We start from the raw sequence: 68914 nt of genomic DNA on the forward strand, positions 1-68914 counted from the left end.
GTGAATGTAATAAACCACGATTTGTTGATTCTCCCCCATGTGTACGTCTGAAGGCTAAAATCACGCAACTTCAATACTTTGATTTGTTTTGTGTCCCCACTGTGACAGTCACATGATATCCATGCACTGCACTCTCCAGTGACTGCCAGTGAGTGTGTCCAGTCCAGTCAGACAGACAGACAGTGTATAGTAGGCTAGTGTACATGCACTACACTGTAGTGCATGTACACTACATGTGCACTATACTGTAGTGACTACAGTATAGTAGCCTAGTCCACGGCTCCACTCCACGCACACACCCATAAAACTCTAATACACACACACACACACACACACAGCTGTGCGGAAGGAAGGAAGGAGGGAGGGAAGGAAGTGACACAGCAGGCGCGCGCAGCACCGTCACGTCACGCGAGAAGGCACAGCCGAGGGAGAGAGAAAAAAACACACGCACACACACACACACATAGACAGCTATAGACAGCAACAACAAACTGTTATATCTGTGTAATAAAGGCCCAGGCCAGGACATTCTACCTGCAGACAGACATGTCTACCGCCTCCCCCCCGGTTACAAGACTGACGCGCAGCAGCAGGGCTCGGATCGTCGGAGTCGTGAGAAGGTGAGGCTCGAACCGCACACGCAACGCGTCTATTTAAAAAAAAAAAAAACAATATATGAAACGTCCACGCAAACATTGCCTAGTCCTAGCTCGCGTCATTAAACACGCACTAAAAAAATGTGTTTTGTTATTCTGGCATTTAACATTCGGCTATTATTATAGGTGGTTGTTTGTTGGCTGTTCTGTGAGACTTTTTTTGGAGTGTTTATGAAAGTATCAGCTGTTTGTCACTGTTTGTTTGTTTCTCTCTCCTGCAGGGCAGGCAAGCTCGTTGTGTTTTGGTTCGTGGGGATCTCTCTCTCTCTCTGCGTGGAAGAATGAGGAAGTGAGGGAGCCCTGCGAGCCTTGTTGATCTACAAGCTACCAACGCGTCCCCAAGCGACGCGTTGGTAGCTTGTAGATCTGTTCTTTAAAAAAAAGATCTTTATCTCTCTCTCTCTCTCTCTCTCTCTCTCTCTCTCTCTCTCTGACCCGAGGGAGAGAACAGCACAAGAAGAGAGCCACACAACACAACTCTCTCTGGCTGCATAATATCCTCATACTGGGTCTGGGAGTCAGTCACAAAACAAGCCTTATTCTTTTTCAGGAGAGACATGACATCCAGTGACATCTATTTGGATCAATCACAACTATTGTTTTTCAAGAGACACGCATATAATGTACCAACACACCATGCAGTCATCTACAGGCATCTCTTATTTACTTTGTTTCTATAGCACATTGGGGTTTTCTTTACAGTCAAGGAAACCCCAATTTAATATGCATTAGTCCATGGACCCCTATCTCTGGGACGACCCAAACCTTATTACTGTTTAATAGACACGATTTGGTCTGATGTCTGTCGTTGGTCCAGAATTCCTTTACTGTCTAGTCTATGTAATTAACAGTGAAACTCTGATCAAAATACGTATAATTAATAATTTTTCAAGATCAACTGTAATTCGTTTAGCTGCGGACCCCTTGGAACCCCCTCAAGGACCCCTGGGGGTCCCCCAGAGAGCCAAATGTGATCTGTCAGTGAATCAATAGGCATTTATTGGGCATTGTTGGGCTATGTTTGTTTTGCATAGGTTCGTTGAATTTACATCGGTCCTACCTATGTTGTATTTATAGGGGTTTAAATTAATTAATGTGTGGGACGTGTTGACCTTGTAACGGTTGTCCTGAAACTCGTACGTCTTATATTAGCTACACACACATGTTAATTAATTCTATTGGCTTGAATTGTTTTTGATTGTAGGATATGAATTCCTGTGAGTATGGGGAAAATCGAGACGGAGCGATGCTCGAAAAAGGCAAGTCTTTCAAAAGAGTATTTATCACCTGGTTAAAATATAATTCCTATGGCATGCATTTCTTTTTGGGCATGGATAGATTCGTGCAAACAGAGGGTTTTGTAGACGAACAGATAAACTGGCTACTCCTTTGCTCCCCGTTTCAATTAGGGTAGAAGGATAGTATGGAATAATATTAATACAGCATGTAAGATGTCTGTGTTGTATATTGTAATATGAAATACAACCAACCACTGACTGGTTGTAAAACAATATATATACTGTAATTGAATTGCAATACTTACAATACGTTTACTGTACCTCAGCTTTCTAGCCATGTGAGGGGGCATCCGGCATCTTTATTATGTGAGGATTGAATCACTGCATAGTCAGACACCAAGGAGGATGAGAATAAGATGAAAAAAAGTGTCATAATAACATATTATAACATAATTCCATACTGTCAAACTAAGTACAATGTTTAGTAATGTAATCAAATGCAACACACCAGGGGTCTTCGGCATGCTGGCTTGTGGTGGACATTTTTGTCAAAATTCTGTTTTTGCCACGGACATACAAAATGAGTACCGGTACACAAACACATAGGCCCTATTTGACCATTACAGGTCTCTCTGTGAGTGTAGAGTGTCTAGAGTTATTGGGGTCCTTGAAAATAAAACATTTGAGAACCGCTGTTCTAGTGGACTCCTGGTGTGCCGTACATATCGGCCACTTGTCCACTAAAAGAACTTTGGTTCTAGAACTGGTTCCGTTTATAGATTCTTAGAACCGGTGCTTTCACAGAACCGGCGTCCGGTTGTTGGTTCCAGTTCCGAACCAACTTTTAGGGTTCTGAACAAATTCATTTTCAGTGGAAACACTCTGAACTGGTTCAACATTAGGTAGGGGGGGAAAAAACCTAAACTAGTCCATTTAGGCCTGACGTCAAAATAAAAAAAATGTCTTCAAAATCCTGACAGTTTTCTGAAAAACCTTGTTTCTGTACCAGTGGTGCTCAATATTTCATGTCAAGGACCCCAAAAACTATATGTAATATGCCTCCGCCCCCCCCATCTGAAAATATGTTGTTCCAGGGACCTCCCCAGAAGCAAAGATGTGAGTTAAAATGTTCACTCTGTAATAATATATATTCAAAGATTTGAATTTTCATGATTTTTCCCCAAAAATAACAGACCTACAAGTTCATAGCGCGGCACTCGGTGCCGCGCTATGAGCTTGTAGATCTGCTATTTTTCAATACATAATGCTTTAAATAAAACACCAAAAGGGGTTCCCGCCCAAAATTGACTAGTTCAACCCAGTTGGAAAAGGGGCCATTGTGTCATAGTGAACTGGAGACTGACATTTAGTAATTGGGTCTCATGATCAAAATTAGGACATTATAATAGTGTATAAAAAAAACTATAGCTTTTTGCCACGGACGAGGCCAAGTCTTGCCACGGGCACATTTATCCGTGTGTGTGCTTACATACATACTATACGTACATGTTGATGACCCCTGCAACACAGTGACGATTCATGCTTTTGTTCTTTACAGAGGAAATACTCATCATCCCAGACATCAAGGAGGAGAAGACGGACCTCGCCGTCGCTGAGCCGGTCGTGGAACTCGATGGAGGATCTCTGTGTGTCACAGAGGCTGCTAAACGGACATCTGCGGAGATGGGCTCCGACACTAACCAGTCCACCAGCACCAAGAGAGTCAGAGTCTCAGGCCAGGTACAAACACCGTGCTCTGACCGCCTGGCGTGTTGTCATAGTAAACTGTTAACATTAAGACCTGTGGCCGATTCTACAAATGTCTTTTAAATCCTAACAGCTGTTCCGAAAAACCTATGTTGCTATAATAATAATAGCTCAGTACAGGGTTAAAAAAATAAAAGGATAAACAAGACCTCAGCTGGGGAAAGCTATCCTGAAGAGGTGGGTTTTGAGTGAGGTTTTGAAAGAGAGGTGAGAGGTTGCAACTCTGAGATGGTTAGGGAGTTCATTCCAGAGTTTGGGGGCCGAAACATAGAAGGCCCTATGTGGTTGCTGTCAGGGCAGAAACCTCTTATCTCCATGTTTTTTACTTGCTGTGTTATTTTGTTGTTGTAAATTAGTGCCTTATATGATCATACTAACTACAGTGTCACACAAAAGCATCAAATGTAGCATTTTTGGACATACAGTAGGTCTATGTGGTTTTGACTCGACAGATAAAATATACTATATCTTGCTCCACCCCTTAACCCTTATCCCTAAACTAATTTGCCATTTTTTACTATTTTAAAAAAACCTTTAAAATAGTTAAAATAGCCGATCTACAAGCTCACAATGTCTCGATGTAGATCGGCTAGTTGAACTATTTTAAAATGTTTTTTTTAAATAGTAAAACATGGCAAATTAGTTTAGGGATAAGGGTAGCGCAAGATGGAGCCCTATTACTCGGACCACTTGTACTTCCACTATTCTTTCTTTGGTAACAGTTTAGATTAGGTTTACATCACATATTTTTAGCCCATTAAAACCGGAGGAAGCATCAGTGTCATTTTTAGAATTTTAGAATTGGCTATTCAAAAATTGCACATCTACAAGCTTTGTGCCGCGCTTTGTGCTTGTACATCTGTTATTTTTTGAAAAATCTTGAAAGTTTGATAACTACTGATGACTTGATAACTAATGATTTAATTGGTGTGGCCCTTCTTTGATCATTGCTCCCATCCAGACCTTCCAGCAGTTGGTCGAGGAGAGCAGCCGGCATGAGCCTTTATGCCTGACCACGGGCGGAGACTTGAAAGACTGCAGCCAAGAGAGATCCCGAGCGTCCTACCGAAAGCCTCTGTTCAGCATCTCTCACAGGATCACAGAGAAGAAGGCCACTGCCAGCATGGAGCAGCAGCATGGCAGTCTGGGGACAGGGCAGCGACTCGCCTCCAGCGGCATCCTCTCGCCCACACTCCTCCACGCCGGGGAGAACGGCCTCTTGGAGGCGTTCCCCGCCGTGGGGACTCCAGGCCATGATTCGCCGACGGACTCCTCCGGCCTTTATCCGCTGATCGAGAAGATGTTCTTCATCCTCAACACGCTGAACTCCAGCATGACGCAGCTGCACAGCAAGGTGGACCTGCTGTCCCTCGAGGTCCTGCGGATAAAGAAGCAGATCAAGCCGACGGAGATGGCGACGGAGTTCCAGCCTCCCCCGGAGTACCTGTTGACGAGCGACGAACTCGGCCAGCTGATGGAGCAGACCTCCAACGCCGGGGAGCTGGGCTGCCGCCTGCTGGTGCACCTATTCCCGGAGCTGTTCAAAGCCAAGGAGTGTGCGGACAGCTGCGTGGCCGGCAAGAGAACGCTGGACTCTCTGCATCTACAGCTGATCCGCAACTACGTCGAGGTGTGCTTCCCCTTGGTCAGAAACCACACCGTCTGGCAGGAGGAATGCCTCCTGCAGATAAATGACTTCTTTAATCGCTTTTGGGCCCAGAGGGACATGGAGGGCGCGCGGCTGTGCAGGAAACAGGCGGCCGCTTGTGTTGCGATAAAGCCCGAGCAAGAGGACCAGCTCTCCGTGGACGGACAGCAGCACAGCCTGGCTGTGCCTGACTTTACCGTCGACGCGCAGGTCACGGAGGACCTGGACGAGTTCTCTTCCCCTGAGGACTTTGTGATTTTCCTCCTGCACCGTCTCTTCCCCGAGGTTTTTGAGGAGGGGAAAATGCCAGAGGGTGGTTTTAGTAGTGTTGGGCAGCTGATTTTGGACTCGGACAGGATGGAAGTAATAAGGAAGTATATGGAGGCAAATTTTCCCGACGTGCCAGAGGATAGCTGGCTCCAGGTCTGTATTCAGCGTATGGAAGATGCACTCGAGGGACCCCATAGCAATGGCAACGGGAGCGAACCGGACAATATCAACGATGAGAGCTATGACCTGGCCAGCCATCCTGAAGATGTTTCTATTATCAGGGTTTCCGACCTGTGTGACTATGACAGGCCCAGTCGGAGGTCCAAAAAGTCCCTGCTTGCGCCAGTGGATTTTGACAATCTGGAGATCCCTCCACCAGACTTCAGTGCTCCTCAGCAATATCTGCTGTCCAGGGAACAGCTGAAGAGCAATTATGACTGTAGCTTGTCCATCGGGAACTTTGCCTCTCGCCTATTGGTGCTGATGTTCCCCGAGCTCTTTACGCAGGAGAACACGCGGAAGCACTACAACTGTAGCGGTTCCTTGGGGAAGAAGCAGCTCGATCCCGTTCGCGTGAACCTGATCCGTCACTACGTGCAGTTACTGTACCCACGAGCCAATAACGACAGAGTGTGGATGTTGGAGTTTGTGGGCAAGCTCGACGAGCGTTGCAGGAGACGCGACACAGAACAGAGGCGGTCGTATCAGCAGCAACGCAAAGTCTACAGTCAAGAGTCGGAGCAAGACGCCGGGGACTTTGTCTGCCAGGTGAACCATCTCAATCAGATTCCGGACACTAGCCTGCGAGAGGACCCAGAAATCCCCTCCCTACCCCCCGAGAAAAGCAGCAAAGACTTTTGCAAAATCCCTCTCGAGGAACTTAAGGTGTCCATGCCAGATTTCCCCGTTCCGTCTGTCTACATGCTCTCAGACGCAGAGGTGCGCGAGATAGTCCAACAGAGCCTCTCTGTTGGGAATTTCGCGGCGCGCCTGTTGGTGCGGCTGTTCCCCGAGCTCTTCACCCAGGAGAACCTGCGGCTCCAGTACAACCACTCGGGGGCCTGCAACAAGAAGCAGTTGGACCCCGTGCGCCTCCGGCTGATCCGCCACTACGTGGAGGCGGTGTATCCCGTGGATAAGATGGAGGAGGTGTGGCACTATGAATGTGTGCCGAGCATCGACGAGCGCTGCCGGCGCCCTAATCGCAAGAAATGCGACATACTGAAGAAAGCCAAGAGATCAAGCACTGTGTCCTAGTGCAGGGGTCTTCAACAACAGGGGGTCCTCAGAGTCAGTAAAATACTGATAATAGGGGGGGGGGGGGGCACCAAATCTTTGTGTGAAAAGATTTGTGGGTTTATTTTTTTTACATTAACTACTTTAACCCGAGCATCTCTATTCTGAGGAGAACTTTTGAAAAAGAGCAGATCTACAAGCTTACAACACCTCGCAGATCGAGGCGTCGTGAGGTTGCAGATCTGCTATTTGTGGTTCGGTGTATGTAGAGGGAAAAGGAGCCAAGGTCAAGTTTCCTAAGTATTGAGGGTTTATGTGGTTAAATGGTAAACAAACCATTCATTTACGCAACACTGATGACAGTGCTGTCAAACAAGTCTATGAAGCTATCGATGAAATCTATGAAAATGCTTAATCTATGAAACTATTTTATACAAATTATGTAGTGGGGGTCCCTGCTTCATCTCTCTCTCAGCTAAGGGGTCCTTGGCCTGAAAAACGTTGAAGACCCCTGTCCTAGTGAAACTACTTTAATCAACACTATTTTTTTTCTTATCATGAAAATAAATTGCACAGTACATAAGCTGAAGTTAAAAGTTAGACTTTTACAAACTTGTCCTATGTAGGATGAAGCCAAGCAGTTATGGGTTTTCATCAAGTACAATTTTTTGGTCATACTTTACATTATGACTACAGCAGTAGATGTTGTAGTTTAGTCTTATTATTGTTGGAATAATAAAAAAAAGCTTTTATTTATATCATGCCAAAACCGTCACTTTTAGCTTATCTAACATACCTTGTTAACTGTTGTAGCCTTAAAGACAATAACAATGTTAGCTAATAACATAGATTACACAGCGAACATATGGATAGAAATTGATCTTTCCATTGCATTAACTGACGTAGCATTGTGCCACCACTGTTTCAATAACAATGTGCTTATGTTATACCTTCTTATAGAAGTTTATATTATATGAAAAACAATTTAACCATGACAATGGCTCATGATAACCTATTTCTAATAAAATCACATTTATAAATTCAAGATATCATGGTGGAAGCTTTTATATCAAAGTGTCAGCAGTGGTTCTCAAAGTGGGGTCCTTGGGGGGATTCCAGGGGGTCCCCAGCTAAATCTGTTACGCACTTTATCCATATTTTATATGTTGGCTATTCAAAAACATCAGATATACAAGCTCAGTCACTTCGTGCCGCACTGTGAGCTACTATTTTTGAATATATCTCTGCTGTCCGGAGGAAACCTCATAACTCCAAAATGTTCAGGAAATGAAAAATATACGTTTTTAAGGAAATGAATAAAACCTTATATTTATTTAAACAATGCAATACTGCCTCATCAAAGTTGGTGTTGTGACTTTAAATATTGTCAATTACTTGCATGAGAGAGGAGGTGGAGTTAGCAATTTTAGCAGACAGTTTGCGGGTCCAATCGAGTTAAGAGGTTTTTGTCCATTGCATTTTTTACTACTTTCCATTGGTTTAATATTTTCGAAACTACACACAGACGTGTGGAAGGGTGTTCAATAGCACGGATTCATGGAAAAAAATCAAAAACCTATTTTTTTTTGTTATGAGGTTTCCTCCGGACAGCAACGGATATATGTTTAATCTTCCCCCGTAGCCAAATCCATATTATCTTGGGGTCCTTGACATGAAAAGGTTTGAGAAAGACTGCCATAAAAGACCAGTGTGTACAATCATCAGCTAGGGGTGACATTCTAGGCATACTCCAACCTCTTAGGTACCTGTTCCAAACGTCACACGTCGTGTGCTTTTAACCATGTAGTCTTGTACAGTAGGTAGGGTACTGCTATGAAAAAGAGTTTGAATCGCTTCCAGTCATTTGAATGTCTGCCAATGCTTTTAAGTGGTTTAACACTGATTTTACAGTGCACTGTATTCTTCTACTTTGCTTGGAGGAAGGATGGGTCAACCTTTCTAAGGAGGGGAGGGGGAGGGGAGTTAAAGATTTTTATTCTGATAGTCAAGTGTTGTAAAGTAACTAACTACATTTACTCAAGTACTTGAGTACAATTTTGAGGTATGTTTGAGCGGCACAGCTGTGTGTGTCTGTCCCTATGTATGTTTGTCCGTTTCAGTACGGAAAGCTGCAACACCGCTGGATGACCAAGAAAGAGTGGCCACTTGAAAATAGCCGATCTACAAGCTTACAATGCATCGCAATGCGATGTAGATCTTGTAGATCTGCTAATTTCAAAAGATTTTAAATACATTTGAGAACTTGTGAAATGGGACATTCTGCACAATGAGTACTTTTACTGTTGGTACTTTTAAAGTACATTTTGATGCCAATGCTTTTGTACTTTTACTCAAGTACATTTTGACAGAGAATGTCAAATGTCAGATTGCAGTATTGATACTTTTACGTGAGTAAAAAAAAGTGTACTCTTCCACCACTGCTGATAGTAATCATTGATTAATTAGTCTGTTCATTAACAGGGCTCTCCAGCTATTTTATTTAATAAACAGAACATACATTTTCAGGTGGGTGGACTATTTCAACCAATCAGAAGAGAGTACCCATTTATCAGCTTACATTTTATAGTGTTCCAGTTCCAATTTTGTCTGCTCGTGTCTTTGTGTCATCACTTCCGGTACCCCGACCTGTAAATACATTTCCTGTTTACTAAAGAGCTGGAGAGACTTTTGGATTAGTATCACAATACAGCTATTTAACACTTAATTTAACCCAAAGAAATCACACCCGTGTGAAGTGAGTGTTGCAACTCCGTGTGGGGGTACCCGGAACATCCAGACCCCCAGGAACGTGCCTGGGGGGCCGGGCCGGTTCCGGCGTGCCACCCCTTGTCCGAAACGGTTGAGAAATGACGTGTGGGGGCCCCTCTACTGTACTGTACTGTCCTGTACTGGCACACCCAAAATCATCATATATATAGTTAATATGTGCGTGTGTGTGTGTGTGTGTGTTAGGTTGCGCACAGGTGGTGAAAAACAATCATGCTGTTTTTGTGCTCAGACCCAGCCAGCCAGCCACAGACATACTGTAGAGTAAACCCAGCCAGCCACACACATAGCTCCGTAAGGGCAACCACTCAAAAATATATAACATACCTATGGTCACTGTCAGGTGTCCAAAACTGGTAACTTTTCAAGAAATGGGAAACAAAAACCCACAAATGGATCCAATGTAGTTATTAAGTCATACGCTCATGTTAATACATGTCATTGGTTCAATATTTATAACCACTTTAAATTAAGACTTGAAGAAAAAATTGCAGATCTACAGACTCGTAGTATAATAAAGTAGGACATTCATTTATGGAAAAAAAACAACAACCACAACAACAATAGTGTTGGTTGGGGCTCCCGCTGGCCTGGCGGTCCAGGCGCATACCACACACACAGTATAGGCTGACAGCGTGCGTCGTGGTGGAAACCGTGTATGTCCCAAACCGTTACCAATGGATTGTTGAAAAGAAAGTTTTATAATGATAAACGACCAAATACCACTATTTTTAATGGGCAAATCTCCGGGCGACAGAGGTCAGAGCCTAAGTATCTTGCAGTCAGGCCCTTTTGTTTGTACCAGAGATAGAGAAACACACACGCACGCATGCACACTTTGCAAGCCTAATGCGAATAGTATACAGTAGCTTACATTGTGGTCTTTTCATATCGGGTCCCATACACATTAACACACTGACTCTCATTTTTTCATTTCAAGGACGCCCAGTTTTATATGCATTAGACCGAGGGTCTTCCATCCCAGTTTGATAATGCATTTGACCAGGGGTCTTCCATGTTTTGCGGGTCAAGGACTCAGTAGCTAAGAGAGAAATTAAGCAGGGACTGAAGGACCCCTACTACATATAGTATATATGTAGTATATATTGCTGATTACTTAGGTTAGGACCCCCGCAGTGGTGTCCGATTAGAACTTAAACCAGGATGCCTCGACTTCTGCCTTCTCCCTGAAGCCGACCCTTGTTATATAATATTCTCCGACTATGCTCGTCACGATGACTAAGCGAGTTAGATCTATCCATATATTGTTCTACCACATCTATCTGATATCAGCACTAGGTCGGCTCGGGCCAAATATAGGGATTGTCATACTAGACATGTCATATGTCATATATGTAGCCCAACGTCCTAGTCAGTCTTCGTTACAGCCACCCAAGACTTCATGTTGAAATCTATACCGTATAGTTATCCAGAAAGGGAAACCCTCGAAGATGTTAATATCTCTCCATTAGTCAGTCTGCTGACGATCTGTGTATGCTCACAATCCAAGCTATTTGGCGATAAATGCTCCCTCAATATTATTGACTTGGTTTGGCTGTGCGGCAGGAGATACCTCGGAAGATACAGCCACCCCGTGCAAAACTTGAAGATCTCTCATGACAAAAGTATATGTGATGTCATGCCAACTACAAAACAAGCTGTTATTTAAAAGTCAGAATCCTACTGACAGATTGAGTTCAACTGGGTGCGGTGGGAAGGAAATCATCATCTGATATTCAACAGCTCTAAAAGCAGATGAAGGAAAATAATAGTGGATGCAGAAGACCAGGTCACTGCCTCAGGAAGGCGGCCATGGGGTCGTCTTCCCGGCAGCGTTTCATTCTGAACGCCTCCCTCCAGCTCCTCCTCGGTGGGTTCCTTCACCTCCTGAAGGCTGCTGTAGGGTCTCTTCCTCTCATCCAACTGCATGAGGCCCTCCACCTCCTTTATCCTCTGCACTGAGGGCCTTCTTCAGCTTTTCCTTCTTCTTCTCTTCATCCTCAGAGTCACTGCTGTCTGAGTTGCGTTTCTTCTTGTTCTTGCTCTTTTTCTTCTTCTTGTCCTTCATCTTCTCTAGATGCATCTCCAGCAGAGTCTTTGGCTGTTCTTCCTCCTGTGGTTCCTCCATTCCCTCCTCAAATGGAACACAAGCGGAGGTGCTCGCCGTTCTGATCCCCGCCTCTCCTGTGCAGTAACTCAGTTTGACCATTGAGTGGCAGCACTTGTATCCCCAACAGCCATCCCTCCAGAACAGAAATGTGGTTGTTGATGAGGACATCCTCCTCGTACTTGGAGCGAGCAACGGCCTTCTCCTGTCCTTTCAGCACGGCGCCGTGTCGAGAGTACTCCACGTAGTCCTCTGTCTGGGCCAACAGCAGCTCCCGAGGAGGAGCGTCCAAATGCTCCTCACCGCCGTACCTTTCCAAGATGGTCTCCTTCTGTTTTTCTTTGAAATCCTCCTTTTTAACTTTAAAGGACTGGTGCAGCAGCTCCAGCTTGGTGGGGTCGGCTTGCAGATGCACCTCAGACCCTTTCTCATACGCCTCCCAGGCAAACAATTGTGTCTGAGCCATGGTAATCGTGTCCCCAGAGTAGCGCACAAAGTTGTCTCCAGTAAACCCCACCTCATTATCTGCCATGCCAGTATTAGAATAAGGGTTCTCCCTCATAGCTCTTGTCTTGGGATCATAATAGGCAGAATTGGGATCCAGGTTCCTCAGGTACTTAGCAATGTCTTCTCTAATACGCAGATTTCTGACTGTGATTCGTCTCTTGGAATCAAAGTTCTGACCAGGCATGTCGATGTCATCAGCATATTTATCTTCATCCTCATCCTCACTGTTGTGTTCCCGCTCAGCTTGGTCCAGTTTCCCTGAAGCCAACTCATCCTGCAACTTCTGGGCCTTCAATGTCCGTTTGGCCAGATCTACTTTGGCATACTCTTCCACAATGCACTCGTGGTCTTCAGGGTCGTATCCGTTCCAACGATCCCTCTTCCCATCATAGTCCAACATGATCTGAGAGTGCCCGTCTGGAGCCATTCCTATACCCGTGTGCTCCGACTTTTCTGGGCCTCTCTAAACAGTCTTTCTTCTTATGAGTCATTGCACCACAGTTTTCACACGAACCCTTCCGGAATTTTGTGCTGACTGGTTTCTCCTGCACCCCTCTCTTGTACCACTCTCCAATGGTGGAGTACTGTTCATGGAGTTCTTCTTGTGGCCTTTGATGCTTTAGGGTGGGCCGCTTGGAAGGGTCGATATACCACGGCACTGAACTGATATACTGTGGAATGTGAGGGTTAATATCCCTGTATTTGATTGTGGGTCTGTCGACCCGGGCACTGCACTTTTATGCCCATATATGGAGTTCTTTGTCAGGCATGCCCAAATATGGAGTCTATGCAGATGTCAGAATGATGTCAGAAGTGGGTGGGACAAACCCGTATTTAGGCATGCCCAAATATGGTGTCTGGCCCGTGATGTCAGTGACGCCCGGGTAGAGGCCTTTTGTAGTGGTTCTGGACAACCGTGGGTCCGACCGACTCGACACACTCCCTGTGGGGGTGTGGAATGCGTGTCGAATTTGAAGTAGGTGGGGCGAACGGTTCTCGATTACAGACATACAGACGTACACACACACACACACAATTCAATTCAATTCAAAGGGCTTTATTGGCATGAGAAAACATATGTTTACATTGCAAAAGCAGAAAGAACTAGAAAAAGTGCCCTACTGGGCACAGGTCTCCACCAGGATGAGCAGATGTGAAGAATTCCAGGCAAAGGTTTTTCCTTGGCCTCTAGGGAGTTGGCATACAAAGTTATCCACAGATCCGTGCAGTTAGAGGTAAAAACACTTTTCGGCCAGTTATAGCGCCACCTTGAGGCTGAGTTGAAATTGTTCATGTGGCATTTCGTCATCTGCCTAGTGGGAATGTGGGTGCACAATTTCACGGAAATCACGCGATGTGTTCATGATTTGCAGCATTTTGTTTGAAACTGAGCACTCCTGTGAACTTTGGAAGCCAATCTTAACCAATCAGGATGGAGTCTGAGAAATCTGAAAGACCGGTTTCGTTGAATGGCTCTAGAGAGACTGTGTACCAATTTGCGTGATGTTTGGACAAAATCTGTAGGTGTACTGTGCAAAAACTTGTTTTGCACAAAGCGGCCTCCTGGTGGCGCTATAACAGGCCGTTCTGGAAATCTGAAAGACCGGTTTCGTTGAATGGCTCTAGAGAGACTGTGTACCAATTTGCGTGATGTTTGGACAAAATCTGTAGGTGTACTGTGCAAAAACTTGTTTTGCACAAAGCGGCCTCCTGGTGGCGCTATAACAGGCCGTTCTGGAAATCTGAAAGACTGGTTTCGTTGAATGGCTCTAGAGAGACTGTGTACCAATTTGCGTGATGTTTGGACAAAATCTGTAGGTGTACTGTGCAAAAACTTGTTTTGCACAAAGCGGCCTCCTGGAGCGGCCTCCTGGTGGCGCTATAACAGGCCGTTCTGGAAATCTGAAAGACCGGTTTCGTTGAATGGCTCTAGAGAGACTGTGTACCAATTTGCGTGATGTTTGGACAAAATCTGTAGGTGTACTGTGCAAAAACTTGTTTTGCACAAAGCGGCCTCCTGGTGGCGCTATAACAGGCCGTTCTGGAAATCTGAAAGACTGGTTTCGTTGAATGGCTCTAGAGAGACTGTGTACCAATTTGCGTGATGTTTGGACAAAATCTGTAGGTGTACTGTGCAAAAACTTGTTTTGCACAAAGCGGCCTCCTGGAGCGGCCTCCTGGTGGCGCTATAACAGGCCGTTCTGGAAATCTGAAAGACCGGTTTCGTTGAATGGCTCTAGAGAGACTGTGTACGAATTTGCGTGATGTTTGGACAAAATCTGTAGGTGTACTGTGCAAAAACTTGTTTTGCACAAAGCGGCCTCTTGGTGGCGCTATAACAGGCCGTTCTGGAAAGTTTGGTGCAGAGGTTCATCGTTGGCATCCAGGGAGTGTGTGTGCAAAATTTGGCATCGACCGGGTTAACAAAGCGGCCTCTTGGTGGCGCTATAACAGGCCGTTCTGGAAAGTTTGGGGCAGAGGTTCATCGTTGGCATCCAGGGAGTGTGTGTGCAAAATTTGGCATCGACCGGGTTAACGGTGGCCGAGATTAGCTGCTCACGGACACACGGACGGACGGACACACACACACGGACACACGGACACACGGACGGACGGACGGACGGAGTGCAAAACATACTCTCCCCCTAGGCCTTCGGCCTGGTGGAGACAACAATACAACAATACAGTAATACAATCAAAACAAAAATGATGTACACACACACACACACACACACACACACACACACAGAGAGACTTGGTTATAGCTAATAGTTTAATTCTGTTTAGAAAAGCCTCCTGTGGACATGGTGTTGAGAATTTGCAGTTGTCACTCAAGCAATGCATCTGGTCTATCCAATGTTATTATTATGTTGTCCATGTCAAATAAAATAAACATATTTCTGGCGAAGGTTTGGTGTAGACGGGGGGGGGGGGGGGAGGTGGTCTTGTGGGTTTTACAGTAAGCTGTTAAAATCCAGTGCAGAAACGTAGGCCTGGGGGAAACCGAATGTAGTTTTCAAAAGGACTGACACAAGCAGTCAATCACGAAGGTAAACACAAATATATACGGTTGCATCCTCCTCGCTCTGACAGCTGGAACTCAGTCTTGCTTGACACATCAGCTTGTTTATTTAGTTTTCTCTGTTTCTCCTGCTTTGTACAGCTCGGAAAAGGTGGGGGATATGTTTTTATTTCTTTTTTGGCTGTCTCAAAACTGATCATGTATAGGAACACAAAATGACCAAACCACAACATTGCATATAGGTTCAAGGTTCGTGTCATTCCCACTCTCCCCGTTTCCTGCCTATCTCCACTGTGTCCTATAGGGATGACCTTTTTCGTAGAGCCTGGGAGTCGATGGTCGCTGAGGGGGCTTGTTTTACAGGTTAGGTTTAGGCATAGTTTTACTGAGGTTAGGTTTAGGGTTTAGGCATAGTTTTTGTGAGGTTAGGGTTAGGTGGTTTTATAAGAGGTTATATAACACTGCCCTACTAGTAGTAGCCGGCGCTGTAAAACAAGCGTCCCATCAGCGCCCATCGAAACCGCGGCTCTACGTAAAAGGCAGTCCCGTGTCCTATAAGTAAAAGGCAGAGAAGCCCCCTAACATATCTTAAAAAAAAAAAAAGATATATTGTTGGCAGTATCATTATAGATGGCTGTGGGTAAACAAACACCAAAGGTCAGATGCAAGCGTCAAACTAACAGAGAGCCCAAGAAGACAGCATTTTGAACTTTTCTCTGCAATCCCATTCAACATGAAAAGGTAGACATCACATCCAGAGTGAACCAGAAGTTCAGTCTTGGCCCACTGCCCAATGTCAAAAACGACTAAAACAATACCATCTAAATCACTTTCAAAATAGGCGTCCCTATTTTGACATGCCATTACAGTTTCATATTTTCAAGAAAATGTCACATTTTCAAATACATATATTTTATAGAAAAAATAGCCATTCTACAAGGTCATAATGCATTACACTGCCACACATTGTGAGCTTGTAAATCGTCTATCTTCTCTGGTAGTTCGCTATATACTGTTGGGCCTTAAGTGCTTTAAAATCAAATCTGCTGTTTAGGTCCATCATAACATAACCATTGCACTATAGAATTCCTTCCATATTGGTGTGAAGATGATCCGTCACCATGCTTTAATTTTGATGGCATCCATTTTCCACTAACATTTTGTCCCTTTCTGTGGCACTGGTATCATAGTTCAATGGCAAAATTCACGACTTGAAGGCGTCCACCTTGGACAGTTCTATGCGTTTCCAGCGCCTCAAAGCAACTTTGTATCTGTCTCCATCGTTGGTTTCACCTAATACCTTCTTGAAGACCACCCGCATTAGAGTAACAGTGTTGGTGTCTTGGTTTTCTGCCAGTACCAGGTCCAAAGTGTCTCCCACTTTCACCTGAATGAAAAACACAAGTTGCCATGAGTAATTTAAAGTTACTCTACAAATAAATGTAGAAAGTAGGCTCCCATACAAATGTAGATATCACACAAAACTCACCGATTTACTCTTCCTGATGAGTTTTTGTCCATTTAGCCTCAGCTTGTTGCTATAGAAGGCATCTTCAATTTTACTGTATCAGACAAAACAAACATGGTTAGTCTCTCTGGGTTGGTGATTCTCAAAAAAAATTAAGATGAGAAGATTCTGCCCGACAGCAACAATATGAATTGATGAAAAGAACATACTGGTGATTATAGGTGGATAACTTTCAAAGCAGGTGTTCGAGAACTAGGTACAATGAAGACAACATAGGCTGTGAAAAGGTGTGTGTGTGTGTGTGTGTGTGTGTGTGTGTGTGTGTGTGTGTGTGTATGTGTGTGTGCGTCACTGCCATGCACTCACTCACTTGCGTGCCATGTCCTGGCCTGCCTTCAGGACGAGGTCGAAGCGGAACGAGAGGACGTGTTTCTCCAAGTCCTTGTAGTCTTTGGGCAGAGCGGGGTCCTCCTCGGCCTCATAGTCACTGTTGCCTGCGTCCCGCTCGTCCTCGCTGTCCTCCGCCTCCTGTGTCGTCGCTTTTGCGTCGCCTTTCTTCTTGTTGCTTTTGAAGCGCAGCTGCTGGACGCACCAGCTCCTCACGCAGTCTCTGCTGCGGACGGCAGGCCATGGGACCATAATGAACATTTCATATGTCACCATCGTTGGTAAAATAATTAACGGGTATTGCTACTATTGCCGCGATACTGCCAATATCGTTGCTGTCGGGCAGAAACCTCTTATCTCCATGTTCTAACTTGTTTTTGTATCTAAGTTAATTAATGTCCTACTTGATCATACTACAGCATCACATAAGCAGCAAAAGTACAGTAGAAGATCTACCCAATGTCGATTTTCTACTTTTGCTGTTTTTTTATTTGAATCCTGACAATTGTCTGTCCTAATGAAGGTCTAATTGACTGAAACGTCGACCTAATAAAGACCAACATTTTGGCGTGTCTGACAGTGTGCGGGACCTTTTTTGTTTTTCAAAGATACCCTTTTTTTATCCTGACAAGTAACCGTTTTGGAAATATGAGGTTTCCAGTTCCACCCAACAGAGATGATATGCACGCATCCGCCTGGGTGACAATGACAGCAGACTGCTGGGCTAGCGCTGGCACTTTGGTATGGGGAGTCAGATAAACATATGGAATGAATTCTGTACTGGCCATATATGAAGCGTGTCTTAATGTCTTGAGTGTACAGTGTACCGACCCTTAATTTCCTGGCCTGTTGAGAACTCTAGTTTTCGCCAGCTGCCGGGCATGGCTGCATTAAAACAGGTTCTGATTATATCCATATATGGAGATCTAAGGGTTTGAGGTTTGAGGTCAGATGTAGAGTTGCTGGCCAATATTGACGACATCAGGGATCTCCATATATGGGCTTAATTGCGACAGCATATTTACTATGACTCCATTCCATCCCTGATGACGTCACAAGACCTGGGCACCATATATGGGGGCTTATCCATGTATGGTGATTGATACACTGACTCAGACTGACGGACGGACAAAAATTTACGATTTCATGGTAAATGCGACCTGTAGTAGCAATAACACATTCAATACAAATAAAGCTCAGTCGCATCACAAGGTATATGACCAGATAAAGCAGGGGGGGGGGGGGGGATTAGGGGTGTAACACTACATTTTAACAGCGTTTCGATACGTATCACGATACATGGTTGACAATACGATACATGGACGATATTGGTTCATTATGGCGATACGATACGATTCAATGATTTGAAATCGATACAGTAACTATTTAGCAAATACATTAAATATGTGTGAAACTTGTGGATAGTGCAGGTTTGTTAAGGGAAAGTAAACACAGTGATTCTCTGGCAAATAGATGGACATTGCATTTGAACACATAGGCCTATGGACAAACCTGTACCTTGACATGAACACAGAGAATGAGAGAATACACACATTTTTCGATTGACCAATTGTAGCTACCGGTATATGGAATGGAAAAGTAATTAACCCTATCTTTTTCATTTTTTTTCTTAAAATTGCTAAATACAATGCACAAGTACTTTAATAGATTAAATTGATTATTTACATTGCAAAACGATTCGATACCGATTATTTACATTGACGATACGATACAAAGTCAAACGATACGATACGATATTTACTGTTTACATTTCGATATACTTCTCATTAAAATCAATATTTCGTATGGTTACTATATCGTTAGATTAGTTACACCCTTACAGAGGATATTAAGTCAAACATTTGAGTACTTTTGCCATCAGCGCGAGACAGTAACCCGCTAATCGTACCGTCCCGTCGTCCCTCCCTACCTGTGAGCGCTGCCCGACGTGAGGAACGGCGAGGAGCCCCAGAGCTGCCGTGTGTGTATGGTCCGGGGACACCACGCGGCGGGCCGCAGCCCCCCGAGGCCGGGCGTGAGCAGGTGACGGGGGCTCAGACGTCCCAGCTGCCTCAGTGTCAACGCCTGGACCACAAGGTTCTGCATGCTGGACGAGTTCCACCCAGTGGCTATAAACACAAGATAAGACACATAGTCACGTGAATCGACTACCGGTATTTTATTTTTTATTGGATGGAATTGAACGCTTTTATTAGCAACTTCAAGCCTGTTAACAGTAACTATAAAATAGTTCAAGGCTCTTTTTTTGATTGATTGAAATCTTTATTAACAGTTTGTAGAATTTACAGTACATTTTAAGCACAAACTCAATACAAAGACTGTCAACTGTGAGTGGACGACCCAATTAAGCATTACACTTGTTTACAACAGGGTCCACATTGTTCAATTCATCAAAACATTTAAAGACATACAAACATTTAGAGACATACAAATAGACATTTCTCTGTAGGTAAAGAACAGAACAGGAATTCATCATATGGGAAGCAAAAAAGGGAAAAGATACTATATACAGTGAGGGAAAATGGGGTGGGGGGGGTGGGGGGGATTCAGATTTTACAGAGGCCAGTTTCGAATTGCAGCCATCCGTAGGTGCCCTTTGAGAGCGGTTTTGAAGGAGTCAAGGGATTCACATGTCTTAATGACTGTTGGTAGGGCGTTCCACATTTTGGTGGCATAGGAGCGAAAAGAATTTAGTCCCTTGTTTGTGCCGAATCTGGGTTGTACATGGTTTGTTGCACTCCCTCTGGTGTTGTGGGTGTGGACTTCTATTGCTATTGCTGATTGCTTCTCCCTGAAGCCGACCCTTGTTATATATTCCCAGACTATGCTTGTCACGATGACTAAGCCAGTTAGATCTATCCATATATGGTTCTACTAAAAGGTTCGTTTTTAGTTTGGGCAGGGTCCAGGGAGCCCACTCAGTTAGTTTTGAGTTTGGGCAGGGTCCAGGGAGCCCACTCAGCCCACAACCAACTTTGGGTCATTTTGGTGGCAGCATAGCAGAATGCACTTTTCCCCATGTTTCAGCTGCACTACTTTACGGGGGGTGCCAAGAGGGGCTAGGTTCCCAGAAACCACTCTATTTTATACTTTGGCTATTTTTGAAACAACCTTGAAAAAACTTTTAGAAATGTGAAAAACGAATTATAGAATAATTTAAGTTTTCCACCCTGGCACAAAATAAATAAATAAAAGAGTACAGTATGCCAAATTGTCACAGTATATGTAACTTAACTTTAATTGTGGTCACTGACACTGAAAGTTAACTGCATGGAAGGAATGGAAGCTATAACAGCGTAAGCTATCTATTAACATGCCAATTACCTCAGTGTTCCTTAACAGGTTATCCATTTCCACATTATTTATTGAGGAATGAAACATTGTGTCGCTTATTAAGTTCACAACTCAGATCATCATTCACATGTATTATATATTTTTGTATAACAACTTCTTTATAGGCTACTTACCGATGACCATTATCATTAAAGAGTTTTATCTGGAGGCGAAATGTGAAGCTCCTTTTAGTGCATTCATGTAGTTATATTATCCTCTGAATGGTGATGTAATAAATAACCTTGTGCTTCTTGCTTGCTGCTGCTGCCACCTGCGTGCTGCTGCTGCCTGCTGTGTTTCTGACACTCGGATGTTATCATGTTGTTGTTGATCTCTTCGTCAGAAACCATATTAGCCTTCGTCAGGCGCAGGCGTCGTCAGCTCAATTAGTATGCAGAGCCACGTGTGCTGCCACCTGCCGCACTGGAGTGAGATTACACCAGGATTACCAAATAATAATAATTAATAAGAGGCAAAATTTGTGAAAATGTTCACATATTTAGACTGGAACCGAGTCAAATTAAGTGTAATGCCTCAACTCCTACATTCCCAGTGCTTGTCAGGCAATGTCAGAGTGAGTGGGGGTTCCCCAGTTCAAATACTGTATGATTATGTTGGGAGGTCCGGGGTCCCCATGTTGAAATAGTTAAAATATGATTATTTTGATAATGGGTCATGGTCTGAAAAGGCCTACAAGAATTATGCAAAAAAAGAAAGAAAGAAAGAAAGAAAGGGGAAAAAACACCTAAGAAAAAGCTTTTTTGTCTCCACCAGCCGAAGGCATGGGGAGAGTATGTTTTGCACTCCGTCCGTCCGTCCGTGTGTCCGTGTGTCCGTGTGTCCGTGTGTCCGTGTGTCCGTGTGTCCGTGTGTCCGTCCGTGACCAGCTAATCTCAGCCACCATTAACCCGGTCGATGCCAAATTTTGCACACACACTCCCTGGATGCCAACCATGAACCTCTGCCCCAAACTTTCCAGAACGGCCTGTTATAGCGCCACCAGGAGGCCGCTTTGTGCAAAACAGGTTTTTGCACAGCACACCTACAGATTTTGTCCAAACATCACGCACATTGGTACACAGTCTCTCTAGAGCCATTCAACCAAACCGCTCTTTCATATTTCTCACACTCCATCCTGATTGGTTAAGATTGGCTTCCAAAGTTCACAGGAGTGCTCAGTTTCAAACAAAATGCTGCAAATCATGAACACATCGCGTGATTTCCGTGAAATTGTGCACCCACATTCCCACTAGGCCCAGGACAAAATGCCACATGAACATTTTCAACTCAGCCTCAAGGTGGCGCTATAACTGGCCAAAAAGTGTTTTTACCTCTAACTGCACGGATCTGTGGATAACCTGGTGGAGACCTGTGCCCAGAAGGGCACTTTTTCTAGTTTTAATCTGTCATAGTTCAGAAAATACAAGGCATATGCTTCTTGCCAACTCGCATCGCATCTGGGGATGCTTTTTGTCTTTTAGTTCTTTTCACTAGCTTGAATTAAGATGTTGTCACCAGAACAACACACTTTACAGTAATTCACTCACATGTTGCTCATGTGCATTTTTAAAGCCAAACAAAGACAAGGGGTAACACCCATAGAGTCCATTTTGAAGGAATGCCTATTTGATCTCTTTTGTGAAAATGTTGTATTTTGGCCTGAGGGTCACGATAGGTCAGACAGATGGTCAGTCAAATATTTAGGATTCTCCTTCCAGGGAGCATTTAGCATGCATGGTAATCTGCCAAATCAGTTTAAATTTGGCCTATTCACGGTGATGCTAGAGGTGAGCCAAAATCAGCCAAATCTGCATACAATGTGCATGACATTCCGCCCATTCACACACTGATGTCAGAGGAAACCATGCAAGGCACCATCCTGCTCATCGGAAGCATTTAGAGGTTCCATGTCTTGCTCAAAGACACTTCGGTGAACCCAGGAGAAGCCATGGATCAGCAGCCATTTTTGGAGACCTGTCCCTAACAGGGCTAAGAATAATAATATATAATATCACATACAACTTTGTTCTCTGTTTTTTTATGTCAGTGTATTTGTAATCACAGTGGATTTGGCATAAATAAGAACATAGTTTATTCATTCATATTTTAATAAGATATGCAAAAATTTGTATCAATCATGAGCTGTATGAAGACTGGAAAACAGATTATAAAATGAAGAATAACAGTATAATAATCCTTGTGCAGGAAACGGTTGTGCTTAACATACATGCTCTTGCTCTCCTTCCCCAGCACCCTGCTTCATATACAGTATATTTAGACACATTCTGCTTCATATACAGTATATTTAGACACATTCTGCTTCATATACAGTATATTTAGACACATTCTGCTTCATATACAATATATTTAGACACATTCTGCTTCATATACAGTATATTTAGACACATTCTGCTTCATATACAATATATTTAGACACATTCTGCTTCATATACAGTATATTTAGACACATTCTGCTTCATATACAGTATATTTAGACACATTCTGCTTCATATACAGTATATTTAGACACATTCTGCTTCATATACAGTATATTTAGACACATTCTGCTTCATATACAGTATATTTAGACACATTCTGCTTCATATACAGTATATTTAGACACATTCTGCTTCATATACAGTATATTTAGACACATTCTGCTTCATATACAGTATATTTAGACACATTCTGCTTCATATACAGTATATTTAGACACATTCTGCTTCATATACAGTATATTTAGACACATTCTGCTTCATATACAGTATATTTAGACACATTCTGCTTCATATACAGTATATTTAGACACATTCTCACTTTGGGAGCTGCCCAGAACAACCACACACCTCTGCTGTTGGCCGATGTGCATTTGCTCATAACAATAACATAACCACATTAACAATTACAGTCAGTGTATGTTTTAAAGGACCATACCAGTGTCACATTTTTGACAAATTGACATTTTGACAAATTGGTCACAAATAAATACATCCATCCATCATCTATTATTCTATTTCTATGCTCTATGTGTTACTGAACTTGAGTCAGTATATGGTGCAGTTCGGGGTATAATAACCTTTTTTTTATGTAGCAACTAGCAAGTATATTTTAATATAATAATATTAAACAGGCGCTAGTTCAGCTTGTAGTACAGCAATACAGTCATTTTTGTGAAAAACATTTGATTACTTATGCTCAAGTTTCCACACCTGTTGCGAATGCCAATGAATGGTGGGTGAGTAAGGAAGTTTTGTGCGACCCCACTCTTGGTGTGTGCTTCTACCTCTTTGATTGGAGTAAGGAAGGACCAAATACAATGAGCATGCTGAAAGGCAAAACCATTTTAGGCCTATACGTTTTTGTGAGGTATATTGTGGCCAATGTTCATTAACATTCAGCATGAATACAATTCATAATGTCTAGTGTCACTTACAGTAAGTGTGCATAATACTGGTATCACTATAGTGTTGAACAGTTTTGTCAGGACAAAAGGAGGTGTATATTCCCCTTAAATATTACAAAAGTCTGTCTTATTAGTTTGTAATGATGTCAACTTAATTGTGAGTTTAGCCTCCTTAGAAACAAATTCATAAAAGCAAGACACAAAACAAATTGTCAAAATCGAAATTCAATGATATTCAATCTTTTTTGTGTGTGTGGAATGTTGCTGCCTTCTGTACCATTATGCAAAGTTTTGGAAGCCGGAAATAGCTGATCTATAAGCTCACAATGAGTACATCACCATGAGCAGTGAGCATTGCTGTTGTCACAAATACTGTATCTCAGCACATTCACGTGATCATAACCAATTATATCCCATAGACACATTTCTACAATAATACAATGATATTACTTTGGTGAGTAAAAAATAATTGAGTGTATAATATACACTAAATGTGTATTCTACTGTACCACATCATAAATGCTGGTGGTTTACATTCAGATTATGTTTTCATGGTATTAGACTTAGATTGTTTCATATGCTATTTTTAAAATATTTTTAACTGACCTCACACTAGAAGAAGGCGTATGCACCTGCTTTTTGTAATATGTGTTTTTAAGATTCTGTTTCTGTTTTCTGGTGTATGTGTTTTTGTATTATATCGTTTTATACCGTGTGTTTGTCAAGTATGTAAAATCATTGATGTAAATGTTCTTTGTTTGTATACAGGGCGCCATTGAAAAAGAGACCTTGGTCTCAATTGGATTCCCCTGAAATAAAGGTTTCAATCAGATAGCAGGAAGAAATTGTTTGTGTGCACAGCTTTGAAGTCAACATCCATACAGTTTGGTTGTTGGACAGACAGTGCCACCAAATAGGTTGTACCTCAACATGTTGTGTATTACAAATCCCTATCTTTTGGTTCAAATTAATGTCTTAAAACTAAAACAAGTGCAATTTTGAGACGGACATAGTCCGACTTGGTCTTGTGTATTCACAATCCTCAGTGGTTATTGCTGAATAGACATTCGTGAGCCATATAATTCCCAACTACAGTATATATACAGTATTAAATACATTTGTGGAAACTCCTACAGTAAATACATTTAGTCGCTGTCGAGTGGAAGTGTCAAATGTCCAAATCCAATGTAGTTATAATTTAGTCACAAGCTCTTGTTGGTACTTATCAATGGTTCAATATTGATTAACACCCCCCCCCCCCCACACACACACACACACACACACACACACACACACACACACACAACGCACGCACGCACGCATGCACACACACTTAACCACTCAAACTCACACTTAAACATGTAGGTTAGCAAACGACATTCACTCTCTACGGTCATGTCTAGCCCGTAGTTACACTTGTCATTTCAACGCAACATTTGTGAATGGACACACTTTTGGCTGAACATAGCCGTGGGCGTGGCTGAACATAGCCGTGGCCGTGGCTGAACATAGCCGTGGGCGTGGCTGAACATAGCCGTGGGCGTGGCTGAACATAGCCGTGGGCGTGGCTGAACATAGCCGTGGGCGTGGCTGAACATAGCCGTGGGCGTGGCTGAACATAGCCGTGGGCGTGGCTGAACATAGCCGTGGGCGTGGCTGAACATAGCCGTGGGCGTGGCTGTCTATCGCCTGATTTTATAATAGAATGGTTGCTGTCGGGCGGAAAACTCTTATATCTCCATATTCTAAGCTTTTGTGTTTTTTTCATAAATTAATTTAAATCCTGAAAAGTAACAGTTTTGGACATTTCCACCCGACAGAGAAGAGTACTACAGACGAAAAACAATTTAAGTCCAAATTGTATTCTGACCCCTCCACGAAAAGGCCTCGTTGTCCTGACCCCTTATCCATCATTTATACATTATGGATAATTAGTGTGGACTTAAACTGTTTTGTCTGATTAGCTGATGTAGCCTACAGTATAAGCTCACAACGGATCACATCTTTGTCACCGGACACGTCGTACAACAGATTCTACAATTAGGCATGAGTGTATCCACACTTAACACTTAAACGCGACATGCCTGTTCGGATTCGTGATTGGATTTAATGTTCCAATCCTGCGTAATACATAAAAGGTAAAAAAAAAGGCCAACTAATATACACCTTTTTTTGGTATATATGATATTTGATGTTTACTATACCCTATACTATTGTCCTTATTTCATTTTAAATCTAACCGCAATGCCGGGGTAGCTTGCACTCAAAACTATTTCACCTTCACTTAAATTAAAAGTGAGTTTTTTTGTAATGGTGGAATACCAGATGTGCTGGTATGGCTGCTGGAACAGAGACAAGTACATACCCACAACCTACCCGTACAATAAATTATTGCTTTGGTGGTCTGATCGGATGATCTTAGTAGAAAGATTCACTATGCAGCATCACACTAAATAGCCCTAAAAGGTTATTTGGCTCATAATCATAGGGGAACAGAACCTCTTTTTGTGGTATATTAGCACCTACAGTATCTAAAAGGCGCTACTGTATATAGCATCTTTGTCAAATTGTGCTATAGCCATTACTTACTTACTTACTTACTTACTTTTAGTAAGCTGAAGAACCAGTAAAGAAATACTGAAGAATAATAAGAGGCTTATTTTTACAGCAGCAATGCTATAAAACACCCCCCCCAAAGAACAGCTGAAGAAGCACCACTATTAGCTTTCTTTAAAACACGTAGTTAGTTGTATGCAAATAAATGAAACCCACACACCAGTATAATATATACTCCTGTTTTCAGAATTGATTTGTGCTAACGTTTCGTTTTGGCTGGAAACGCTACCGCCAATAATTCTACAAACGGGAGTATAATACGCTGGCGTTTCATTTATCTTCATTACGTAGTGCACTTTAGATCCAGCACCCAGCCAGGTATGGGACGTGCGTGTCTTCTGCCCCTGTTGTCATCCCAGCTAGTCGCGCGATACAGGAAATATAGATTTTTTTTCACGCCATGCATCTGCTTTCCAGTGTCTGTGTGTGCTACAGGAACGCCTAAATGCATAGTTTAGAGCGGTGGTTCTCAAAGTGGGGTCCATGGAACTCTCAGGGTTCCTTGGGGGGGGGGGGGATTCTAAATGGACCCTTACAAGTCTGTAACTCTGACAGTATACAAACACAACCTGACACGTCCATTCGGTCCCGTTTGCATATACTGTCCCAGTTAACAGGGGGGGGGGGGGGGGGTCGTTGAAATGTTCAAGTCTTAGAGGGAGGTCTCCACACAGGAGCCGTTCCTGTGGAAGGAGCGGTGGTTGTGGCAGCCCTCGCTGCAGTGCACTATCAGCACGGGGAAGCACAGGGCGTCCTGGTAATCCGGCGGGTCCTCGTGCTCCTCCTCCGACGCGGCGGTGGCGGCGGTCGTCAGCCTCTCCGACAGGCAGCGCGTGCTCTCCCCGGGGCTCTCCTCCTCATCCTCCTGCTGCCGCTCGCCCACCAGGCTGCCACTCCGCCACAGGCAGCTGCGCTGGGAGCCGTAGCGGCGCGCCAGCGAGAAGCGGCTGCCGCTGAAGGGCATGCGGGAGCCGCTGCCGCCACCTCCTCCTCCCCCTCCTCCCCCCGTGCAGATGCTGAGAGCGCTCCGGGAGAAGACCGACGAGCAGCTGATGGCGCGGCTGCAGCGCTCGCAGTTCTGCCGGAAGCCGGCGAAGTTGGCCGGCTGGCACTGCGCCGCCGCCGCCAGGTCCATGAGCCCGGCCTCCGAGTAGCTGGGCACCAGCTGTTGGTTGGAGCGGATGTGCCACTCCAGCTCCGTGCTGTCGATGGTGTTGACGCGGGGGATGCGGCCGCCGCGGCAGCACGGCCGCTCGTCGCCGCAGGGCGTCGCGGGAACGAAGTCGTGCCCGAAGAGCTTCTCCACCCGGTAGTGGACGAAGGCGGTGCGGTACTCGGCGAGCACCCGCAGCGGCCAGGAGAGGGTGAGGAAAGACACGAGCCAGAAGACGTAGTGGTTCAGGTACCACGGGTGGCGCTCGGGGTCCGACAGCACCACGACGTACTCCTTCGTGGGGAAAATATAATATCACGATAAGTTTTCAAGCAGTATCACGATACACGATATTAGTATGTTTTCATGCGTTTTTTGGCCAACGAAACCGTCGTTCTACAGAAGTTTTCACTGTATCACGATATATATACTTATGATATGATATCTCAGAAAGGGCATTGTATCGCGATGTTTTATCACAATACGATATTTATCAGCGCATCGCCCACACCCCTACCTTCAGGTCGATGTTCTTCAGGTGCATGCCCTCGCGGGCCTCCATGTAGTCGTCCAGGCCCTCGTTGTCGGTGAAGAACCTCGCCCGCTGCGTGAGGTACGCGTTCTCCGACTCCACGTTGGCGAAGCTGAAGCACTTGGTGAAGCGCAGCCTCGTCAGTGGCGACCTGAAGCCGGACGCAGATCAGTCCATAACAAAGCTCCATCTGACTGGAACAATCTTCCGCTTTCACTCAGATTTATTTATTTATTTATACCTCCCTTGGCTGCTTCAGGACTTCCCTGTATTCACATCTCCTAACAACCTGGTCATGCATTATTTCTACATGTCAATGAGTCGAGGGCCGGCCCGGGGGTGTGAGTGGGAGATGGGGTGCAAGCTAACTGTACCTGTATGTGTATGCCTTGTGTATTTGTACTGTATGTAATGTTGCACTTACAGTATGTGTTTTTGTACTATGTACTTGCACTGTATGTGTTGTAGTTGTGTGTATAGGACAGTGTTGATTTTGTCGACTAAAACTATGACGAAAAATGTTCGTCGACTACCTTTTTCACTGACGAAAACTAAATGGAAACTAAATGAAAACTAAGCTATGGTGACTAAAACTAAGACTAAATATATTGAGAATTTCGTCAACAAATAAAAACTAGACTAAATGTTAGGAAGGGACTAGTGGACAAGAGATCCAAAAAACACAAGTCATTTTACACTTGGTTGCATGCTGAAAATAAAAGATCTACAAACTCGCAACAAGTTGCATTGCGACGCGCTGTGAGCTTGCAGATCTGCTATTTTCAGCAAGTGTAAAATCAGTCATTACGATGACATCAAGGCCCGCCAAAATACAAAATCTTCAGTCAACTCAAATCTTATGATATTTAGTCGACTAAAACTAGACTGACAGTAAAACATTCCAGATGACTAAAATGTGACTAAAACTAAATGAAAACTATTCAAAAGACTGTGACTAAAACCAAAAATCTAAATTTGCTGTCAAAAACAACACTGGTATAGGACCCCCTCTAAAGATGCTGCATCTCAAGGGGCCCTCCTCCCAATAACATTCGGACAAATTCTGACCTCTCCAGCCCGAGCATCCGCTTCGACACGTCCCGCACGCCACAGCTGCCGTGGTCGAACTCCGCCTCCGCCACGTGCGTGTTGACGCGCTCGTGGTACACCTGGGTGCTGGTGTAGGCGTCACCGTTGCGATAGCGCGTGACCTGTGCCGCAGTGGTGGAAAGTGACTGAGTGCCATTTACTGAGGACGATTCTACAAAATGTCTTCTAGATCCTGACAGTTTTCTGAAAAACCCTATGTTTCTGTCAGTGGTGCTCAACCTTTTTCATGTCAAGGACCCCCAGAAATATATGTAATTGGCCGCCGACCCTATGAGCTTTTAGATCTGCTATTTTTCAATAGCTAAAGTATAACATAATGCTTAAAACACTAAAATGGGTTCCCGCCCAAAATGGGTATGTACAGCCGTGGGTTGCTTATTCCAACCATAGGTTGCTTATTCCACGTGCATGTTAGATTCATCGAATATATTATATACAGTATATTCATTCACAGCAAACGTTTTTAACTCATAACCTTGCTTCTGGGGGGGGTCCCTGACTCCCTGGAACAAAATATTTTCAGATGGATATCGGCAGCCAATTCCTACATAAAATGTCTGGGGTCCTTGACATTAAATAGTTTGAGTACCACTGATATAGAAACATAGGTTTTTCAGAAAACTGTCATGATTTAGAAGACATTTTGCAGAATCTGTTCTCAGTCTTAAGTGGGTTAGGTAAAACAATGCGGACATGCGGAAACAACGGTCGGACATTGCGGTTAGGGTCAGGTTAGGGTTTGAGGTGTTCACCAGTGTTCCAGGTGGTCCCCAGCTATAAAGGATGAAGAGTTGGTAACCAAATGTAACTCTATGTTACGCTCTCAAGAGTTAAGTTATTGTTAAACATCTGAGTTACTTAATTTAAAAGAAATCTACACGTTTAGAGAATGTAGAAGAAATTAAGAATTGTAATTTTTTGATCTACGTTTTGCCTTTTCTCTCCTAAATACAGCATGGAATTGTGGACAAAAACAAAAAAAATCTTTAGTTTTGTCTCTGAGAGGCTAAATGTCATCAAATGGTGGTCCCTTGGCTCAAATGATGAATAAATAGTGTGCCCTGGTATCAAAATGGTTGAAAACCACTGGTCTAAACTAAAGCCTGCATACCCATAGTAAGTATACATGTTCCACCACTGACGTACCTGCCGCGTCCGGCGGACGTAGTGGTAGCTGATGGCCTTCCACCAGATGCACGGCTTGGCCTGCTGCATCCTCTGGACGTGCTCGTAGACGCCCTGCAGGTAGGGGTGGGCGATGCGGGGAAAAAATCACAATACACAATATTATCACGATATGTTTTCATGCGGGGTTTTTTATGGCTATTGTTCAAGTTACGTAACAGCACAACTTATACAAACACGAAAAGAAAAAGGAGCAACTGAACAGACCATTTAGACCAGTGGTCCGAGGACCACCAATGGTCCTTGGTGGGGTTTCCAGGTGGTCTCCAGCTCTCAATTATTGTTGTTAAACATCTGCATTAGTTAATTTACCAGAATGGACGAATGGAGAAGAATTGCTATTTTGATCAAAAGTATTCTTTGGGTATGAGACGCTAAATAGAATGGTGGTCCGTGGCTCAAATGTAGAATAAACTAGAACTGCACTCTGTCGAGTGCCTACTTGTGCTTTGCACATAAATGACCTACTAGTGCGCAAGCAGAGCGCACAAGTACTGTCAACCGCTACGAACATTCAAGTCTCTGGCTCTCAATGGTGACGTATTAAAGATAGGTACATGATAAGTACATGTATGTATGTAAGTTGTATATGTATAAGTCATTTGTAAGTTGATTAGCAGTATACTGTGGTTACTTGGGTCGTTTGATGAGTATGCCCCGTAGCTGCATTATGACATGATGAAGATATTTACCAATGCCAGGGTATAACTGGCCCTCGATGGTGACGTAATCAATAATGATATGTTTCAGTGTCGGGTGGATTAAAGATAATGCCCCTATATGTATACATGTGTATGTAATCTGAAACCAATGCCAATTAATCATTATGTCATACGCAGCCACGGGACATACGCATCGGAGCACCAGACAAACAACATTTTCATCAAGGCCCATTATTACATGCATGCTCTGCTTGTGCAAGTAATAATGGGCCTTGATATTAAAAGGGTTGAAAACCACTAGACCAAAATACTTTACTTGGCGAACGAAACCATCGTTCTACAGAAGCACAAATTCACGAACTGCAAATCATAGAATGTGCATTCACTGTATCGCGATACCAGTGGTTCCCAAAGTGGGGCCCGGGGAGGGAGGGAGTACCAGGGGGTACCCAGCTAAATGATAGTTCGGAACCAAATGGACCCCTATGGGTCTGTAACTCTGAGTGTACAAATGGAACCAAATGGACCCTAATGGGTCCATTTGGTTCCACAAATGCCATTAAATGGAGGTCCGTAGACTAATGAAAAGCCAAACTGGGGGTCCTTGAAATTAAACGGGTTGAGAATCACTGCTAGAGCCGTCAAAATCTTCTTTTATGGGGGTCCCTGGCATATATTTTTCAAATGGGGGGTCCGCAGGCTCATCAGTGTGAATTTGGGGGTCCTTGACATGAAAAAGTTTGGGAACGACCGATACAGTACATACGATATCTCTGAAAAGGCATATCGTGGAGACTGGAGACATTGCGTCGTCTCTCCAACGACATTCATCACAACATCGCCCACGCGCCTTACCTCCACGTCCACCTTGTGCTGCAGCTCGTTGGTGACGTGGCAGTGCCAGCACTCCACCAGGTAGACCACGTAGAGCATGGCCAGCAGCGCCAGAGGGATGTACACGTAGCCGTCGGCGCACGGGCTGCTGTCCAGGTACGTCAGCGACTTGGCCTTGAAGGCGGCGGCGTCAAAGGCCACGCGGGTCACCCGGGTGACCTGGCACCACAGCGTGGTTCCCACGCAGGCGTACATGAGGACGGAGAGGAGCAGGCATTTCCAGAAGCTCTCTCGGCACAGGGACTTGCTCAGGGATTGCTTCAGGGGCATCTGCTGTTGGTTCAAAGTGCGCGCATGCATGCGCATGCACGCATGCACGCACACACACAAACACAAACACACACAGAGCACATTAAGTCCACGTCTCATATCGTTGCTGTCAGATGTCTGCTGTCCTTTTTTTCTTTTCTTTTTTTAAGTTAATGCCTTGCTTTGTAATACTGTCACACAAAAGTAAAACAAAAAAAATTAAAAATGGAAAGGGTTAACGGTGTGGGGTTTTTATACTGTATTGAACCAATGAAATCATTAACAAGAGCTTGTGAGTAAATAATATCTATCTTTTTCCATTTTCTGAAAAGTAATAGTTTACAAGGTTTCCACCCTGCACCCTGCAACAACACAACAAGAAGCTTTGCCAGCTTTAACATGCAAAGATTAAGACTAAAAGATGTCTAATTCCGAGTGGAAAAAAATGGAGACACTGTGTAGGGCTAAATGTAGGTAATCCTTGAACAAATCCAAATGGTTTTCCCTAGGTCTGTGATGATCTCATGCTATTATTTAAGCATGCAGTATTCTCCTGTTTACTTCTCCAAGAGGCTTAACCCTCTAACTCGAACCAGTTCAAATTGGGTATCGAGGCTATACCACATCTCTTCAAAAAACAGCTGAAAGCCCTGAAGACATGCAGGTAAAGATGACAGGCCCTGATCATGATGTTTCAATGTAGAGAGAGTGCATGAGCTACAGCAATTACACGTTTTACTACTAGAGAACACAAACGTTTCCCTTAAAAAATGGGTAGGCCTATAGATTGATTCAGTTATTTACAAGATCATGACATAACTAAATAACTATAAAGCCTCTTGCCATATAGTCTTGATCCAAGGCTAACACGCCATGTGCATACATACACGATACACTGAATAGCTCACGATAGCGTGCATATAAGTATAATTCATTGAAACACTGGGTTACATTCTAATCCCTTCCAGCGTTAAGCAGGCAGGCTACTTAAAGACGACTACAATAGATTAATATATTTTATACCTCCTCTCTGGTTTCCTCCTCCAGCACGGTAGCTGTGCTGCTGCTGTTTTCGGTCGCTGTCGTCGCAGCCGCAGCGGCGGACGCTGGTGGAGACATTGTTGTTTGGACTTGGAGCCTCTTGATGAGGAGTCACCGGGGCGGGGATGGTGGAAGAGCTGCGCCAATCTCTTCGATCAGCACCACAGTCCCTCAAGCAAGATTATACAAGTCGTGTCTGACTTCCATAATTGGCAAGATTCGTACATGATTGTATTAAGGACATAAACGCCGCGAGGTTAAAATAATAATAATAATAATGAAGGAGCATGAAACGTGGTGTACAACAAACCAGATTTGGCGAAAATCTTGAGGTGGGACCGTGGGAGCCCCGAGCTGTCCGCCGGCACCGACAGTCCGCGCGTCTTTCCGCCACGTTTTAGTGTTCACTGCCGCAGTAACACGATTGATTATTATAATATTATGTTATCAGACTATTGCCTCTTGGAAATGTATGATTGCCCATCCATTCATTCCTGACGCTGCTCAATGCACGTGTCCTCCTCCTCACTACAGGCAAGTGTTGACGTCGTCACACGCAGTGCCTGGTAGAATATACAGCAGCGCTTCAAGGACCCTCGTAACTCTAACTTAGAGTTACACTCCTCAAAAAGGAACCCCGATGGTCAGTGACCATTGGTCACTGAACCCCACTCCGAGGAATACCACTGACAGTAGGCTACAACACTACTGTGAAAACAACCGTATGGATCTGTCCATGGTGCTGAAACAGTGACACCTGCCCGTAATACACTACATTGGCTGCAAGTGGGCCTCAACTCTCACTATAACTAGACACTTTACCTCCTCCCCCCCCCCCCCCTCTCTCTCAGGTAAAAATCTCTCTCTCTCTCTCTCTCTCTCCACGGCTTGGGATATCCACGGCTTGGAAAAGCGTGGATATCTCGCCCCACAGTGTAGATATCTCTCCCCATGTTTATTTTACCTTATTTCTCATATTAGAACATTTAGAATCAATGTTGTTTGTCAAAGGAGAACATTAGAACCAGTTTTGTTGTTGTTGGTCAAATGAAAAGTATGCATGGATAATGAATGGCTCACCCCCCTCCATTATTCTGGAAAGGTGTTCCATTCCTCCAAAAAAATTAACACTCATCTTTTACTTTCTCTAATAACAACCTAAAACATGAACCTTGGTTGAAAAAAACAAAAGTTGTCCTTTAAATGAGATACCCAAACCACTTATTTGGCTATAGTAACATGGAACTAATGAAGACAGCATTTACAAACTTCAGAACTTTAATCATATAGCTTAGCATTAATACTACAACAATAGCCTACACGTATAGGCTACATACATATACAACCACATAAAACAGGGCAAGATAAATGCTGAAATAACAAATCATAACAAATTATTTAAAAACATTGTATGTATAGCTACAAGTCACAACCCCCCCCCCCCCCCCCCCCAAATAGACACACATTTGGCCAAGGACCCCCACAGAATAGGACTTTGTCCTACGGACTATAGTTGTATTATTAAGTGTGGTAATATCTACATGTTGCATTGGTAAATAAATAGTGGTTAGAGTTAAACTGATACTATATTTTGCCTCAAGACAGTTCAAGGACCTCGGGGTCGGGGGTCCTTGAACCATAGTTTGAAACCCCCCCCCCCCCCCTAAAATGCTATGGAAAAAGTATACTAAAATAAGTAATAAGTATATTGGACCACATTCACACATTTATAACATATCGTGAACAAAGTGTACAAAAGCACAGCTTCAGACAATGTGCTGATATGTGCCATGCAAGAGACCATCCAGAAAGGATCATAATTGCATGATGTCAAGTAACAATTAATTGTAGCCTAATCTACATACAAAATCCTAGAAAACAAAATACAAAACACCACTATTGAAGGGGAATGTGCATGATGAGTTGTCAAGATGGGATGCAGGTTTCTTGTGTTCTGCTTTCATCTCTCAAATGTTACTTTTATGAATTAGTTTTTGGGCAATACAGGATACTGATGATTTGGCTTTAAAATTCAGCAGGTCAGAGAAGCACATGACCCAAAGGTTCCCGGTTCGATTCCCCTGGGCCGGCAGTTAATATCTGGGTGGGGAAGTGAACAGCCACAACCTAACCCTCCCCCATCACTGCTGCCCTTGAGCAAGGCACCCCCAAGCCCAGCTGCCCTGCAGTGGCCAACAGTATTTGGTTGTACTGGGAAGTTTTAATGTATGCGTTTGTGTGTGTGTGTGTGTGTGTGTGTGTGTGTGTGTGTGTGTGTGTGTGTGTGTGTGTGTGTGTGTGTGTGTGTGTGTGTGCGTGCGTGAAGAATGGAACTTTTGGAATGGATTAATAAACAGAAAATGTATGTTCAGGTGGGTCACCGATTTAATCCAACCAGGAGAGATAACGCAAAATTATAGCTTACATTTTATAGTGTTCCAGTTCCAATTTTCATCCCCTCATTTCTTTGTGTCATCACTTCAGAGTTTCTAGAATCTATCCTGTATGAGCTCTCTCTACTGATTGGATGATTGGACGATTGGTATTCCGTCCTGAAAATGCATTTTCTGTTTGTTAAAGAGTTGGAGAGATGGGGAAGTCACCTGCTAGCAATGATGACTGAATATAGAGCTATTTAACACTTTATAGTACACAAAATAAAGATATATGGTATGTATGCTGTCCGGGAAGAAACATGCACCTAACTCCACCTAAGTTTTAGATTTTTTTGTTGTCATGTTGGTTAAATAAATGATTGAACCAATGGCAAATATTCAAAAGTGATTCGGTGAAAACCTAACTCCATTGGATCCACAAATGGAGTTGCGGATCCATTGGATTCTGCCAGCTAACTCCGCCCGTTTATCCATAATTTTTCTATGCTATTGAACACCCTTTACTGTCTGTGTGTTGGTTAAAAATATATTGAACAAAAAAACTAACTGAGATGAGATGGATGTTTTTCTTCAAGGTTTCTTACAGACAGCAGAGATATAGATTGTGGTTAAAGACTTCAAACGTGGTTTGAATATAAAATCAAAACGTTAATTTGCGCATTATTAGTACAAATGCTAGAGATTCTTGCATATTGACAAGTCTTGGGAGACACCATCACAAACACTAAAGATCCCAGCTGTCTCTGATATTGACAGTTGACACCACCTTGTGGACACACTTGCACCAGAATCTGTTACTTCAGTCCTTTTCCCACGGTCTCTTCTTCTGATGGTTCTTGTTGCTACGAAGATTAACCTTTGAGAGAGAAGACAAGTATTGACAAAATTATACTAGCATTTAACTTCTCAGACAAAACAGTAAAAAATAATAATAAAAAAAACCATAAAAACACTGCTCAACTGCCATGGCATGTATATAGACTTGGGTGAGGTGCTGGAGCCAAAAGGAAAGCAATTGTACAATAAACCTCTGCAGTATGAATAATCAGATTTTTTTTTTACATACATAGGAAGCTTTTCGGTCATAGACCTTCTTCAGGCATTTGACTTCTAAAAGCCACATGCATCAGGACTTTGACATGACTTTCTTCATGGTGCAAAGAATAGGCTACAAAACAAAATCATATCAGTGTTAATCGAATGATCCAATTGAAACTCTGAGTGTGTACAGGTGTAACCAAATGGACCCGTAAATATTGACACTCTTTAGAGTGTCATTCAGGGACGTGCAGAGTGTTAGATGCAGGAGCTGAAATTCCCTAAGAGGGCACTTTTGGAAGAATAGCCGATCTACAAGCTTGTAGATCGGCTATTTTCCGGGCGCGACCCCGCACTCGTTGGGCAGGGGCTGAAGCCCTCTTTGATATCTATGTGTGCACGTGCCTCATGTTGTCATTAATGTTTGTTTTGGCAATGCAGCTTCGTGTACCCCCCCCCCCCCATCGCTTCCCAGTCAGAGGTACTTACAGTATACATGCTGGGCAGGTTCGAGAGGTTGTTGAAGAGCACCTGGCCCGCGCTCACTTTGTTCCGCACGCCTCGTATAGTCCCATTCTTGCTGCAGATGTTGACCCGCTTGTTGCTGAAGCGCAGCTCCCTCTTATTGGCACTGGCGTACAACAGCAGGTCGTCGGGCTCACATCCGCTCTCGTCCAACGTGGCGCCCGTCAGGCCGTGCAGGTGGCTGTTGGTGTCGCTGTCCCGCTCCGCCACCTCCGGGAGGCTGGAGCAGTCCGAGTCCACGGAGCCGCACACCGAGGAGCCGCACCACGAGGCCGTTTCATCCTTGAACACCTCCGTCAAAACACGGCCGCTGTTCGCAGACGCCACCCGAAACCTCACCGTTCTGCCGCCGCTGGCCTTAATCTCTCTCTCCTGTTTCACTTTTGGCTGCTCCATCGAGGCGCAATTAGGAAAACTGCGGCCGTACATGTTCTTGCGTCCCATTCATTAATGGAGTCTTTCAGCCTAAGCCGTAGTAGTGTCCCGCAATTATCAAACAATAAAGTCCCCATTGACGTGTCAAAATGGAGCGTAACGCGCTCTCTCTGCCTGCTATACGAAAACCAGACACCAACACGGTTAATAATAAATGAAGGTTAACCATGGCAACAGCTAAAACAGTAAATTGATATCAATGGTCAATAATTGATAAAGGTCACTGTATGGGCAGAAGACAGACAATAGCTTAAGTAGCCTCTCCACTTTCAACCTGACATGTCTATTTTTAGGCAGAATCTGTCAAAGATAGTCACAAATCTTCTACAACTTTCTAGCATTGTCACAATTTTGGCCAAAATGTCAATAATAGAAAATAAATAAATAATAAAAAAGCGTTGCATCTTAAGTAATGTTGGAATCGTCTTGATCCTACAATTTATAATTCAGACATTTAGCAGAGTGACAATAAGCAAGGTAAATATGAAATTCAGAGACAGTGCAGCTTTAGGAAACTAACATCAAAGTTAAACCTATAACCTATAGCATCGTCTAAACTCATAACAATCTGTACATTGAAACTATAGGATAACCAATTAACCAAACCACCTGTTTAAATGACATGCTAATCTAAATGACATTGCAGAGATCTTTCTCACCGGCCAAACTTTGCAGCTTCCCAGACGATCACTGAAGATGGTCCTCCAACGGTGCTCCCATGGTCCTCCAACGGTGCTCCCATGGTCCTCCAACGGTGCTCCCATGGTCCTCCAACAGTGCTCCTATGGTCCTCCAACGGTGCTCCCATGGTCCTCCAACAGTGCTCCCATGGTCCTCCAACGGTGCTCCCATGGTCCTCCAACAGTGCTCCCATGGTCCTCCAACAGTGCTCCCATGGTCCTCCAACAGTGCTCCCATGGTCCTCCAACAGTGCTCCTATCAGTCCCTGTAGCCTCTAGCTGCCTCTGGAAAGAATGGTGGAGAAGAAGAGGGCATTTTAAATATGGCAAATAAGAGATGTTTTACTAACTAACTAAAATGTTCATTATTCAGGGAAAAATAATAATATATATATATATATATATATATATATATATATATATATTCAGCTATAGATTTCCGTCCTACACAAACATAAAATTCCCATTGACAATGAATGGAGAATTTTACGTCATAGTGTCTGAGCAAATCGGCTTATTGTCTACTTGTCCTACACAAACATTAAATTCCCATTGACAATGAATGGAGAACTTTACATCATAGTGTCTGAGCAAATAGGCATAGTGTCAATTTTCTGCACGATGTTAAGAGCGCCCCTCACTTCACATGGGTGTGATTTAATGTGCTCAGACACATATGACGTAAATTCATTGTCAATGGGAATTTAATTCCTACTTTGTGTAGGACAAAAATAGCCGATTTGCTTGTCCACATGATGTAAATTATATATATATATATATATATATATACACACACACAAGCAACACAAGCAAGCAACTTATACTCTGTCATCATGATAAATAATACAATGTATTTTGTACAATATGTGGTTGCACAGCTCTCCAATGCCGGTGCAGTGGGAATGGCAGCCGTGTGTCCATGGCTGCTATCTGCACAGAGTTGGCCTCAACGACAGCCGCGGGGCAGCCCTACTGAGCTGTGTTCAATATCTTGATTAGGAGGCTGCACAAGGTCTGAATTAAGTATTAAGTACCACTTTCAACCTGGGGTCCCTAGTTTGGGCATGTTATTAAAGGCACGCCTGGCGTTGTGTTTTTGCATGTGTGTGTGTGTGTGTGTGTGTGTAATGTGTGTGTATTAAATACAGGTATATTATAGTCCATGCATGAATACTAACCAAATAAATGAAGGTCTCCTTATTCATTAGAAGGACAATATCAGTCACCAACCAGGAACGTCTGTTTCATACCAGACTATAGGTATAGAGGGTATGTATGCACATGCATAAAGTGAGTGGCAAAGTGAGTTTAACTTTAATGCAATCAGATAGGACTTTTCTGTTTGGATGTAGGGGCTGTCAATGCCGGAAAGTAGGTTCTTTTGCCACTCAGTAGTAGGCGTTCCTGCATAACTTATGGGTACGATGATGATGTCGCGTGCATACCCTCTATTAGAAAAGGGTACCAAGTGGCTCCCTGCTTGGCACTCAGCATCAAGGGTTGGTTTTGGGGTAAATGTAAGAATCTCATGCCCAGGGGGTGTACTTGTACATCTAGCTGCCTCATATAAGAAAATACTTGTTTGAGATACAGATTGGTTCCCAAGGCTGCTACAATACTATACAGGGAATGTTATGTTATTATATCTGTCTTTCCAAACATGTTTTGGGTTTGAGAGCGCAGCACCGCCCAGCCCCACACAGAGGCAGTATAACAACTTCAATCACACAGACAGACATACACAATACATACACAAGCCATCTGCAAAGGGTGGGAAAGGTGGACGGACAGACACAGGTTGGAGCGGTTAGCACCACAACTTGCCACCCTGTCTTTTCAATGCAAAATGCCAACATGGCCGCCATGGGAATATGGTCTATGACAGCAGCTCCACAGATGACAGTGACTTGGACTGACCAGACAGTCCTCTCAGTACTGTCCTCTCCTCAAACTATGTTTTTGAGCGCCGCACCCGCTCCTCTGCACAGCTTTGTGTGTATGTCCGTTTAAGCACGGAATGTATGTCCCCAACTCCATATTTGGGCCAACATTCACAGTCATATGGTTGATGTCATGATGCCGTTCATAAACTGCACACCTTGTAACTTTCTATCCATATAGCTACAGATCACACAGAACAGCCCGGTCGTTATTAGACCCCGGCTTGCTTGCCAATTAATGTCAGTGTGTGCACCACACATTTTAGCCGATTTCAACATCAAGCATAGCATCTAACTATAATCCCCAATGTGTTGATCTCTGCTCAGGAAATACCGTTATGGAAATTGAACGGTTTGTGTCCAAGACACTAGAGCTTCTACACGAGGAGAGAGAGGCCGAAATAGAGACGACCAGGCAATGGCAGGAGAACATCTCTCTTAATGATCTTCAGAGAAAGGGAGTGTGCCTTCTGAAACTACAGCCAGCAATTCGGTCCACGGGTCTGTACGGTCGATCACTTGTCACTCTAGAATCAAGGAAACATGTCGGCCCGTCACTTCTACCAAGTAACAGTTTTGGACCCGGGGACATAGTTGGCATATATGACGCAACAAGTGGATGCAGTGCTGCCTCGCAGCTTGGCACAGGGATAGTGACATGGGTCAGCCAAGCATCTATAACGGTTGCGTTTGAAGACTCGCTGGACGATCTCACTGTCGAATCCGACTCCCTCTACAACCTGTTGAAGTTAGCAAATGATGTCACCTACAAACGAATGAAGCAAGCCTTGAATGCTTTGAATGGGTACAAAAGTGGGCCAGCCTCCGGCCTTATAAGTGTTCTCTTTGGCTACTCGGAGCCGAGCTCGCAGTCACAGTCAAATGTCGTATCCTTTTTTAATTCGGACCTGGACGAGTCCCAGAGACAAGCCGTGTCCTTTGCCATGTCCCAGAGGGAAGTGGCTGTGATTCATGGCCCGCCAGGCACTGGGAAAACGACCACGGTAGTCGAGATCATCCTCCAAGCGATCAAGCAAGGCGAAAAGGTTCTGTGCTGTGCCTCGTCCAACGTGGCCGTGGACAACCTGGTAGAAAGGCTGGTTCGTTGCAAAGCCAAACTCCTGCGACTGGGCCATCCCGCCAGACTACTGGCGTCCATTCAGAAACACTCCCTCGACGCCGTCCTCGCCCGCGGTGACAGTGCAAACATCATCTCCGACATCCGCAGAGACATCGACAAAGCCTTTTTTGGAATGAAGATGACGCAGGACAGAGGCGCGCACTCCAGGTTCAAACGAGAGATAGGCACGCTGCGAAGAGAGCTGAGAACCAGAGAGGCAAAGGCCATCACCCAGATCCTGAAAGGTGCCGACGTTGTGTTGTGCACCAACGCCAGTGCTTCCGACGACGGCCCTTTGAGGTTCCTGCCGGCGGGCCATTTCGATTGGGTGGTGATAGACGAGTGTGCCCAGGCCCTGGAGAGCAGCTGTTGGATCCCTCTGCTTAAAGCGCGGAAGTGCGTCTTGGCGGGAGACCACAAGCAACTACCGCCCACGATCAGATCGCAAGCGGCCGCATCGAGAGGCTTATCTGTTAGCCTGATGGAGAGGCTCGTTCAGAAATATGGGGACATGGTTGTCCGCATGCTAAAGGTGCAGTATCGCATGAACTGTGCCATTATGGAGTGGGCCTCCAAGCAGATGTACCAGGGAGGACTGACCGCCCACAGCACTGTGGAGCGCCACTTACTAAAAGATATTCCAGGCATTGCCTGCGTGGAGGAGACCAGTTCCCCGCTTTTTCTCATCGACACAGCTGGTTGTGGGCTGAGCGAGATGGAGAACAGCGATGGGGAATCTAAAGGCAATCAAGGTGAAGCACACATTGTCGAGCTCCACGTAAAGGCCTTGATTGAAACTGGGCTGAAAGCGAAAGACATAGCCGTTATTGCGCCATACAATGTACAGGTTCAGCTTCTGCGTCAGAGGCTTTCTGCAAGACACCCAGAGCTGGAGATCAAGTCCGTGGATGGCTTTCAGGGCAGAGAGAAAGAAGCCGTAATCCTGTCATTAGTTCGCTCAAACAGAAAAGGTCAAATTGGATTTCTTGCCGAGGACCGAAGGATAAACGTGGCGGTTACCCGTGCCAGGCGTCACCTTGCTGTGGTGTGTGACACACAGACCGTTCAAAATCACACCTTCCTGAGGTCTCTGATCAAGCACATGAAGGAGTGTGGAGAGGTCCGAACTGCCTTTGAGTATCTCCATGACATTGCACCGCAAAACTATACCCGGGAACACCAAGGCGCCAAGGCTAACAGTGGTGTTAACAGCTTCTTGTTTACCAAACATAAGGTCAAATGTCACCCTGTGGGCAAAGAGGAGCCAGGACTGATTAAACTTGCTCATATCAAGAGTAAGGTGCATAACACAGGCTACAGTAAGCACACAAAGTCCTCCAATTTGTCACTCATCAAAGAGCAAGAGAAGATCAAATCCATGGAGATCAAAGAGAAGCTTGAGGCCTTTCTGAATGACCTAAGCCGCACTGAGCTACAATTCCCACCAAGCCTCAACTCCCACGGTCGCCTGCTGGTCCACCAGATCTCACAAGAGCTGGGACTCAGGCATGAAAGTAGAGGGGAGGGGAAGGACAGATGCATCACCGTCTCTAGATCACAGTCTGGACTAAACGAGGAGGTTGTCACAGAGGAGCCAACAGGAGTTGCCCAAAAAGAAGAAATTGTCATGGAGCCTGAAGGCAGGCCCTGCCAACCTCTACTAGACTTGAAAATGTTATATTTGGAGCAAATGAGGGAGCAACAGAAAGAAAATGCCAAACAACAGGGTAACACTAGAATTCAGACGGCCCAATCTTCTAAGACCAAGTCAACTAAAGGAAAGAACCGCACCAAAGCAGGTCCCTGTGACATTACTGCTGCCGCCACTGCGGACTGTGGCTCCGACACGCTCATAAATGCAGCGGTGAAGGCTAATAGTGTGTGCGGTTTTGCCAAATGTAAAGCTTCTGTTCTAACACTTGGCCATCTTTGCATGTTTTGCAATAGGCAATATTGTCTAAGTCACGGTCACCACTTACCAGAGGTGCATGGCTGTGGGGACAAAGCCAAGACTCATGCTCGGATGACAATACGCAAAGAAGGTGTTCTTTATAGTGGAAAGAAAGATAAGTCTATGGACTCCAACAAGAAGGCTTTTCTGCAAAGAAAACTGGACTCCAAACTGAAAGATATGGCTTCCCATAGGAACAATAAAGACCAAAAAACTTGAATAACTTAAAGTTATATAGTGCCTTTCAAGGACACTTCGTTCATCAGAATGAGAGCAAATGCAAATAACCTGCAACTTAGTGATTATTCTATCAATTAGTAATTAGTTTCAATTAATTGAATAATCAAGAAGTGCAGGTATATACTGTGTATATTTGTTATATCAAGTTATTGATGCGAAAAACATTCAAATTGATTTTTTTTTCTTTAATAATCTATTAATGGCTACGGCCATATTGGACTTCATGGTCCATTAATGTACACACACAGAATGGTCTTATCTGTGTATTGTGTGCCTTTACTACCCCCAGACAACCCATAACTGCTGCCATATTTGAGCTACTGCTCCTAATAGTTTGAATGGGTAGGCCTAAATGCGGAGGACATCTTCTCCAGTATGTGGAAATGTACTGTAGCAAACAACAACAACAACAATAAGATGCCCTAGGTGCAAGTGTTGCCCGGGGGTATGAAAGTGAAACCTAGGCTGGTTTTGAAGTTTGTTTTCCACTTTAGGTGAAACACTACACAGCAAGACATGGCAGGCTGCATAATACTGACCTTATTTTTTAGTACACAGTGATGCAATTGCAAGGTGCAGCCAATCAAATTAATAATGGATGTTTGATTTAGGTCTCAATACTGTCTATCATGCTTGCACATTGGCATCATGCCTTTGGCTCTGGACACACCCATTATTAATTTGTTTGGTGTGTATTGTTTATCTAGTCATATTTTCTTCATTTATTTAACTCGGGACAATGTTCACATGATAAGCCAGCAGATTCATTAATACAGAAAGACACCTAATTTACGAATAACTTTTGGCTCATCAGATTGCGGTAATACAATTCATTTCAACATAGTTATACATGTTCTTGCTTAATGTAAGTCGCTCTGCAGATGAGCGTCTGCTAAATGCCTGAATTGTAAATTGTATGTTGGCAGATATTATTTTTTTGTCTAAAATTCATAATGTTATCATTCTTGCACTCAAACAAAACGTGCCTCAACTCGGTTGTCGTTATCTGCTGTAGTTTTCATCCCATGAACCTGAATTGGAAAACAAACCACAAAATCAGCCTAGGGATTTATGACCCTTTTGTTACAACTGCCTGCATTAACAATTGTTTTCTAGACGTTTGCTTCACAAGGTCCAATCGGACATGTTAATTTCCACTAGTTTGGATAACTAGAGCGGAACGATGCGTGCCCTACCCAGATATTATGGCTGTGTCCCTTCTATGCCCATATATGGAGTTCTTTGCCAGGCATGCCCAAATATGGAGTGAATATGGAGTCTATGCAGATGTCAGAATGATGTCAGAAGTCGGTGGGACGAACCCATATTTAGGTATGCCCAAATATGAAGTCTGGCCCGGGCATAGTCCTTGTGATGTCAGCTGTGTCCCCTTGTATGCCAATATATGGAGTTATTTGTTAGGCATGCCCAAATATGTAGTCTGGCCCAGGCAGAGGCCTTTTGTGGCGGTTCTGGACAACCGTGTCGGTTGAAGTAGGTGGGGCGAACGGTTCTCGAGTTACGTGGATTATAGACGTACAGAGACTTGCATTTACTGAATAGTTAGATGGTTCTATCGAAATGAATGGGGGTATCATGACATGGCATAATAATGCTTATGCAGGTGCTGCTGGCTTGGCCAAGTGGCATAATATGCCGCCAGTGTCACCACAACCTGGCAGTTGGCACTCCTGATCTATGAGTGTCAATGGCACCAGTGGTTTGGAGGTATAGCCCAAAATAGAATGTTGCATAGAATCATAACTTTCAAGTCATTATTGTAAAACATATAAAAAAAAAAAAAAAGAGTACTAGAAGTACAGAATATAGCATGTATGTGGCACCGTCTCAGCTTTTGTCAGGGGGTTCCGAGATCAGACCACATGATGCCTCCCAGAGTTGAGCTGTCACAGTCATGCCAATTGCCAGCCAGGGGAGACCTGCCTTTGGAGTATTGCGAGTTTTGTTTCTGCCGGTCTGCAGAAAGATGAAGCAACAAGAGGAACCCCAGTTTGATATGCATTGGGCCACTTCATCCTTTTTTTCTGTGGAACCTCAGGGTTAATTTAACTCCTGAGAGTGTACTTTTATTTGTACCCTCTGAGTTACAGGACCAACAAGAGTCTGTTTGGTTCCTATCAATCATGACCTATCAGTCATTTAGCTGGGGACCCCCTGCCCAAGGACCGCTTGAGGTACAGAGAACCAGTAGAGTAGGGTAAACAGTAAGTGAATTAGACCACCAACTGTCAGCTTGCAGGTCGGCAATTTTCAGTTTTTTTGTTTGTTTGCATGCCACCATTGTACATCAAAGTAGGTTTGAGTGGTTAACCAGCCAGCCTCAGCAATTTAGCACATTCTAAATTGATACAAGGTGGGAGAAAAGAACAAACGCCTAGCTCAGTCAGCCTCAGCCCCACCTATCGCAGCCTCCTGGCCTCCCTTTCAGACTCCATGAGTGACAGAACGTCCCCCACTCGGACTGGGCCCTTCACGTTCCTGATAATAGAGCGGCTGCTGTCGTCCATGAACTCCACGCGGACCTGCGTACAACCTCCCTGGGAACCAGTTCTTCCTATTATGCTGGTGACTCTTGCGAGCTTGACAGGCTGCACGCGGTTGGCGTCCATGGTTGTCTGTGTGGCGGGGGAAAAGAGGCTCTGGTCTTAACCAGAGGGTCTTAACTAGCCTGTGTATGCCATGTCATGTCATCATGACGCATGTATGTATGACGATAGGACTCCAAATTGGGACAGCCAAGGCCTGTCACACAGGTGTTACATCATCATATATCAGCGAATCAAATCAGCACATTCTGTGCTACAAACACACGAAAAGCAGTGTTTTTTGACCGTTTATTTCAGCGGTCCCACTCTCCTGGAAATGTTGTTGAATTTCCCATTTTCCGGGCCTTGATAAGTCATGTAAAGTTCTAATAACACATGACAGCAGGTTACTAGGTGTGAAGTTTTGTGAAAAAAGCAGCTCTGATGAGCTTATGCGCTATCTTGAGTTTAGCATGGCTAGGTGAGCAGTGTTCGCTGTGATTGGTCTATGTAACGGGGACAATAGCAAACATTCAGAATTTCTGTGCACCAGAAACATACAATGATCCACCTACTTGCCATGCTTTACGACGTACTGTTTACGTCGTTTAATCACTAGTGAAACATTTCAGATCAGTTAAAACAACCTACCATGCAAGATGCCTTTTCTATCTGTGTGTGTGTGTGTGTGTGTGTGTGTGAGAGAGAGGCATGGCTGACTGACAGAGGCATCAGTATCTCAAATTCTGGTTCATCCCGTGTGCATCAATGCACAACAGGTCACAGGTGTGTCGTCATACCCAGCTCAGAGTCTAATTGGCCACCAAAGGTTTTCCCTCCACACCAATCGCCGATCTACAAGCTTCTTCTTGGACTTTAGATACTTAATATTTGTCCCCCTAATAAACTTGTTTTTCTTTGTTGTTGTTTTTTTGGGTAGAAAACGCTCAATATAAATCTGAGATGTTACTATTATAATGAGCAATCACACAAACTATATATCATAACACCTTTAATTCAGACAAAGAACAGAAAGTAATTGAATTAACTCCAAAATAAAGCCCAGCATCTGTGGTGTTTTACTTAATGTCCTCCGCTGTAGCCAGCTGCTCCTCCAGCAGCGCTGTGTTGACTCTGTGCATCATCAGGAAGCGTCCGTCCAAGTGGAACACAGGGATGTCATATTTATACCGCTCATACCACACCTTGTTCTCTGGCAATGTGATGTCTACCTGCTGGAAAATATACTGCACGCACGCACACACACACACACACACACACGGTTAAATACACACAACAGTTCTATAGTGGTGAAAACAGTGAGTCCCCTGTACAATCATACCCTCCCCATGGGCTCATGACAGTTGCAAATGTATTTTTGCAACATTGAATTTTGATACATTTTATAAATTATAAAATTATAAAATTAATAAAATAAATAAACGTCATTATACATTATGAAGGCTGTCGGATCAAATTAACTTTACATCATGACACATGACATAAAAATGGCACGCGCGCACACGCACGCACCCTTTATCTAATATGTGGACAACTGAACACACGGACAATGCATTTGGTTTGTCCAATGTAATTGTGTTTGTTTTTTCCTATGGTGAAAAAGAGATTCTTCTCACCCTGTGTTTGTATGGTTCAAGGACTTCCTTGGCTTCGTCACACAGCGGACATGGATCCTATCAGTACATGACATGAGAGAGATGCCGTGATGTTATTCAGTGAATAGGGCTGGCCACATTATTTATTACTAGGGATGTCCCGATACATGTTTTTCGATCCAATCCCCAATTTCTGTGTTAGCCGATACCGATACAGAATACCGATACCAGTGTTGTGTTTATAGCCATCTAGCTATATATCTCTTGTTGTGTTTATAGCAGACTCACTCAAACGTGCACTTTCAGTTTGGGGAACTCGAAAGCAAACTCGAAAGCAACTCGAAAGCAAACAGTCTAATCGGTGATTAGACTGGCATGTTCGCCGATACCGATAAGACAAATAAGGGCAGATACCGATACTTTTCCGATACAGTATCAGGACATCTCTATTTATTACCCTTTTTGATATTTTTTTTTCAAAAAGAGCAGATATGCCTACACGCTTGCAGACGCGCTATTTTCACCATTATGAAATAATCATGAATTATTGTAACAAAAGTTTGAAATAATTGCGATGTTGATTTGAAGTCGTATCGCCCAGGCCTATCAGTATCAGTCATTTAGAGTGACATTAATTAACTGTTATTATTCTGCAGCGACATAGCCATGTACACCTGTGAATGGATGCGATGGTCTGCAGTGCACCCAATAGAGCAGGGGTGGGCAAATTTGAAGATGACGAGGGCCACTATATTTCCACACTCACTCCAGAGGTCCACATTGCATATACTGTCATATCAAAAATAGCAGATCTACAATCTCAAAACGCGTTGCAGTGTGACAATCTGCTATTTTTGCTATATTTAAATTGAAATCCTGAATATTCTTCTTATTTGCTATTTTGAGTAACATGTTTGTCACTTCAAATGCATTTACGGTTATAGGTTACTACAGACTAATACAAGTCATTCAGCTACTAATACAGACTGAATTAATTAAATCGGGTCATGTTTGCATGTTTGTAATTGGTTTTCTGGACCCCCTGAAAAATCGGCCATTCATTTTTCCCATAGAGATTTACAAACATATTTATATACATTATTTTAAGCCAAGCAAATAAAGGGTATTTATTAAATGTAGTATATCACATATTATTTTTCTTTTCTTCCACAGAATCAAAAGGTGTTATGGTCATCATGATTCACCAGGATCCTAGATAGCTTGATTCTAGGCTTAGAATAATTGATATGAATATTTTTGCCAATCTCTATGGGAAAAATGAATTGGAATTAGTTTTCAGTGGGTCCAGAAAACAATGCCCACTGCTATGCTCTGTAATGCATTGCGATACCTTTGTAAAGAGTGTTAGGATTGGCAGTGTCTTCTGGCAGAAGAGTCTTTGAAGCGGTTGAGCAGGTCTCTGGGTTTGATTGAGGCTCCGCGCCATTAGCCTGTGCATCCTGTGTAGCCTGCGAGAGGAGGTCAAGTTCATCGGGATTCCATTTGCTATATTTGTGTATTGTTTTTAAACACAAAGGTATTGACCATATCACAGACAGTGTATCACTTCCTTTCCCATCTTTTTTTTGCTTCTTCGTCTTTTGGATAAGCTCTACAGCAAATACCAGGCTAGTCATCTCCAAATTTAGGTGATTGACACCTTTTAAAATTTCTCCATCAATTTCTTGTCAAAGAAACTTGTCTAAGGTATTTAAAAATCTGCACCACCTTGAACAGCTGTGACATTAAAGTGATGAACACTGTACATGAATTAATGCATTACTAATTCAAATACAATATGATTGTGAAATGGATCATTCCGCATGAGTACTTAGTTTTGTATTGTACTACTTTTGTCCTGTTTATAATGTACATTGTTTGTGTATTTGCTCTGTGCACAATTTCTTGCGCCCATTGTACCATTGTTGGAGATTTGTTGTATACGTTGAATAGGTTTCTTGAGGTATGTATGGGTGTATTATTTATTTGGTAATTGACATGTATGATGTAGCCTATGTATGATATCGCATTTGAAGTGTAATTTATTTTTCTTGGCCAGCTCCCACTTGCAAAAGAGACTTAGTCTGTGTTTTTACTGGTTAAATAAAGGTTGACAAATAAATGTCTGTATGTCTGTCTGTGATTGGTCTATGTAACGGGGACAATAGCAAACATTCAGAATTTCTGTGCACCAGAAACATACAATGATCCACCTACTTGCCATGCTTTACGACGTACTGTTTACGTCGTTTAATCACTAGTGAAACATTTCAGATCAGTTAAAACAACCTACCATGCAAGATGCCTTTTCTATCTGTGTGTGTGTGTGTGTGTGTGTGTGTGTGTGTGTGAGAGAGAGGCATGGCTGACTGACAGAGGCATCAGTATCTCAAATTCTGGTTCATCCCGTGTGCATCAATGCACAACAGGTCACAGGTGTGTCGTCATACCCAGCTCAGAGTCTAATTGGCCACCAAAGGTTTTCCCTCCACACCAATCGCCGATCTACAAGCTTCTTCTTGGACTTTAGATACTTAATATTTGTCCCCCTAATAAACTTGTTTTTCTTTGTTGTTGTTTTTTTGGGTAGAAAACGCTCAATATAAATCTGAGATGTTACTATTATAATGAGCAATCACACAAACTATATATCATAACACCTTTAATTCAGACAAAGAACAGAAAGTAATTGAATTAACTCCAAAATAAAGCCCAGCATCTGTGGTGTTTTACTTAATGTCCTCCGCTGTAGCCAGCTGCTCCTCCAGCAGCGCTGTGTTGACTCTGTGCATCATCAGGAAGCGTCCGTCCAAGTGGAACACAGGGATGTCATATTTATACCGCTCATACCACACCTTGTTCTCTGGCAATGTGATGTCTACCTGCTGGAAAATATACTGCACGCACGCACACACACACACACACACGGTTAAATACACACAACAGTTCTATAGTGGTGAAAACAGTGAGTCCCCTGTACAATCATACCCTCCCCATGGGCTCATGACAGTTGCAAATGTATTTTTGCAACATTGAATTTTGATACATTTTATAAATTATAAAATTATAAAATTAATAAAATAAATAAACGTCATTATACATTATGAAGGCTGTCGGATCAAATTAACTTTACATCATGACACATGACATAAAAATGGCACGCGCGCACACGCACGCACCCTTTATCTAATATGTGGACAACTGAACACACGGACAATGCATTTGGTTTGTCCAATGTAATTGTGTTTGTTTTTTCCTATGGTGAAAAAGAGATTCTTCTCACCCTGTGTTTGTATGGTTCAAGGACTTCCTTGGCTTCGTCACACAGCGGACATGGATCCTATCAGTACATGACATGAGAGAGATGCCGTGATGTTATTCAGTGAATAGGGCTGGCCACATTATTTATTACTAGGGATGTCCCGATACATGTTTTTCGATCCAATCCCCAATTTCTGTGTTAGCCGATACCGATACAGAATACCGATACCAGTGTTGTGTTTATAGCCATCTAGCTATATATCTCTTGTTGTGTTTATAGCAGACTCACTCAAACGTGCACTTTCAGTTTGGGGAACTCGAAAGCAAACTCGAAAGCAACTCGAAAGCAAACAGTCTAATCGGTGATTAGACTGGCATGTTCGCCGATACCGATAAGACAAATAAGGGCAGATACCGATACTTTTCCGATACAGTATCGGGACATCTCTATTTATTACCCTTTTTGATATTTTTTTTTCAAAAAGAGCAGATATGCCTACACGCTTGCAGACGCGCTATTTTCACCATTATGAAATAATCATGAATTATTGTAACAAAAGTTTGAAATAATTGCGATGTTGATTTGAAGTCGTATCGCCCAGGCCTATCAGTATCAGTCATTTAGAGTGACATTAATTAACTGTTATTATTCTGCAGCGACATAGCCATGTACACCTGTGAATGGATGCGATGGTCTGCAGTGCACCCAATAGAGCAGGGGTGGGCAAATTTGAAGATGACGAGGGCCACTATATTTCCACACTCACTCCAGAGGTCCACATTGCATATACTGTCATATCAAAAATAGCAGATCTACAATCTCAAAACGCGTTGCAGTGTGACAATCTGCTATTTTTGCTATATTTAAATTGAAATCCTGAATATTCTTCTTATTTGCTATTTTGAGTAACATGTTTGTCACTTCAAATGCATTTACGGTTATAGGTTACTACAGACTAATACAAGTCATTCAGCTACTAATACAGACTGAATTAATTAAATCGGGTCATGTTTGCATGTTTGTAATTGGTTTTCTGGACCCCCTGAAAAATCGGCCATTCATTTTTCCCATAGAGATTTACAAACATATTTATATACATTATTTTAAGCCAAGCAAATAAAGGGTATTTATTAAATGTAGTATATCACATATTATTTTTCTTTTCTTCCACAGAATCAAAAGGTGTTATGGTCATCATGATTCACCAGGATCCTAGATAGCTTGATTCTAGGCTTAGAATAATTGATATGAATATTTTTGCCAATCTCTATGGGAAAAATGAATTGGAATTAGTTTTCAGTGGGTCCAGAAAACAATGCCCACTGCTATGCTCTGTAATGCATTGCGATACCTTTGTAAAGAGTGTTAGGATTGGCAGTGTCTTCTGGCAGAAGAGTCTTTGAAGCGGTTGAGCAGGTCTCTGGGTTTGATTGAGGCTCCGCGCCATTAGCCTGTGCATCCTGTGTAGCCTGCGAGAGGAGGTCAAGTTCATCGGGATTCCATTTGCTATATTTGTGTATTGTTTTTAAACACAAAGGTATTGACCATATCACAGACAGTGTAACACTTCCTTTCCCATCTTTTTTTTGCTTCTTCGTCTTTTGGATAAGCTCTACAGCAAATACCAGGCTAGTCATCTCCAAATTTAGGTGATTGACACCTTTTAAAATTTCTCCATCAATTTCTTGTCAAAGAAACTTGTCTAAGGTATTTAAAAATCTGCACCACCTTGAACAGCTGTGACATTAAAGTGATGAACACTGTACATGAATTAATGCATTACTAATTCAAATACAATATGATTGTGAAATGGATCATTCCGCATGAGTACTTAGTTTTGTATTGTACTACTTTTGTCCTGTTTATAATGTACATTGTTTGTGTATTTGCTCTGTGCACAATTTCTTGCGCCCATTGTACCATTGTTGGAGATTTGTTGTATACGTTGAATAGGTTTCTTGAGGTATGTATGGGTGTATTATTTATTTGGTAATTGACATGTATGATGTAGCCTATGTATGATATCGCATTTGAAGTGTAATTTATTTTTCTTGGCCAGCTCCCACTTGCAAAAGAGACTTAGTCTGTGTTTTTACTGGTTAAATAAAGGTTGACAAATAAATGTCTGTATGTCTGTCTGTCTGTCCTGCTCATTTGTATGCAACAACTTTTCGACCCTTTATCTTGTCATCATGTAACATTTTTAAATGCAGGACTGTATCACCAGGCTACTTCCACCATATAATCATAGAATGACTGTTATACAAATGCATGTAAAACATGAATGAAATGCATGTATGGTGGTAATAATATCACAACATTTAGGGCTACACAATCTCCACTCCACTGTTGATAAAGGACAATGCACTCACATGTGAACTGTAGTGGCCGCAGATCAGACAGCCGCAGTGCCGCACACGAACTGCAGTGAAATTAGCCGGTCAACAAATTCTCATAAAATAAACAATATTTTTCTTTCAGATTCAGACAAACAAACCCACAAACCTTTTTTAATTAATATTTCTTCAATTTTGTTTACAGATACAGAGTAGTGTCACCACTAACTGTGTCCCCCTGGCAACACCACATTACATGAACAGTTCCTGCCAGAAACAGAAACGCCTGAGAACTTTTATTTTCCTCCTGTTTTCCACAACATGAAATTCAACTTTTCAAACGCAATTTTGAACAATCAGGCTTTCTCATCATATAGGGGCATTTATGAAAATTAATTTCAGGAACAGCAACTGATTTGGTTGTACGCGTTATGTCATCTGTATCACTACTTTGTATAATTCCTCGCCCTCTTCAGTTCCAAATTAGCATTTCCACTTTATTTACAATGTCCGCCATTGCAGATTTTTCCAAGGTGGCATGTAATGGAAATGCCTGGGTTTATCCAGCATGAGTGACTCAAAGATAAGATAATTTGCCTAGCAGCGCCTACCACCACCTCAGGACATTGTTGTATTGCAGATGAAATTGCTTCAGAGGCCAGAAAGACATGAACTGGTTATATCAGAGTGGTGATTTAGGCTCGATTCTCAACCATTAGAAATAGGTTTGAGGGACATAATACATAAACAATACAATATTAAATATTAAAAAACGTTTTAAAATGCATGTTGTAAATAAGAACGCTATGCAGTCATTTTATATGTTTTTCCCCAGCATGACTAACTTCAGTATGATTGGTCCAGACATAGATGCATACTAGATGTATAAATGACTAATCAATTCTCTATAGTGTGAAATGTTATATAAAAACATTTCCCCTTTGTTCAATAATTTGATAATTACTGCCACTGCAAGGTATACATATCCTACAAATGGTCTCCTAAGCAGGCAAATCTTACGAGCGTCCTGGTTACTGGTGATATATTCCACGAGAGTGTGCTGGGACAGACAAAGGTTGATAAATAATAAAGTAGATTTTCTCCTGATTCGTCTCTGAAATAATAATTTTAGTATGAAAATACTATGAAAAGACTACTGTAGGTGCAATTTCCCATTGACATATTAAAAAAAAAACATTTATTAATATACAGTGTAGTTCTTTATTGATCCCCGGCATAGATAATTCAGGTGACGTCAGCACCACAGTATGTAACAGCTTTACAAGTAATATTCAAATACAAATAATGTTAGAAAGTAAGAGATCACATATAAAAAGAAAAATATGTAGTCTGACCTTAGCAATAGGACTGACTGGGATAACGGTGTATAAACAATTTCAAAATAAAGATATAGGCATAACATAAGGCACAATGTATCACCAGATTATGAACAGATACTATGTTATAGTATAGGACTATAGGTCAAAGAACAAAAGAATAGCAGATGCTCTTGATTAGAGGCTATGAGATACATGCAACTTGTTCCAGTCCAATCCTAATCCTTCTAGCCTCGCCCCTAGAAAGACCCACGTGGGTCAAATCCTTATTTTTGTTATTTGTTACATTATGCCCAAGACACATTAAACGCTTTAACTACTGTATATCCTCGACTCATTTAAATTAGCCAAAGGGCTTCTCTGTCTTCAAATAACTATGTACAGACTGTAATGTGAGGCTGATATATGTTAGCCTCACGTTGCGATACTAATATACCACTGCGCTGGGCTATCCGCCTCGGGGCATATGCATATGCAATAGGGGCGGGTGAAGTGTGGCTGCGCCAGGCTAGATATATGTACCATGTAAGCCAGCCTACACAGTAGGTATACAGATCATATATTATGAGCAATATCTGTTGCCAGTGAAACATAACAGTTGACCTAAGTAGGCAACTGCCATGATAATTTAGTGCAGTGTTCCCAGTATAGCCAGTAAATACTATTAATCTTCAAAATCAGAATAGTCACTTTCATATTCATAAAATTTGGCTGCACAGTCTTTCCTCAGCATTAAAGACATGCAGCTGAAATGGTAACGAACATTTGGCATCTGCCCCACAGTTTCCCAGGTGTCCGCCTCTTCACAATAGCACTCGATGTTCTCGATGAGTCTACATGAAGAGAGACCAATAGCCATGTGTTAAATATATGCTGTGGACAAGAAGCCACCTTTTCCCAGGCATTCATGGAGGCAGTGTCTTACCTGTGGTTCTCATCCCGCCCTCCTAGTACGTAGATCTTTCCATCCACCTCAACTGCGCAATGCCCGACACGTCTCTCTTGCATGGGGGCACACACGGTCCATTGATTGGTCTTGGGGTTGTAACATTCCATCGTGTTCTCAAAGATGTTCACAGAATCATTATGCTGTCCACGACGTCCACCTACAAGAAATAAGAGTTTAGTGACTTGTAATGGGCTCTATTATGTGCCAAACTACAGTGAACAGAGTCCATTATGTAGCTAAAATGAGTGGTTTTACTATGGTGGAACAACTGTAATATATTTACTCAAGTACAACTTTGCATTTTTACTTTACTTGACGTACTGAACATATAAACAGAGGTGCTACATTTCAACACATTTTAAATCCGAGGCTTTTTTGGTATACTATTTAAATAGTTTCAGAAGAAAATGCTGCCATTTGCCCCAGAGTGACTGCAAAAGATTGCTGCTATTTGTGACATAGCTGGTACAATGTACAATGCTGCCCTCCAACTGTATATACTTTCCCCATTTCCAACGTTTTTTATATTTTAACACTTGCTTTGGCAATGAAAACATATATTTTATCATACCAATAAAGATCCTTTGAATTGAATAGACCATTCAGTAAGCCCCACCCACTCTGCTCTGCCAGAATTTAACAGATTTATTTACTAGTTAGTTTGCAGATTTAGGGTGCTTTCACATTGGGACCGTTTGGTTTCCTTAAAAAGGGACCATGATCTGATCTGTTTACCCCTTTGGTCCGGCTGGTGTGAACGTGCATTCGAACTCTGGTGCAGAATAAACAAACGGACCATGGTCCGGCTGAAAATGCTGAATTCGTTTTGGGTGTGAACTCATTCAGACTTTATACAGGACCAATAGAAATGTAACCAAAATAGCCGTTGGATATTGTTAGCTTGTAGATCTGTTCTTTTTAAGCATATGCACCACTGCGCAAAGTTATGATGTAGCTACATGCAGAATGCAGATACACGTCTTGTGTCTGCCAGGCTGTGCAGTTGGGTGCATGCTGGGTGGATACAAGCGTTGCTCAGATAACGCGTGTTCTCTCATCTCCCAAGTTTGATGTCAAATAAGCCTAAACAGAGCGTTGTTGTTCTATGCATTAGATTACTGTCTCTCTAGTCATCTGGGTTATTAAGCGAGCTGGGCAGTGCATGTCTGAAGAGAGAGAGAGATTTAAAATCACGAACTTTGGGTTTGAAAGTGCCCTTAGTTTATCAATACAAAATGTACATTAAATGATAAATTATGTATTACGGATTAAGTTATCCAGCAGCACAAAGTGATTCAAATCCCCCCCCCCCCTCATTTACCAGCTGCGACATTAACATGATGAAAGCATTTAATGCATTAATACTTTAACTATATATTTTGGTACTTTTACTCAAATGAAGCCGTGTACTTCTTCCACCATTGACTAAGAACCTTTAAGAGCAGAATGATACCTATTACATAGATCTTTCCGTTGAGAGTAAGGATAGCTGGAAAGACACGTGGGGTATGCATAGGAGCGACTTCCGTCCATACAGATGTTTCAGGGTTGTATTTGGCCACATTGCTGATTGAATGCGAATCTTTATCTACACCTAGGGCCCAGGAGTACAGACAGACAGACAGACAGACAGACACACACACACACACACACAGCACACCAAAGAAAAAAACATCACACAGGTGACGCAATAGGGTACCGAAGTCCTGACGTCACTCGCTCATCCCCTCGAAGTAATTTCTCTATGGAGGATAACATGGGGTCATCTTAAAATCGTAAGATGACCCCATGCTTTTTGGACCAAGCATTGTGGTCCAAAAATAAACAAGCTGTCTCTGCGTTATTGTCAGGGAGGTGTCTCTGTATCGTTTGCAGTCACTCATATGATACAGTCTACTTCTAGCGAAAATATAACTAATTCAGCAGCAGTAACGATAGCATTTTCTCTCAGTCAGTTGATTAGTTGAGTGAAACGAAATGTTTATTTTTCAAACAGTTCTTGTATGAGGCAATCTAAAATCCACCTATGGGGATTACAATGCAAATAAACAGTACATGGACCCGTGGATTTGCACCCTCTACCGATATTGACGTTAGACTTTGGTGCTCTATAGACATTCCACACAGCTTTGCTGATGGCAATTGGCTTCAATAAACTGAAATACTACATTTTAGCCAAAATAAACTGTGCCACCAGGGAGGAAAATTATAACTCTTGCCCTCACTGGGATGGAAGAAATCCATTACCACAGTAGTGGATACAACGGGTACAGCGATTACTCTTGGCAACAAGTACAAGTACAAAGTATAATTGCATGCATTCCCGACTTGCAGATTTTCCAGTGTAGAAACACACACCTTATGAAACCCAGCAGGCTGAGCCTGCATTTGCATAAAACTGTTCCGTACCAAGAAAATAGAGATGTCCTTCTAGTGCAGCCACACTGCGTATTGCGTTAGAAGCGAGAAACGCTTTCAGATCGACAGGTTCCATGAGCTGCCAGCTGTCAGCCTTAAAGTCATACCGCTCAATTGAGCGCCACGGACCACCCATGGCATACACGTAGCCATCTAGTGTCACCATGCCTGTAGAACATGTGGAGTTGTGTAGAAAAAAGGGAAAAAAACTCATTAGAAGTAATGTCAAGTGATGTCCTTGCCATTTGCTCTATACAGTCTCTCCTTGGGTAACCAAGGCAACAACACTTTTTGTAGTTTTTTTGTAGTTTGAAGCACTAAATCCATAATTAAAGGACCACTTCACCACTTTTCAACCTATAATAGGACTGTGGGCAGTTCAGAAACCGTCTTCCAGTGACATCATCGATGGGGAATACAAGCTAATAGAAACTGCAGGATTTCTAGTCCTGAAAAGTTGCAATGCGAAAACGGAAGCCATCGTTCACACGATAATGAAAATCTAAACATTTTTGTAAAAGAATATTGTTTAAAAAATAATCTGCCTAATGATGATGTCACAGCCCTCCTATGAGACACAGACTGAGTAGAAATGATTATTAGTGAGGACCTATTATAAGAAGATAGGTTGAAAAGTGGTGAAGTGGTCCTTTAATCAAGGCTGCGATATCAGGAGTGAAAGTAGTGTTACCTTTCTGCTGCTCTACCTCACCACTTCACAATTACAGTGACACTATTTAGTTCTATATTCAACTGTAGAAAGGTAATTTCCATATAATTATATAAGCAACGAAAACCAATATCGTCCAGAAATCTAGACATATCTATCAATATTGCGCCGGCATGCCGGCACACACACACACACACACACACACACACACACACACACACACACACACACACACACACACACACACACACACACACACACACACACACACACTTAACAATCTTACTGAAGTATTCACGTGGTTTATTCATGGCAGCCAATGAAGCCGACTCCCATGAGTTATGGGAAACGTCATAGCGAAACATCTTCGTATCGTGAGAATAATGCAGTCCATCAGCCAAATACAGAGTAGATGAACCTATGGTGGGAGAAGAGCAGAATTAAAACATTGATTTATGCCTTAATTGTTAGAGCAATAAAGATGTAAATAAAATCTTTTGATATTACTCCTTCAGATTCTGTAAAATAAAATCATGTAAATTGGTTCACAGTATCTCTATAGACATATGATCAAGATCTGTCCATATTCCATCCTGATTGGATAAAATGTGCGTGTGCAGGATTCGTCCATTTTGAACAAAATGCCTCAAATCATGAACGCAGTGTGCAATTTCCTTGACATTTTGCATGCGCGTTCCCACTAGGCTGTGAAAGAAATACCACCCTTTTCACATTGGCCTGTTATAGCGCAACAAGCAGGTCGATTTTTGCTAAACACATTTTTGGAGCAAAATGCATCAAATCATGAAAGACTGCCGTGAGAGACCTAGAAAGAAATTGCACCCTTTACACATTGGCCCATTATATTGCCACCAGGAGGGCACACTAACCTACCTGTGCTTTTCAATTATTTTTCACTCTACTTATGTGACCATGTATTTATACCCTGTTATTTGTTGACTTGGGTTTGTGACATTTACTCACCACGCTTAAACATAGCTGGCATCGTTGGCAAACATCCTTGAGTCTCCTTTGGCAAACGTCCTAGTGTCTTCCATAGATTTTTCAGGGGATCAAAGATCTCAATTTTGTCAAATACCTCGCCCGAATTGTCTCCTCCCACCATCACTATTACTTAAAAATACAGGTGAGAAGGAACAAGTGAGTCAGAGTAGTTTTAAGAAGATATAACTCTTAAAGGGATTGTGACATTAAAAACATATTTTTTGTTTCTTAATTTCTTTCGGTTTTCTCAGCTCAATTGCACCCCAAAAAAACTTTTAACATTCAGTAGATTTTCTGTGGTGTGGGGTTTTCTGGCTCAAACAGGTGCTCTGAGTTTTCTGCTGTTTATGAGACAGAAAATCCTATATGTCAAAGGGATTTGCCAGCAGATGTCACTGTTTTGCCTGTTTTCATTGCAGCTCAGAAAGACTCCAGCTCCAGACAACAGAAAATCCACTGAATGTTCAAAGTTCCGGTTTTTGGGTGTAATTGAGGTCATAAAACTAAAGGAAGAATAATGTCATGAAACCTTTAAATCTACTCTTTGCAAGTGTGTACATTGGAGGAAATTGTCAAAACTAGAAAAACACTGATGTATATTAGGGATGCACGATAATTATCTGCCCGATATCAGGAATTATGACATCATAATTGTCGGCCCGATAACATTATTAATAGCGCTGATGATTATTTGTTTTATCTGCTGATTGTTTGTATCTGCTGACAAGCACCCAGCATGTCATATGTATGACTGTATACTGTATTTGCTTAGGTCAGGGGTGTCCAAACTTTTTTCAAAGGGGGCCATTTTAGAAAATATTAAAAACACCCAAGGGCCAACTACATTACCAAATATAACCAGACGTGCAAGGTAAAAAATAAATAAAATAAATAAAATAGACTTTCTTTGACCCCTTCAGAATGAGACAACAAGGAATCCTGACAAATTATATCTGAGAAATGCCCAGGTGAATAAAAAACTTCAATGTAAAAATGTCCCATACTGTTGGGTGCTCGCTGAGGTCAAAGCTGTGTTACATGTACCGTTAATCACTAGTATGTCATTGTTATGCCTGTCTACATTTTTTTATTATCGGTTATTAGGATCTGTACTTCTCGTTCTCGGTCTTGAGAAGCAAGAAGTTATCGATATCGGTATCGGCTGCAAAAAATCAATATTGTGCATCCCTAATGTATATACAAACCGTTACAATGTATGAGGAAGGGTACCTGTGGTCCTGCGTGGGCGTGCTGTGTTACAGAAGGGCTGGTCTTTGGCCTCAGAGATGAACCTCTGGCAGCCCTGGTATTCTTTCACCACATCCAGAGACTCAATCACAGTGTGGCGGTAGGAGGGGCTTATGAGAGGCAGACGGATTTGCTCTAGCACCTTAAAGAACACAGAACGGATACAACTTTACAGCACCTTTCCAAAAAATTGTAATATGATGGAAAAGTTGGTTTATTTCCATAATTCCATTCAAAAAGTTTAACTTTCATAGATTATAGATTCAGTGCACACAACATAAACGATTTCAAGTATGTATTTGTTTATCTTTACACAATTGTGGCTTCCAGCTCATAAAACCCTCTAAAACATAAATTCAAAACATTTGAATACTGTGAATTAGAAATCACCAAGCAGAGTTGACCAACACCTGCACTGGACATTGCACCCCGAATCAAGACTGACTGCTTTCTTAAATCCAAGGTCACCGCAACAGTCTACCAGAATGTTTTAGAGGACTTCATGATTTCTTCTGCTAAAGATCTGTATGGAGATGCAGATTTCATCTTCCAGCAGCACCTGGCCCATGCCCATAACGCCAGAAGCACCACAACCTGGTTTAATGCCCATGCCATCACTGTGCTTGACTGGCCAGCCAACTCGCCGGACCTAAACCCCCTTGAGAATCTATGGGGTATTGTCAAGAGGAAAATGAGGGGCACCAGACCCAGAAACAAAGAAGAGCTGATAGCAAGCACCAAGGAAACCTGGGCTTCCATAACTCCCGGGCAATGCCACAGGCTGATTGCCTCAATGCCACGTCGTATCGAGGCAGTGATGAAGGCAAAGGGGTTCCCAACCAAGTATTGAAGATTGACATTTCTGTTTTGAAAGTACCATATTTTGATTGATTTGATGTGATCCTAATTTCTCAATGTGGCATTCAGATTAAAACATTCATGAGTAAATGTTGATTTCTTCACAGTATTCAAATTTTTAGAAATTCTGTTTTAGTGGGTTTTATGAGCTGGAAGCCAAAATTGTGTAAAGATAAACAAATAAACCAACTTTTCCATGATATTCCAATTTTTTGGAAAGGTTCTGTATATAAAAAACATGCATAGTACCAGAAAGTACCATATGCCACACATGTATTGGACACAAAAAAATAAAAGACGTTCCTTTCAATTGATTGATGTTTCAACCGGCTGGCCTCCATCAGAATGAACAAATGTTTCTGTTCTAGCAACTACCTGCATTTAGAACTATCCACGCATCGACAGGCAGAGACCTCCGACCGTCTAACAACAGGACAATACAAAACAAAAACCTTTTCAAAGTTCTGCCTGCGGGTAGGACACTTGTCTAACCACAGCATGGCAGCTTCAAACACCATGTCCTCCTTGGGCACATTGAGATGGTCACTGGCAAGAATCTCTGTCAGTTCTTCCACAGAGAGAGACAGGAACTCTTCCTGTTGGTAGAAAAAAACCAATACAGTAGATTAGCTGACAGGTGAAATAAAACCCTGTTCCCTTACTTCATACTGAAGTAACCTTTTCTCCTCTGATGAAGTCTCACAGTTGGTAGATGATTTGTTTACTGAAATTAACATGTGACTGTAGCTTATTAATCCGTTCATTGGTGACAGGTTGAGCAACAGAAATAAAACAAAGTTATGAAATGTATGATACCTCTGAATCACTGACCTGCTGGTATAAGTCACAGAAGTGTTCCAGAATATAATCCCAGCTTTGGTCTGCCAAGATTTCACAGCATTGGGCCTCAGCAAAGCAGTTAATCCCTACACAGTTACTTATATCCATATGACGCTCCATGTAGTCACAGCAGGCCTCTCGAATAGCAATGACATCCAACAGGTTTGATGCTACTAGTAGGGCCTAGACCAAATAAAAAAAATATATATTATTAAGCACCAATGTTGTGTAGAAGGACAAACATGTAGACAATGAATAAGATTTATGATGATAATAATGTACCTGCACATTTGCATCGGAGATAGACACCTCTGAAGTATAGGCATAGTTCACCAACATTCCAAACACCTGAGGTTCCACAGCACTGATGGTCACCCTTTCCTGTGTGGACTCCAGCATGCCAGACGTAAACATTGCCTGTGCAGGTTGAAAATGGTTGGCTCGGGGGTGTTCATGGGTTAGGCTTTTATTTTCAACGAACAGGCTGGATATAGCGATTCCCTTAACAACAGCAGGTCAATAAAAGATTACCTCAAAGTAAGGGCTGAAAGAGGCCAGCACATAGCGATGGCAGGGGAACTCCTGCCCCCCGCAGCACAGAACCACATCACACAAGGCCCTGTTGAGACGCAGCCTGTTGAGGCCCTCTAACATCTCTTTGGGATGGGTGGGATCCACGTACACCTCAGTGTCCGCTGAGGACAGCGATATACTGGTGTCGTCCTCCTGAAGTGCAACAACAGCATCCAGAGGGAGATTTATAATCAGACAAGTAAAAAAATATGTGAATAATGTGGCTGATCTGGTAATGTGGCTTGAAACTCTCCATGAGCTTTTGCCTTGTGAACCCTCTCCTCCTAAAATGCAGGTGGTGTTGATCACACCGAAATGCATCACTACAAATGCAAATGCTTCATGAAACGCCTTGAAAAGCAGAGAGGCAAATAATACAGTGTGTACAGACAGACAGGCATCCAGTTTGTATTCTGCCCTCCTGTGCTTGGTGTATCAACACAGCAGCTTGAACACAACAACTCACATGGTAGTAAGTGTCCAGTTTCATTCTCTTCGCAGCCTGTCCTGGTTCACTCCCGGAGGCAGCAGCCATGATGTTCTCAGCTACGGCTGAAGTGAGGTTTGGTGGAGGGGGTCACGTCTGCAGAGAGAATACACAAATTACACACCAATATTGTTACAGCTGGCTACACGGTACATCTCATCACCTGTTGATTACAGTGATTTAATTCAGTTCAGGCTGAGCATAGTGAAATGAGGTTGTATTGTGGTCAGATGTGTTGTGCCGCATGGCGAACAACAGATCAACACCTGGGAGATAACGTCAAAGGAGATCTACCGACAATGGACCCTGCTGAACCGCCTGCGTACTGGGGTCGGCTGCTTCAAATTGCCAATGAAGAAGACAGTGCAGCATGCGAGTGCAATTAGCATGAGCAGACTGCCGACCTCATCCTCACCAAAATGTCAACCTGTGTAGAGTAGACCACCACCTTTACTTTGGAGGCCAGCCTCTCTTTGATGTGGGACTGAACGACACCATGCTGCAGTGTTGATTTCGTCGACTTAATACTATGACGAACAATGTTCGTCGACTACCTTTTTTCACTGACGAAAACTAAATGTAAACTATATGAAAACTAAGCTATGACGACTAAAACTAAGGCTAAATCAAATGTATTGACAATTTTGTCAAATAAAAACTACACTAAAATGTTAGGAAGGGATTGTGGACAAGAGATCCAGTATAAGTAATTTTACACTTGGTTGCATGCTGAAAATAGCCGATCTACAAGGTCACAACGCGTCGCGCTGAGCTTGTAGATCGGCTATTTTCAGCAAGTGTAAACACTTGCTACATTTGTTTTACAACATTAAAGTCTACATAAAGTCTACTTGTAGACCAGGCCCATTGCAAGTTGCTGTACTCTGTCGTCAACCCAGCCATTCCAATTTCCAGCCTATCAAAATGGGCAGAGGTAAGGTGGGTTCTGGGAGTGAGGCCTGACCAGTTTGTTTTTGAAAGTCTGGAGCCTTGATCCTAGGTCCTTTGAGGTGCTGTGGTCCAAAGAGGATGAATTCAGTTTTTCCCAGGTGTAAATCGTGTAATGATAGTTTGTCATCAGCGAGCCAGGTGCCTTTTCAACCTGCAGGTCATCCGCCAACAGGAACAAGTTGCAGTCACGGGCTATGTCATGAACTCATGTCGTTTACATATATTAGGAACAGTAAATGGTGTCAAAAGCCTTTTGGAGGTCCAGCATGACCATGCCGCAGTATTTGCCAGCATCCACCATGTTTGATCAGTGGTCGCTCAAATAGAGGAGGCATGAGTGGGATCTTCTGAAGCCGGATTGGAATTCGTACATTAGTTTTTTATTGGCAAGCAACTTTTCAACCTGTTCATAGACATTTTTTTCCATAACTTTCGAGAAGAATATAAATAGGGCTTTAGTTGCCAGGGTCTAATTTGTTGCCTTTTTTGTGCAGGGGGCTGAGTCTGAGACATTTGGAGGGGATGTTGTCCTGGCCATAGCTCTGGTCCATAGCCTTACTGCCCTAGAAGCAGTAAGTCTATGGACCAGAGCTATCCTGGCCAGTGGCCTTGTTGGGTTGTACTTGTAGTAGAGCACTCCATTTGGATCTATCAGTTGTTGCCATTACCAGTTTAAATTTGTATTTTCATACTTTTTGTAGAAAGCTTTGGTGTGCTCTACACTAAAACGCCCCGTGGATTGGGAGGGAAGTTTGTTAACCAGTTGTGTCTATAAGATGATGTGCGGCTACTGCATACACTACAGTACAATCCCTTGACTCCTTCAAAACCGTTCTCAAAGGGCACCTAGGGACGTAGCACTGGTCCTCTATGGACCAGAGCTACTAGGGACGCTGCAATTCGAAACTGGCCCCCGTAAATTCGGAATCCCCCACCCCTTTTCCCCATACGTTTCTTTTCCCTTTTATGATGAATTCCTGTTCTGTTCTTTGGCTATATAGAAGTGTCTATAATTTGTACGTCTCTAAATGTTTTGATGAATTGAACAAGGTGGACCCTCTTGTAAACAAGTATAATGCTTTATTGGGTCGTCCACTCACAGTTAAGTCTTTGTATTGAGTTGTGCTGGAAATGTACTGTAATTCTGCAAACTGTTAATAAATATTTCAATCAATCAAAACAAGTGGCCACAACAGACAAACTCCAGTGAAATTAGCTCGTCAACAAATGCTCATAAAATAAACAATATTAGTTTTTCAGTCAGACGTACCAACAAACCTTTTCTTCAGTTTCTCGAGAAGTGTGATTATGTTCCCTCAGCCTACGACAACCTACCTCCTCCCTCACCCTAACCCTAACCTCCCCCGGGGCAGACACCTAAACCTAACCGCAACCCTCTCCCGACCCGCAGCGCACCCCCGGGGCAGACACCTAAACCTAACCGCAACCCTCTCCCGACCCGCAGCGCACCTCGGGGCTGAGGGAACATAGGGCTGAGGGAACATAGGTATGACCCCATTATATCATAGCCGTTTGTGGCGCCGTCTAGGGCAGCGTCTAGTGAGCTAATCTAGTGAGCTAATTTAAGGCTTCCGGTGGACGATCTCTTCAAAATAAGAGTACCCTCTAGAGTATTGAAAAAAAGTTTAATTTGCACATTAAAACTACAAATTAAGCATTTAAATGATGCTATATGATGCTATAAGACACACATTATGTTTCTGTGTAAGAATAAGTAATTAAATCATTATAATAATAATAATAAAGTTATCTAAATGGATAAATGCTATTCACTGGAGTGCATGGACTTTATAAAGTGGACACTGGACAAAAGACGGCTCCGCGAGGCAACTATCTGGACATACCCGCACGTTCGGGGAGATGTCCTCTACCACACCCCACTCTCCGCTAAGCGGGAGAGGTGTAAAATGCACAGCAGCAGACCTTCTACTGTGGTCAAGGCTGACAAAAAGTACCGTTTCCGGACCCAGAATGGACACTGGACAAAAGACGGCTCCGCGAGGCAACTATCTGGACATACCCACGCGTTCGGGGAGATGTCCTCTACCACACCACACTCTCCGCTAAGCGGGAGAGGTGTAAAATTCACAGCAGCAGACCTTCTACTGTGGTCAATGCTGAAAAAAGTACCGTTTCCGGACCCAGAATGGACACTGGACAAAGAGGCCTCCGCGAGGCAACTATCTGGACATACCCACACGTTCGGGGAGATGTCCTCTACCACACCACACTCTCCGCTAAGCGGGAGAGGTGTAAAATTCACAGCAGCAGACCTTCTACTGTGGTCAACGCTGAAAAAAGTACCGTTTCCGGACCCAGAATGGACACTGGACAAAGAGGCCTCCGCGAGGCAACTATCTGGACATACCCACACGTTCGGGGAGATGTCCTCTACCACACCACACTCTCCGCTAAGCGGGAGAGGTGTAAAATTCACAGCAGCAGACCTTCTACTGGGGTCAATGCTGACAAAAAGTACCGTTTCCGGACCCAGAATGGACACTGGACAAAGAGGCCTCCGCGAGGCAACTATCTGGACATACCCACACGTTCGGGGAGATGTCCTCTACCACACCACACTCTCCGCTAAGCGGGAGAGGTGTAAAATTCACAGCAGCAGACCTTCTACTGGGGTCAAGGCTGACAAAAAGTACTGTTTCCGGACCCAGAATGGACACTGGACAAAAGACGGCTCCGCGAGGCAACTATCTGGACATACCCACGCGTTCGGGGAGATGTCCTGTACCACACCCCACTCTCCGCTAAGCGGGAGAGGTGTAAAATTCACAGCAGCAGACCTTCTACTGGGGTCAATGCTGACAAAAAGTACCGTTTCCGGACCCAGAATGGACACTGGACAAAGAGGCCTCCGCGAGGCAACTATCTGGACATACCCACACGTTCGGGGAGATGTCCTCTACCACACCACACTCTCCGCTAAGCGGGAGAGGTGTAAAATTCACAGCAGCAGACCTTCTACTGGGGTCAAGGCTGACAAAAAGTACCGTTTCCGGACCCAGAATGGACACTGGACAAAAGACGGCTCCGCGAGGCAACTATCTGGACATACCCACGCGTTCGGGGAGATGTCCTGTACCACACCCCACTCTCCGCTAAGCGGGAGAGGTGTAAAATTCACAGCAGCAGACCTTCTACTGTGGTCAACGCTGAAAAAAGTACCGTTTCCGGACCCAGAATGGACACTGGACAAAGAGGCCTCCGCGAGGCAACTATCTGGACATACCCACACGTTCGGGGAGATGTCCTCTACCACACCACACTCTCCGCTAAGCGGGAGAGGTGTAAAATTCACAGCAGCAGACCTTCTACTGGGGTCAATGCTGACAAAAAGTACCGTTTCCGGACCCAGAATGGACACTGGACAAAGAGGCCTCCGCGAGGCAACTATCTGGACATACCCACACGTTCGGGGAGATGTCCTCTACCACACCACACTCTCCGCTAAGCGGGAGAGGTGTAAAATTCACAGCAGCAGACCTTCTACTGGGGTCAAGGCTGACAAAAAGTACCGTTTCCGGACCCAGAATGGACACTGGACAAAAGACGGCTCCGCGAGGCAACTATCTGGACATACCCACGCGTTCGGGGAGATGTCCTGTACCACACCCCACTCTCCGCTAAGCGGGAGAGGTGTAAAATTCACAGCAGCAGACCTTCTACTGTGGTCAACGCTGAAAAAAGTACCGTTTCCGGACCCAGAATGGACACTGGACAAAGAGGCCTCCGCGAGGCAACTATCTGGACATACCCACGCGTTCGGGGAGATGTCCTCTACCACACCACACTCTCCGCTAAGCGCGAGAGGTGTAAAATTCACAGCAGCAGACCTTCTACTGGGGTCAATGCTGACAAAAAGTATCGTTTCCGGACCCAGAATGGACACTGGACAAAGAGGCCTCCGCGAGGCAACTATCTGGACATACCCACGTGTTCGGGGAGATGTCCTCTACCACACCCCACTCTCCGCTAAGCGAGAGAGGTGTAAAATTCACAGCAGCAGACCTTCTACTGGGGTCAACGCTCAAAAAAGTGCTGTGCCTTGGGGCATTGACAATTATTTAATTAACGAATTAAATAACCTTATTTTATTCTGAAGGCAACCGGATGTCTTAAATTAGCTAGCTCTCAGACAGGAAGTTCTAAATTAGCTCATAAGACG

General features: G+C 43.2%; 8 protein-coding genes, 1 long non-coding RNA gene and 1 pseudogene across 11 annotated transcripts; 2 read left to right on the forward strand and 8 right to left on the reverse strand.

The window, feature by feature from the left end:
- The first annotated feature begins 446 nt into the window (after positions 1-446).
- Positions 447-7862, forward strand: bend3 (BEN domain containing 3). The gene is made up of 4 exons (XM_083792531.1): positions 447-620; positions 1861-1915; positions 3453-3634; positions 4623-7862. The coding sequence occupies exons 2-4, from the start codon at positions 1864-1866 to the stop codon at positions 6834-6836; spliced, it is 2448 nt and encodes an 815-aa protein (XP_083648657.1). The 5' UTR covers positions 447-620; positions 1861-1863; the 3' UTR covers positions 6837-7862.
- A 3530-nt stretch (positions 7863-11392) lies between these two features.
- LOC310877684 (pre-mRNA-splicing factor SLU7-like) lies at positions 11393-13058 on the reverse strand (annotated as a pseudogene). Its single transcript has 2 exons — positions 13045-13058; positions 11393-12930 (listed from the first exon to the last, which is right to left on the reverse strand). The product of its transcript is annotated as a pre-mRNA-splicing factor SLU7-like (transcript).
- Positions 13059-14820: 1762 nt separating this feature from the next.
- mtres1 (mitochondrial transcription rescue factor 1) lies at positions 14821-20731 on the reverse strand. Of its 2 annotated transcripts, none has more exons than XM_083791145.1 (5): positions 20582-20731; positions 19024-19222; positions 17077-17316; positions 16728-16800; positions 14821-16625 (listed from the first exon to the last, which is right to left on the reverse strand). In XM_083791145.1, exons 1-5 carry the CDS (start codon positions 20595-20597, stop codon positions 16443-16445), a joined length of 711 nt encoding a protein of 236 aa, XP_083647271.1. In that variant the 5' UTR covers positions 20598-20731; the 3' UTR covers positions 14821-16442. The 2 variants fall into 2 exon arrangements, with proteins under 2 accessions (XP_083647271.1, XP_083647270.1); XM_083791144.1 differs by having other exon boundaries at positions 17077-17319.
- Positions 20732-27118: 6387 nt separating this feature from the next.
- LOC310878266 (transmembrane protein 151B-like) lies at positions 27119-33376 on the reverse strand (the record flags this gene model as incomplete). Its single annotated transcript, XM_083792495.1, has 6 exons — positions 33275-33376; positions 31964-32275; positions 30408-30500; positions 29220-29362; positions 28137-28302; positions 27119-27913 (listed from the first exon to the last, which is right to left on the reverse strand). Exons 1-6 carry the CDS (start codon positions 33368-33370, stop codon positions 27119-27121), a joined length of 1605 nt encoding a protein of 534 aa, XP_083648621.1. The 5' UTR covers positions 33371-33376.
- Positions 33377-36246: 2870 nt separating this feature from the next.
- Positions 36247-38035, reverse strand: LOC310878216 (glutaredoxin domain-containing cysteine-rich protein 1-like). The gene is made up of 2 exons (XM_083792395.1): positions 37216-38035; positions 36247-36544 (listed from the first exon to the last, which is right to left on the reverse strand). The coding sequence occupies exons 1-2, from the start codon at positions 37693-37695 to the stop codon at positions 36488-36490; spliced, it is 537 nt and encodes a 178-aa protein (XP_083648521.1). The 5' UTR covers positions 37696-38035; the 3' UTR covers positions 36247-36487.
- A 2609-nt stretch (positions 38036-40644) lies between these two features.
- Positions 40645-43596, forward strand: LOC310877686 (DNA-binding protein SMUBP-2-like; the record flags this gene model as incomplete). Its single annotated transcript, XM_083791636.1, has 1 exon — positions 40645-43596. The coding sequence occupies one exon, from the start codon at positions 40645-40647 to the stop codon at positions 43594-43596; it is 2952 nt and encodes a 983-aa protein (XP_083647762.1).
- Positions 43597-46037: 2441 nt separating this feature from the next.
- On the reverse strand, positions 46038-46247 carry LOC310877476 (small ribosomal subunit protein eS28-like; the record flags this gene model as incomplete). Its single annotated transcript, XM_083791351.1, has 1 exon — positions 46038-46247. The coding sequence occupies one exon, from the start codon at positions 46245-46247 to the stop codon at positions 46038-46040; it is 210 nt and encodes a 69-aa protein (XP_083647477.1).
- Positions 46248-47224: 977 nt separating this feature from the next.
- cUnh5orf63 (chromosome Un C5orf63 homolog) lies at positions 47225-49248 on the reverse strand. Its single transcript, XM_083791806.1, has 3 exons — positions 49131-49248; positions 47801-47857; positions 47225-47410 (listed from the first exon to the last, which is right to left on the reverse strand). Exons 1-3 carry the CDS (start codon positions 49236-49238, stop codon positions 47243-47245), a joined length of 333 nt encoding a protein of 110 aa, XP_083647932.1. The 5' UTR covers positions 49239-49248; the 3' UTR covers positions 47225-47242.
- Positions 49249-50490: 1242 nt separating this feature from the next.
- Positions 50491-53575, reverse strand: LOC310877341. Its single transcript, XR_014570800.1, has 4 exons — positions 53414-53575; positions 52393-52510; positions 51063-51119; positions 50491-50676 (listed from the first exon to the last, which is right to left on the reverse strand). It is a non-coding gene; the product is annotated as an uncharacterized lncRNA (long non-coding RNA).
- A 1039-nt stretch (positions 53576-54614) lies between these two features.
- Positions 54615-66043, reverse strand: LOC310877849 (kelch-like protein 21). Its single transcript, XM_083791810.1, has 13 exons — positions 65984-66043; positions 63742-63858; positions 63234-63428; positions 62985-63119; positions 62694-62885; positions 62315-62458; positions 60987-61146; positions 59736-59885; positions 59038-59169; positions 58073-58249; positions 57117-57257; positions 55640-55820; positions 54615-55547 (listed from the first exon to the last, which is right to left on the reverse strand). Exons 2-13 carry the CDS (start codon positions 63808-63810, stop codon positions 55379-55381), a joined length of 1845 nt encoding a protein of 614 aa, XP_083647936.1. The 5' UTR covers positions 63811-63858; positions 65984-66043; the 3' UTR covers positions 54615-55378.
- Positions 66044-68914: the final 2871 nt, after the last annotated feature.

This window comes from Protomyctophum parallelum (assembly GCF_964188405.1).
Source record: "Protomyctophum parallelum genome assembly, chromosome: 20".
Classification (NCBI taxonomy): Eukaryota; Metazoa; Chordata; class Actinopteri; order Myctophiformes; family Myctophidae; genus Protomyctophum; species Protomyctophum parallelum.

Coding starts and splice junctions, on each gene's coding strand:
- bend3 (XM_083792531.1), top strand. CDS start 1,864: ATGAATTCCTGTGAGTATGGGGAAAATCGAGACGGAGCGATGCTCGAA. Junction 1,916..3,452: donor CGGAGCGATGCTCGAAAAAG/GCAAGTCTTTCA, acceptor TGTTCTTTACAG/AGGAAATACTCATCATCCCA. Junction 3,635..4,622: donor GAGTCAGAGTCTCAGGCCAG/GTACAAACACCG, acceptor GCTCCCATCCAG/ACCTTCCAGCAGTTGGTCGA.
- mtres1 (XM_083791144.1), bottom strand. Junction 17,320..19,023: donor ACGTCGGGCAGCGCTCACAG/GTAGGGAGGGAC, acceptor TGCCGTCCGCAG/CAGAGACTGCGTGAGGAGCT. Junction 16,626..16,727: donor TCATCAGGAAGAGTAAATCG/GTGAGTTTTGTG, acceptor TTTTTCATTCAG/GTGAAAGTGGGAGACACTTT.
- LOC310878216 (XM_083792395.1), bottom strand. CDS start 37,695: ATGGGACGCAAGAACATGTACGGCCGCAGTTTTCCTAATTGCGCCTCG. Junction 36,545..37,215: donor ACCTGCCCAGCATGTATACT/GTAAGTACCTCT, acceptor TCTCTCTCAAAG/GTTAATCTTCGTAGCAACAA.
- cUnh5orf63 (XM_083791806.1), bottom strand. CDS start 49,238: ATGCACAGGCTAATGGCGCGGAGCCTCAATCAAACCCAGAGACCTGCT. Junction 47,858..49,130: donor TCCTAACACTCTTTACAAAG/GTATCGCAATGC, acceptor ATGTACTGATAG/GATCCATGTCCGCTGTGTGA. Junction 47,411..47,800: donor TTGAACCATACAAACACAGG/GTGAGAAGAATC, acceptor GCGTGCGTGCAG/TATATTTTCCAGCAGGTAGA.
- LOC310877849 (XM_083791810.1), bottom strand. CDS start 63,810: ATGGCTGCTGCCTCCGGGAGTGAACCAGGACAGGCTGCGAAGAGAATG. Junction 59,170..59,735: donor GCCAGCTATGTTTAAGCGTG/GTGAGTAAATGT, acceptor CTCCCACCATAG/GTTCATCTACTCTGTATTTG. Junction 58,250..59,037: donor TAAACCACGTGAATACTTCA/GTAAGATTGTTA, acceptor CATGTTCTACAG/GCATGGTGACACTAGATGGC.